The sequence below is a fragment of the Pelecanus crispus genome, chromosome 1 (assembly GCF_030463565.1).
Source record: "Pelecanus crispus isolate bPelCri1 chromosome 1, bPelCri1.pri, whole genome shotgun sequence".
NCBI lineage: Eukaryota > Metazoa > Chordata > Aves > Pelecaniformes > Pelecanidae > Pelecanus > Pelecanus crispus.
Window position 1 is genome coordinate 202657650 of NC_134643.1, and position 71430 is coordinate 202729079.

The window sequence follows — 71430 nt, forward strand, 5'->3', positions numbered from 1 at the left end:
AAACTATCAAAGCCTAGTATCCTATGGTTTTGTATCCATCTCCACTTAGCCCTCACCACGTCAATAAAGCAGCTGCCCACCGGTCATACATGATATTGCAACTGTGCACAGAAGTAGGTGCTGCAAGCAGCACTAAGCGTGGAGCAGTCGGTCATTTTACGCATGCAGACTGGGCAGCCTGTCACCAGATGAAATCTTGAGCAGCTAAGTTCTGCCTACCTTGTGCTCAGCAGGGGCACCAGCTGAGCCCACCTTTTCTACCATGCTACTAACTACCAAACTAAAAGGAACTCAGTTACCATTAAGACCTCCACGCTTTTGCAAATGTAGTTGAAATTGGCCAATGAGGTTCAAAATTACTGCAGTGCAACAGACAGCATGCGACTCCAGAAGTGTCACATCTTTAGCAAACCAGCCTAAAATTCATACCCTACCATGCAAGAGTTATACTGCCAAATGGTTTTTTGCTTAATTGTGCATCACGGGAGATTTCCTCTCAGTTGTCAACCATAGCAGACAGATTAAGGGAACTTTGCCACTTGATACTGTCTAGCGGTCTGAGATGATGTGAATAAACTTTTCTTTCCCTGTCCCATTTTTCACTTAACAGTTGCTGCCACACAGCTCCCTGGGCCTGACTCTACTTTCTCTGAGGTTTCTGTCCAAGTCTTCTTCTCTCTTTGTTTTGACTACTGTAAGCTACTTTCTTATTCCTTCTCCAAGGAGTGATGCTCCAACATATGCAAAATGCCTCTGCACGTTAAGTATACACAGAAAAGAAACACAATATTCTAGTTCCTGTTAATTCTTCTAATTTCTGTCCACAGACTCAAAGCAGAACTGTTTTTTTCAACCTACCGTGGGCTTGCTTCAACCCATCTCAAAGATCTGTCTTCTCTTCTACTTGTATTTTCCATTAATCTAGCATTAGCTTGTTCTTAATCATTTTAACCAACCTAGTCATAACTGCCATGACAGCTTTCTCTCTCTATGGCTCTAACAATGCAACAACCACATTAGGTGGGACTCCTCTCACCTACCTTTAGGCATCTACAGCGCAAACACTTATATTTATGCTGATCAGCTAAGTGTGCTATAAGCACTGGAAAAAATTAAACACATTCTGGGCACAGTCCACCTTGGTCAAAGCGGGAACTGTATCCCAGAAGTAACCCCCCGTCTCTCTACAATGAAAAAACTTAGAGGAAAACTAACTCGGAGGCAAAGGTCTACAAGACAGATGTCTACATTTTACCAGATAAATACAAACACCCATGTCTATTCCTACTCTCACTTTCTGGCTTAACTGAAATCTCATTTGAAAATCAGCTGCTTTCCCTTGAACTGTTCTCTATTAACAATTCACAGCATTTTGAGATGTACCTTGTGTGAAAGATGTTGACTAAATCCTTCTGTGTTGCCACTCCATCACAGTTTCTCAAGGTTCAGACTCTGAGGTTCTTTCCTAGGAGAGAAATTGGTGGATGTGTCATACTGATAAATATCATACCATAAAAATATCTAAGCAGAAGAACAATTACTATGCGTGTATGAAAATCAACAGTGTGTGTCTACTGATGCCTTTACTGAGTTGTGCGTAACTTCCCTTGGAAGGCTAATGCCCATGAATATACAACATGCACCTTCTTTTCCCTGTTGCTTCCCTATTGTTTTTCACCTTCCATCATTACAGCATTTTTGAACGCAGCCTGTAAGACCTTTGGTAAAGAGTTATGTTTGCATGTGAGCATTAAAGATTATGAAGGCACAGTAATTCCTGTAGTCTAGTTAAATATAATTGCAAGGGGAAGGGAAGACAAAAGCAAAGGGCAGTTCATAATTCATAGACATCTCATATGTTTTCAACCTTCTCCTGCAGAACTTTGTGCGTGGGAGGAGGTTACAAATGAAGCTCTCCGCTACTTTGTGCTAAAAGCCTGTGCCAGCCATCTGAGTTAGACACAGTCTATGGAATTTATGTAATGATAACCAAATCAATTCAGAAACCAGTTTTGTTAATCTGACACAGACCCTAAGAGTAGATAGCTTTAAACTTATCTGACAGTGTCTGCAATTACTCTTGCTGAAGAGACACTTCTGAACCAAATCAAATGTTCACAGCAAAAGAGTTACATTAATTTACATCAGCTTCTGATTGAACTGACTAGAATAAATCAGAGGGAGAGGGCACACAATCAGCTCTGCTGGCAGATTTGCAGGTCACTGGAAAGGGGCATGATAAGTCTCTGGGGTTTGGCTGTGAGTAATGCTCTCCTCCACCAACACAGCTGGAGCCCGCCTAACCACAGCCGCCGACACCCACCAACACCATGTCTTATCCAGAACTGCTAGGTTTATAGCCTCTATCAAAAAATAAAAAGATGTAAGCCATGAGAATATACTCATAGTAGAACAAGTTTCAGTGGCTTAAGGTGTCACAGCCCCTCCCAGCAATTTCTTACCTTCTCTTTGCCCGAGATTACTGCCTCACAGCAGTCAGTGGAATGAAAGACATGCACTAGGCCCAGCTGCTTCTATACAAGGTCCAGCAATTAGCTTAAACTGCTGATAAAGATGACTTTAATGTCATATTTTGTATTAAAATGGATTAGAAACATGAGTGTTTTCCAATCCAGGAACTGTTGTGGAGGCAAGTGAGGAGGCAGAATAGATGGTCAGGGAAGCAGTATTTTTTTACCACTCCAGCCAGATTTGCTGGAGTTTGTCTGACTGCAGCAATAGGAAAGGCTATGAAATGTCACATTCATGGCTACCATTCTTTGGCCTTGTTAACAAGTTGAAGAACTTTTGATTGTCTGGCTGGACTAGATGACCTCCTGAGGTCCCTTACAACCTGAATTATCCTATGATCCTTACATATACCTAGCGTGCCAGGCTAGGAACTTGGAGATGTGGTTCTCTTTCTGCAGACTCAGTCACCTAGCGCATCTTGGCAAACTGCATAGACCAATGCTTACCAAAGTTTCCCTCTGAGGGGTCCAGCTAGGGTGACACTGGTACTGCCCTGGTCTTGAGCAACTACTTTTCAACATGAGGTCAGCAGTGGTATGGCTACCCTCTGCCACCAGGAAGCAGCCCCAGTCAACTCAAGCATTACTAAAAAAAGGGATGGGGAAAAAAAATCCCAAACCAACCAAATAGAGATTATGACTAAATAACCAACCTTCTCTGTGTCACAATTTCCTAGCTGGGAGATATGATCCTCAGACAAAGCAGTTAATGTGCTGCCTAATGCGATAAGAGGTATATAGTCTTGTGGGAAGGGGTATTATGGCAGTGCTGGGAGCAGGCTGCTTATGATCTGCTCTCCCCAAGAAGCGTTGAGCTCTGTAAGGTCTGCACAGCATCTATGCTTTTGGGTATGTGAAAAACCATCAGGAATTGATGTCATGGGCAGGCAAGTTTGAAGAAATCTGGAAAAAGGGGAAGCCAGCGTTGCAGCTGTTATGAATTCATCATGATTTTGGCCCCAGTTCTAAAATACTGACAAAGGCAGAAGAATCTCCACACGATTTCAAGGGAAGCAAGATCTGTAGATATACGAGTGACACATTCATACATGCTGTGTTGTTTAAGAGGCATACTGAGCTTTCAGTTTCAATCTCTGCTCCTTCACTTGTCAGTTAACATTTCTGAGAACCTTATTGTGAGATACAACCTCATGCTGCTACCTTAAGGTAACTACAGTTGACATTTTCCAGAGAAATCACATGCCATTATCAGGAGCGATCATGAGATCATCATCAGTGGGACACTCAGAGCTGTCACAAGGCAGTTCCAGCAGTAAGGCCTCACTGCAGTGGTGCGGCTGCACGCAGAAATGCAGCTCAGACCCGCCAGGATCTCGACGGGCTGCTCCTGCCTCCGCGTCTCCTCTGCCGTCTTGTGCTTGCAGCAGCTCTGCAGGGTCAGCTAGTTCAGGAACTTGATCCAGCTGAACACTGGTAGTTTTTTGGAGGGGCATAACTGGCTTTCCACCAGATCAGATCCCAGGCTTGCCTTGCCAGATGGCAACGTAAGCGTTATCGCCATGTAAATAACGAACAGGAAAGCATAGCCATGATCGGAGAGGAAGGCAGGACTGCCCCTTTTGGTGGCAATACAGACACAGGCTGGCTAGCATTAACTGTGAAACGACATCCTTAGAGAGGTTTATTAACCACGCTGCTCCCCTTGCAGGAGAGCAGGCTGTTCGTATTAACTGGGAGACGCACGCTTCAGAAATGCTAGGGAACATTCACCCTCAGCAGACGATACAAACTGGGTGATGCCGTCCTGCGAGGCTGCCCGTGATCACCGGGTATGACTTTGGTCCAAGGAACTGGCAAATCCCCGAATCCGTTCCTTTACTGTTAACATAAAAGCAATGAAACCTGCTAGCAGAGACGGCGTCGAGTCCCCTTCTGCGTGCCCGTGCAGGACGGCTGCACATTTTCCCTTTCCTAGCCACTCCTTTAGCTGAAGCGGAAAGAGATGAGGTTTGCATTGAGCGAGTGCGTTCATCCACTAAACCCCAAACACGGAGGGAACACGGCGCGCAGCGGAGCGGGGGAAGCTGCACAGCCGGCAGCCAGCCCGCACGCCGCGGCGTTTTGCCCCGACTCCCTCCTCCCTCGCCAGGCACCGCGCCGCTCCAGCTCCTGCCGCAGCGGGCTGGAAGGGAGAGGCTCTCTGCCTGCCTCCAGCCGGGATGTTGCACGCAGAGATCTTCCCAGCACTGCCAAAACGCAGGCTTGGCGGGGGCAGGCAGCGGCCGCGGCCATCCCCGGCGATGCAGCGGGATTTAAGCTCGCTGGGAAAACCCCACCCTTTCCCCCTCGCCAGGGCAAGGCCCAGGACGCTCCAGAGCGGCCGCAGCCTCTGACCGCCCGCCCGCTCGTTCCGGAGCGGGCCCGGCACCGCCCGGGGGCCCGGCGGCCTCCCGGCGGGGGCGGGGGTAGCGGGATGCCGCGCCGTCCCCTCCCCGCGCCCCGCCGCCGCCGCCGCCATGGCAACCACCCCCCCGTGCCGCTCCCCCCCTCCCCGGTCTGACAGAGCAGAAGGGCTGCGCCCCCCTCCCCGCGCCGCTCCCGTCCGCGGACACGCACCCCGGCTCTCCCAGGTAACGGCAGGGCCCGGCTACGGGGCGGCCCCTCACGGCGCTGCCCGGGGCGGGCGGCGGCTCGGACCTCGGCCCAGCGGCCGCCGCTGCCCGTCCCGCCGCGCTGAGGGAGGTGGCGGCGGCGGCGGCGGGGGCGGGGGGGGGGTAGCGGCGGGAGAAGCTGGCGGAGGGCAGCCGCCCGCGGAGCCTGCTGGGAAGTGTAGTCCCGCGCCCCCCGCCCGGCGCTGGGCGCTGAGGGGAGAGGCGGCGGGTGGGAACTACAAACCCCAGCGCGCTCGGCTGGGGGGGGGGGGGAGAGACGGGGGCTACGGCTGTGCCCCCGCGGAGCGGTGTGAGGGGCGGCGGGGGCTCGCTCTGAGCGGGGGCGTTGAGGCGGCTCGCCTACCCGGAGCCTCCTCTGAGGGGATGGCGGGGCCGGAGCGCTGTGGACGGGGGGGTCAAGGGTGCCCCTCGACCGCAGCATGGGGCTGGAGGGAGGGGCAGTGTGGGAGGGCAGCGCGGTGCCGGGGCGGGGGGCGCAGCGGAGGGAGGGTGGGTGCGGGAGGAGGAGTAGGCGATGCGGGAGGGGCTGTGCCACCGAGGGAGGGGTCTGCGGCAGGCCGGGCCGGGCGGCGGGAGGGGTGTGCTGGCGGGGAGGCGGCTGCAGAAGGGGCGGCGAGTTGCAGGATGAGTGAGTGCGGGGGGGGGGGGGGGGTGCAGGGGAGAGAGCCGGGCGGGTGGGTGCAGCGAGGGGGTGCGTTGGGGGGAGGACTTGTGGGATGGCGTGGGGATGCCGGCGCAGGACTCTGCTGGGGGCTGAGGAAAGAAGGAATGCAGGGGAGCAGAGGTGGGTGGGTGAAAGGGGAGCGGTGTGCCGGCGGAGGAGTGGCTGAGCAGATGCGAGGGGCGGGCTGTGCAGCAGGCAGGGTGGAGGCTGCGGAAATGGACACGGAGAGGGTCAAAGCGAGCCGGGGAGCGAGGGGCCCCGCTCAGCCCCTCCAACCAGTTTACTTCATGGTTTGCAGTTTCCTGTGTCCTGCCACGCTTCGGCTCTGCTGAGCTTGTTGCACTAGGTGGTCTTCGTGCGAGCAGACACGGTGTTATTCTTTGAAATAATTTTGCTTCATTTCTATTGTGCCCGCATTTCTGTCATGATGGCAGTATTGGCATTTGTCTCTTTCCCCTCTCCATTTCCTCCGGTGGCAGTTCCAGTGTTATGCTTTATCTTGTATTCTCCAACAGGCATTGGGGGGGGGGGGGGGAATAAAATTAACAGTTCCTGTTCCATATCATATTTAAAATATACATATTTATGATTGGTGTATTGGAGTTATTTTGTCTTCCTGAAAATCTGCATCTTAACAGCATCAGTGCATCAGCACTCCCTTGTATATGAATATTGAACGTCTATTCCTAATAACAGTTTCAAGTGTCACAGAGATGGATTTTTTTCCAATGGATGTTTGATTTTTATCGCAGTTGAATGTTTTTGGGTGTTTTTTTTTTTCTTCCCCTTCACCCCCATGTCAGGTACATCCTAGGCAGGCTTAGGCTTCTTGCAGCTCCTGGCACTTAACCAGACTGCAGAAGTGAACATTGCTGCTGCAGCATGCTTCCAGGGTGCTTTGCTCTCGGAGATTTGGGCTTTTAAGCAGGTGATGGAGAGGAATGGATCCTGCCCTGAGCTAATCACAATCTCAAGATAGTTGGAAAAGTAAATGGAAGACAAGGAAACAACAATAGGCCTTTATCTGGTTTGCCGTGTAAATAATTGCAAAAAAAAAAAAAGCTGATTCTTCTGGGGATGAGCTGAGGAATCTGAAGACTTGGTGTCTGTAGGACTAACAGCAATATGCATATAAATGTATAATTTTAGAGAATATCTGCTGTTCTTTAGAACAATTTGAAAAAGCAAAGTGCTAATTAAAAAAAAAATACGCATTCATAGTCCTAAAGAGCCAATTCTTTGAAATTCAGAGGGGAATTCAAAAGGCAGGAAAGTATCCAGGCCTAAATTCTGACCTTATGAGTCAGGGTTATAAACACATGCGTGAGTCCATTAAACCTGCAGTTATTCATGGAAAGTTTATCTGGGTTGCAGATCGGCTGCGCTCGGAATGTAGCAGCACCAGGACTGAACCTTTGCGGAGCTGACGGTGGCCCGGCAGGGCTGGTGAGCGGCAGCGCGGTGGGAACGCGGCTGTGGCGCATCCCGGGCCGGCTGCAGCAGCAGTTCAGCTCCCTGCCTTGGCGCAGAGCCTGACCTGATGAACGCTTCGAAGCCAAGCTGAGCCCTGCGCAGACCCAGCTTGGGAGCCTTTGGTGGCACCTTTGCTCTGCCAGAGGCGCACGTGGCGCGCAGAGAAGCGAGTGGCTCCGCAGAGGGCCGGAGGGATCATCGGTTCGGGACGAGTTCCACTTTGCTGAGCGCCGGGCAGGCACTGCAGAATCTTTCAGGTATCTGAGCCCTGCACGCCGTCAGAGGAGGGATCGGCCACCTCGGGGCTGGTGCCACCTGAAGACTGGATGGGGCTTGGTGTGGTGCTAATGCCAGAAGCCCTGGAGACCGTGCTGGAGAGGAGGGAGATGCGCGGAGCCGCACTGGGTCCAGCAGGACTAAGATGGAGGAGAAGCTAGCAAGCCTCTCGCTGCCTAAACCACGTGTGTATGGAGCTACGCTTCCTAGGGTGCCCCACAGCATTGGTGTCGGCTGTTTTCATTTCTTACCCAGCCTAGCTGATGAACACCTCGTTACCCTAAATAATAGAGATGTGATTGTATGGACATGCCTGAAGCGGGTACATGAGGTGCTCTGAAGAAGAACACGTTTTTGTAGTCACTCTTAGGAATAGCACAGCAATGCTTGATTCTCCTCTTTCTAGTTCTTCAGAAAGCTGTAGTTCAAAGGCTTTGCAAATGGCTATTTCATTCTCCAGGGTGCTTTCTGTTTGGTGCAATAGAATAGAATCATAGAATCATAGAATCATCTAGGTTGGAAAAGACCTTTAAGATCATCCAGTCCAACCATTAACCTACACTACCAAGCCCACTCTAGACTAATCAAGGGTAGACCAGACTAAACCATATCCCGAAGTGCCACATCTACCCGTTTTTTAAATGCCTCCAGTACTATAGATAATAGTATATTATCTCTAATTAAAACACTGACCAACTGTTTAGTGGTTTCTTACTTATTTGTGTTTACTGTTAACTTGTGCTGAATGTCTTTACTTCATTGGAAGATTTTTTTTTTCTTGCATTTTTCACTTGCATTTAAAGTAACAGTCAACTCTGTTTCAAGTTAGCTCTCAAAAGACTCCACACAAAACCCAGTTTGAGGCCTGTGTGCATGCTGCTTCTCCTTCCCACTCCCATACACATTTCCCCATTAACTCCACGTCTGCTATTTCAAAACAGAGTTTCAGTGCGAAGAAGCCAAAAACCAGTTAACAGAAAGCAGTTAACTGAATTGAAAGATCCCTCGGTGCTGGGTTTCCTGGACCGCGGCGTGCGTGTATATTTTATCGCGGGGTGTATGTATGTTTTATCTGGTGTGTGTGCTGCTGGGAGTGACATGCCGAACGGGGAGTGAACGCTCCAGTGACATTACCTACTGTGACCCCCGATGCTGCTGCTGCAGTTGTAGCTGTTCTTGTCGCTGCTGATGCACACAGCAAAAGGAAAAAAAAAAAAAAAAAAAAAGAAAAGAGCACTGGCGTAGCACACTTCTCGTCTTTGATTCAAGAAACCATTTACATGTAGTTTAAATCCAAATCTGCTGGAACTGAGCCACATTCTTATTTATATATGTATTTTTAACAGGAGTTGTGATCCTGTGAGGTAATGATCGTTAGCTTCCACACCAGTCCATGGGACCACAGCTGCAAGTTTAAACAAAGCCAAGTTAACAGGGAGAGAGAGATTTGGCTGTGGAACTTGGCAAGCCTTTTGTTTGTTTGTATTCTATCTGACAATGATCAGTTAAAATGTTGTTTTTGTCATGCGAACGTAATGCCTGATAATTGTCTGCAGCATCAGCGATTGCTTCTGAACAGGGACAGTTAATTATTAGAAATGAAGACCAGTTGTTCTGTACCCAAGTCCAAAATAAAATCGATAATCTTTCTAATAAAGCAGGAAAGACTTATTTCCTTTTTTTTGAATAATTGCATTTTTTAATAACTTGTTCTTAAAAATCAAACAAAATATATCAAGTAGATGAAATACAGTCTGTATTTCAGTCAGAAATAGACTTCTGTAGGCTTCTAGTAGGAATCACATGTCATACAGGGAAAAAATGCTTTTTTCCATCTCTGATAATGTTCCAGTTTGTGTTGCAGTTTATGCTTTTCCAGGTAAGCTATTGTCATATTGTTACATGTCTCTATTTTAACAAGTTTTAACTTCAAAGAGAAAACGGAAAATAGGATTGTTGTAGTATTTTAAGTGAAAACATAATCGAGGGAGAGGAAACTGTTCGAAACTGGTCAAAGCTGGCTTACAAAAATAATACGGCCTTAAACTAAGAAGCGCAGGTTTAGATTAATTGTAAGGAAAAGCTTCCAAGCAGTAAGAAGAATTTGAGAAAGGAACAACTTCAGTTCATTGCTTAGACTCTGGTAATAGAAATGGGCGCACATGAAAAGTGAATAAATCCAGAAATCAAAACCTCTTCACACTGGAATTCGCTTCTTTGCTTTGCTCTGTGTGGCAATCGACCTGTTCTGGGGTTGTGCAGCGGCAAAGGGCCATCCTGGCTCTATTTTGTGGAAGTGGAAAACATGTAGTCGTACCTTAGCACTGGATTTCAGAAGATGGTGCCCAACAGCGTGGCGCTCTGTCTTGCGACGTTAGTCGGGTCTCTTACATTGCATTTCAGATGCCCCACATCATGCTGCACGGCTGATTTACAGAAAATGAGAAACAGAATTAGTAACCAGTTTTCATCTGTGTATGTCCAGGCCCTTCCAGATGTTCAGCTGTCCAGTCAGCAGTACTGCACAGCTGCTATGACGTGAGACCATATGTCCAGCAATCTCAGGGAGCTGTGGAAAATTTTTGCTTTGCCTGGGTAGAATTTTGGTCAGAGAAAGACACGTGTCCAGAAAAAAACAGGTATGTTATAGCCCTGTCAGTGAGGAATTAACAGCTGATTTGGAGAAAAGTCTGATTAGTAGGCAGTAAATAAGGCTTGATGTGACTATTGAAACAATGAGCGTAAAGCAAAAATGAGTCACTGCTCATTTAATGTCATCCATCCTGTGCAAGATTCGAGTGCCTGTGGAGAAAATGGGACGCAGTTGTGTAACTGATTGTGTCAAAACACATAGGCGTAAAAGAGACACGTAAAGATTAGCAGAGATGCCTTTTGTTTGTGGAGTTGCTTGATATTGAACGTTCAATAGGAAAACCCCTGCTACAGACCCCATCTATAGGGGAGGGTATTTACTGCTGCTAGAAGCACTGGGGTGAGGTTAAGTGGGAGACGGGCTGAAGGGAGGCAGTCGTCCTGCATTCCCACTGGTGTTGCACACAAGTTTGGAAGAGTGTGCTGAACAAGCTGTCCCCCTTTGCCCACCTTTCACGCAGTCACTGTATCTGCCCGTGGGTATGTTTGTGTGTGTGTAATGCTTTAATGTTAAAATAGAGACTGTCTTTTGGATCTTGCTCAATTGTGCGTTGCTTTAGTTCTGGGAGAAAAATTCTTTTGTGACCCCAGATAGGGATCAGCTCAGCTTATGCTCCAAAGAATAGAGATTAATATCTGCTGTGACCTTTTAGCCTAGCTGCTGCAGGGATTTTAACAAGTGGGCTTAAGACCCCATGTGTGGCAGCTATGCCGACATGAATGTCTGTAATGTCTCTTCTTGTCAATGATCCGTGGACTAAGGAATCTCCAAGGATATCTTGACATGCCGTGGAGCTGTTATGGTCTAGTGCAGAAAAGAACCACGCAATGATAGAATGAAAAGCTGGTGTCACAAGTAATGTGTTGGTTGTTCTAAATGTACCTGACAACAGTTGCCCCTGGCTGTGTATTTACTTAAAAGATGTGGCTGTGATATGGTAGGAAGAACAAATATTTGAACAAAACCCCAAGCAACAAAAAATGAACAACAAAAGCACTATTTATGACTTCTGTATTTCTGGTTCCTTGGTCGTTTGCAATGTTGTATGAAGTCTGTAATATAATGTGGAACAGATAATATAAGTACATAGTATGAAAAAGCCCCTACCTAGTTCTAGCTATCTCTTCCTCCCCGCCCCCGGTACTGAAGAGTGGGGTTGTCCAGAAAACAATCCAGGAAGGAATTCCTTCCTAAAAATAATTTTGCCTTAATTTTGGACCTATTTGTTTTGACTTGCTTTGGCTATTCTGAACTAACGTTACCATCGCTGGTGTACATAAAAGGCTTGTAGTTTGTTTAAACCATTTTTAGCCATTAGTTTACAATAGCCAGAACTAGGCTAGGACCTCAAAGAACTGCCTGGGGGTCGGGGGAGCACTGATTTAGGACTGAGGTCTACAGCTGCTGTTTCAAATATGTCACAGGTATATGGGTGATGTTATATTCACCTTCTGAAGCTATATTACCCGCTTGGGTGTCTAGGGTAGGTGATAAGTAAAAATTGAAGTGCCCAGATCCAGGAGAAAGATCCAGAAGCTTTTGTCAGCCTAGCTCTGGAGGCATCGACCGCTCAGTGGGTACACATGGGTACATCCACCAACCTCCCTCTATGCTCCAAGTTTCGGTGCCCGTCGATGTTTAGAAGCTCTCCAGCGTGACGCACCGGGCATCAAGCTCTTGCTTAAGCTTCAGCGTCACCAGCATGAGGCCAGCAGCCCCCAAACTCTTGGTCGCTGGAGGAAATGGGAGACTCTTCATTTGGTTCCCCCCTGCAGTTTTAAGACCATGTAAATTTTTCCATTCCCTGCTTCCCAGCTCCCTGGGCTAACCACTCGTCAGAAGCGAGCGCGTGTTTGTGGGGCTGCAGTGCCGTGCCTCCTGCCCATGGGGTGCCCCAGCTTCCACCGGAGACAAGGAGGTTGTCTCCTCCGGTGAGCAGGACGCTCTTCAGGGATTAAGGGGAGATGGATGTGTGTCAGCCCTCTTAAGGCAAAAGGGAGTTAAACACATGCCTGCAGGGTGGGAACCAGCTGTAATAAACAGATACAAGAGATTGCTAAAGTACGTATGTGTTCTGTTTAATGGATTTCTAGGAATTTAATGCAGCGGTTCCTTAGAAATGTTTTATTTACTCTCTCTTTTTTTGCTGCATGTGGGGAAAAGCTCCAGAGATTTGAGGACTGTTCTCCTTGCGGGGACAAGCTGGTTGTGTAGCAGATCCTAACCTGGATGTGTTTGAAGACGGGGCAATGGATTCTGCCCCAGGTAGTGTTCTGTTCATTTATAAGCTGACTCATCAGATCTGAATGGGTTGTAACCTGTATCCAGTTCCTATTTTTTTAATCTCTTTCCAGTGCAATGCAAGTGACATCACTTTTTCCTGTCAGTTATCATCTTCTGTATTTTAATATTAAATGGTCTTAATTGCCACAGAGCTAGAGCTCTACAACGATGTATCCTGCCCTTCCTCAGCACCGAGAGAAAACAAAGTTAGGGTCGTCGCCCTTTCCACCTTAGTTCTGCTCCTGCCCAGAAGTTAAAACAGCCCACGGGAACGATCTGCAAGCTGAAATGTGCAGCACAGCACGAGGACGAGTAAGCCCCAATGCGTCTTGCTGCGCTCGGTGCAGTGCCAGCCGTGGGGTAGCGGCGTGTTCTTGCCATCAGAGTCTCCAGCCGCGTGGAAGCTGTGCGGCCTCTGGGTTTAAGTGAGGGTAACAGGTTTCCAGGGCTGAGTTGCAGGGAGCAGGTGTGAAGAGGTGGTGGAGCAGACCTGGCGTGCAGCTGCAGGCGGCAGTGAGGACCATCAGTTTGGCGCCGCTGAGAGGCAGAGCGTGTGGTTGCTATAGGCAGCGTGCGGGGGGCAGGATGAAGGTCGTATGGATATACGTTTAACTTATTGTCAGAGGCTTGAATTGTGCTAAGCACGAGGGAATACGAAGGCATAACATCCATCCTCCTTAATGGCGTCTTGATCTTGTCTGGTCTGTTCTATAAAAACTACTAACATTTTTATAACCCACTAGGATGTAAAAGGTTGTTTCTCCCTGTTCTGGCTTCTCTCTGCTACCACCTGCTCCTACCGCCCGCACCCCGTATCACGGGCTGTCTTCAGCTGCGCCGCCCGAACTGCGTGCTGCGCCGGGTCCCGCGCCCTGCTCTCCCCCCGTCTGGCTGTATCCCTCTTTCCCTGTTTCTTCTCCACCACCTCGGTCTCGCCAAACCCTCGATGCAGCTAGTGGAGGACCCTCCCGAGACGGCCTCCTGCCCCTTGGTCAGTGCAACTCTCTGCATTGCGTAGCTATGAATCGTAATTTTTCATTTTTGATTTCCAGAGGTTTATATCAGGGACCCCACCCATCCTGAGTTAGAGGGCAAGGGAAAGGAACCAATGCTCTTTTTGTGTGGTGAGATGGACCTAGACTTCGGGTCATGTAGGATTCAGATAAAGGGGTAGACACCCTAAGGTTCGATCTTGAAACTTAAATACAAACCTAGCTGTACAACATAGCTTACTTTTGAATGTGTGGTTTAATATTGCTTTCTTGAATGGCTACTGGGAAAAGTTGGACTGTGGGTTTGCCTTAAAGTCATGCTGCGATTTACTACTTGTATAAAAAAGTCAGTAAAATCTGTAAATCTTAAATTGTTTTGGGGACTAGGGGAAGGTTGTATTTTGGGAATCACTGTTTTAAGAAATCTTAAATTTGGATTGCTAACTCTGCCATAAATCCCAAAGTGACATGTTAAATTTAATGAAAAAAATCCAAGTTAGCATGTGGATGTTGGAGTCCTTTGAGAGAATATTTGAACAGAATGAGGCTCTCGACTTTGTCTGTAGTAGAGCTGTCATTCAACTGTATCGTAATCTCATTAGGGTGAGGGCTCTTGAAAGTGCTAAGTGCAGACTTCCCTGATGCTGGTTGGCACATTTAGGCACGTATGTAATACAACAGTATAAAAAGCAATTTAATGCCTTGTGTGATTTGTGATTCACGGGTTGATGGCTGCTAATATATTGTGGTGATCTACAAATTAGTTTGGCTTGTTAGGTTCAGTGTGGGCAGGGCATTTAATTTTCTTGCATTAATTCAACAGGACTGGGGCCAAAGGCAGCAAAGAAGTTGTGTTTTTTATGACTATAAAAGAGTTATGATTCATGATCTCAGACCTTAGGGTAGTAAAAGAGATACTCCACAGCTAAATGGTTGAAAAAGAGGGGGACTGGACGAGAACAGGGGGCGGAAAGACACAAGTCAGCTATGAGAGCAAAAACAAAACTAAAGTGTCACAGTCTGAATTATTCTACAGCATGTAAAATTCATTTTTCTGATTATTATGTTCTCTTTTAGATTTCTGAGTGAAGATGAATTTAGCAGAGATTTGCGATAATGCCAAAAAAGGAAGAGAATATGCACTCCTTGGGAATTATGACTCTTCTATGGTATATTACCAGGGTGTCATCCAGCAAATCCAGAGACATTGCCAGTCGATCAGAGATCCAGCAATTAAGGGCAAATGGCAACAGGTAGGATGAAATAAGGTTGCCTTTATTCTATTACTTGATAATTGAAAAACACACTGTGTTTCCCAAACTTTTGAAGATGTAGAGGACATATATTTCAGTTAAGTTTACAACTTTTCTTTTGTGCTATTTTGTTGATATCTATGGGAGAGTAATTTTTGTGGCATGTTGAAAAGGAATTCTTTTGTTCTAATTGAATCAATTTTTTTGTGGTTTGCACTTAGGATGCCTGGCTAATCACTAGTCTGTTTGTGTGTGCATACTTTGGAAAAACAGTTTGCTGAGGACTTCCTTTTGCTGTTTTATCTTTTGACCATCTAATGCCCAGTAAACTAAGATGTGAGTGGATGGGTTAGCATTACTAGAATGGTTGTCTGAGTAGCGGTTAACTATAATGCTACAGTGTGCAAATTTGGATCAGGTTTCTAAAAGTCCAAGTAATACTCATAGCCTGAGTCTTGCACATGTACATTGCCCTGCTAAGCAGAGTACTGTTGAAGCCAAGGAAATAATCTGCAGGTGAAATGTAAGAACCCTCATTTATCACTTTCAGTATTTAAGTTTTCCTTACATTTTGTGGTCCCATTTTTCATTGTGCAAAATGTGTTCCATCAAAAAAAAAAAAATTGGAGGATAAACATATAAAGGTGTATTCCAGAATAAAGAAATCATGTTGCATAAATATTATATTTTGAAAGAAGAACATAGCTCCTATAAAAGGTATAATTTTGCAGTAAGTAGCTGAAGAGACAATTCCAAGAAAAGTTTTTTCTAAATATCGTATGTTTAAATGATGTCACTTAAAAACAGAAGCAAATCTTTCCTTTTTATTGCAGCAGGTGCTTTGGTTATGGTTTTGTGCTTGAAACATCTGACGCTAACATAGAGTATTCTGTGTACTGATAGCTACAACACTGTTAGCAATCATTTGGTAATGACGGTACTATTCATAGGTGTTTATCGTAGAACTGTAGAAGTCTGTCTGCTTATTAAGAGCTTGTCTACACAGCATGTGTGTGTACAAGCAGCAGTGGTAGTGCCTAGCTTTCCTGGTGATGCAATAAGCTGAATGTTGTATAGGAGATGGTGACATTCAAGTGTTTGTATTCAAGCTCTTCCCCACGCCAGGGCATGCTAATACAAGGTGTTCGTGCCCCATGCGTGTCCTTAGTTCATGCTGAACTTGTAGCTGATGTGAAGGTAGAGCATGAGGCTTTCCTTGTTCTGCAGCTGCATCACTGCATTGCCTTCACTTCCAGTATTTAGTGTTTCCTCTGATGACGTTGATTCTTCCATTAAACTTTTAACAGCTCTTATCTTGGGAAGGTTACTTCAAGCCTCATGATGTTGTGTGTTGTTTGAACTTCAGAGAAGCCTGTGCACCGTGGAACGCATGCCGTACATTGGAGACAAGCCTCAAGTAAAAAAGGGCCATTAACACAGTTTCCAAGATTATTCCCTGGGGAAGGCAGCAAAAGATCTGAAGTTGGTACCTCCTCAGAAATTATCCCTTTTAGGTAAAAACAGAATGGCCCCTGACAGTGTCCCATAAATGCTTTAGAGAACTGTCCCCAGAAAGATCAGCAGCAGGTGGGGTAGCGTCTGTCACGCTGTGTGCTCATGTTAATTCTGAAACTTCCCAACGCAGCGGTGGCAGATGAGCTTTGTCAGAATATCGCTTTGCCATTACTGGTGCCAGTCTGGGCTCAGGGACAAACACCAAAAAGTAACAAGCGTGACTAAAAAAAAAAAGTGTTTCATCCCCAGGCTGTTTGCCTTCTCATTCATTCATTCATTTATGGGACTATCCGTAGCACTGGGAACAAAACAATATAGCCCTGAGAGCAAACGATGCAGCCCTGGAACCACTAGCTTTTCCATACCTGCACTTGAATGGTTTGGTGAGACCTACAGGTAGACCTGCTTTCTTACCCACCCTTGATAAATAATTGTTGTGCTTTCTCACTCCTTGAGACAGACTAAGAGGGAGTCTGATGATCTGGATGTTAGCACTGCTTCCTAGCTCCAACAGCAGCTACATCCAAACTGTCAGTCACATTCAGTAGCTGTCTGACAGACAGGCTGTTCTGAAAAAAATTAAACCAAAAGTTGGATTACAAGAAACACACATTCACAATATTAAAATAATATTTAGTTTTTTTTTTTTTTTTAGATCATTCTCATGGAAGAGTTATGCCACACACATTACGTAAGTTTAGCAAAATTCAGGTCTAACCCACTTGGTACCAGTAATGTGCAGAAGCAAAAGATTCCCATACCTGTATGCTTCTTGCAAGTGGCACAAGAAGCAAAGCAATCCTTAGGTCATGGTTAAGGGGATGAATGCAGCTGATTTTTACCTGAAATTCTGTCTCCTCTGGCATATGGAACTAGCCTGTTCTTTAGGTTCTTCAGTTTCTCCATCCTCTGAGGAATCTGAGGAGGATAATACCACTGGTAACTTTTGGAGGTGGAGTTTATCAATCTCTAGCAGACACTGGATAGGTAGAGCTTTTACTGTTGGGAGTGGTCCACAGTGTGAACGTCCATGTAGGTAAGTACTCAAAGGATTGTTACTTAAACGAGTTCTTCGGTGAGACATACTGTCTGCATGCACATTCGCAATCTTGAACCTCCTGAAGGATTCCTGGGACACCGATGCTGAGGGGATCTGGCAGTATGAAGCACGCCCTTCCTCTCTGTACGTTTGTGCTCAACGCACAGGGTATTTATCCTACTGGTACTTCTGAGGCAGTGAACTCAGTTTCAGGTGTTTGCATACATGTTCCCTCATAAAATAAGAACGTTCATATGAGTAACATCTCAGAGAATAGTTACAGCCATGGCTCTGCAGCTGACCAACTCATACCTGTTACATGAACCATTTTTCTCCCTACCTGGTCACTTCTGTACAGTGGGTGCTCCATCCTGAATAGGTACCTCATGCTAGGTGGATCCATTTTGTTGCCTCGTGTACTACACAGGATTTTTCCAGCAGTTTATTGAGCAATGTAGAACAGAGGTGAACCAGAAGTAGTTGGGATTTTGGGTCAGACTCCCACACACTGTTGATCTACCTCTCTTTGCTTAGGTGTCACTGTTTTCAAATTTCTACAGGTTGGTCTGGACAGAGTGATATTCTGTGCAAGTGTTTGGTGGCTTGTATTTCATGTCGCACAGTCAGACAGCTTCAGTTTTGCAGCTGGACACCCTGATTTCAAGGGTTCCTTGTGCTTGGTGCTGAAAGTTAGGACGAGGAGGAATGTGAACATATATCATCTGCTCCCCTGGGAACAACTGACTGGCTCAGTTCCACTTGATGCAATACTGCTTCTGGGACCTCAAAATCAGCGCTGACTGGGCAAGAGGGATTGTGTTATTAGTCTGGCACAACCTGCAGAACTTCAAAAAGGCAAAAGATGCATCCTGGAGGGTCCACCAAAGCAGTGGTGTGGCAACTAAGAATTCCTCTGACCCTTTGGAAAATCCATTGTCATTGATTGTCTGATAACTAGCTTGGCTTGGAGATATAAAGGGTGACCTGCTCTTGAGACCCTTATTTGTTTTGCATCCAGGGAGTTCCCAGCTTGCTCTTGGGTGGCTGAGTGTAGCTCTATTCTTATCCTCACTCCTAGGCCTCCGAGCTCCTTTGAAAAAGTTACTTCTTTGTTGTGCTTTGAGGTTTGGCTGACTTGTAGGCATATTCATCCATGTAGATGCAGGCTAGGACTGGAAAGATTCAAAATCAGAAGCAACTCATCTCTTTTTCTACTTAACTACAATGAAAGGTAGGTTTACTCTCATGACCGCTACTGTGAACTCTACTTGTGTTGACATTCCCCCCTGTTTATTCTGAGAGAGTTTCTTGGCTGTTGCAGTCTTTTTACTAGACAGCTGGCTTGTAGGAAAGAGCTGCTGCTTCAGTGACAGTTCAGCAGCTGCAGAATGACAGCGGAGCGTGCCCCGGGGTGATAGTACTGGCTTACGACAAGGCCAGCGGCTGTCAAGCAAAACCTGCTGCATGTTTTAACCGTGTGCTCTGTGTTGCACAATATCTGAGAGCGCAGGAGCCTCAGCCGGAGCTGAGGCAGGAAATCAACGATTCTCGGAGCGCTTGGAGCGGCCAGCAAGGCACCCTTACTGACCGTGGTCACTGGAGCAGGTGATTTAGGTGCACTGTATGCTTGCTTAAACAATAAAGGATGATTTTTACTTTTTTAATTTTAAACACATTTCAGTCAGTCTGTGCTTACGTTTTTGCTTCATGCCTGTTTTATTAACACTTTGCAGGTTACTTCTTGAGTAATTAAGGAATATTCTGCAGGTAATTCGTGAAGAACTGTGATTACAGGAGCTATACTTCATGGGATCAGACTGGGTTACGGGGCATCTGTTCTGGGTGTGGTTTAGGGAATTGTTATTTTCACTTTTTTAAAATGGAGCTTGTTGAGTAACTAACACTACATGCAGGCAGTAATTTCAGGTTTGGAAAACACTTTTACAGAAACTTGATTGGTTTTCTTCCAGCATTATATAAGTAAAAAAAAAAACCAAACCCAAACCCCACACATTATTTGTATTTACCAAGGTACAAATACCCATGTTTGTTGCTACGGGAAGTTGTGGACAAGTACAAGCTCTAGCACAGCAAATAAAAGCTGGTGATGCCAAAGGTACAACAGTTGCCAGATTGTGAAATACAGAGGAACTACCACTGAGAAAGCATGAACTCAACTCTTGGTCACTGTTTTTGTCCTGGTTTCGGCTGGGATAGAGTTAATTTTCTTCCTAGTAGCAGGCATAGTGCTGTGTTTTGGATTTAGTAGGTGAAGAATGTTGATAACACACTGATGTTTTTAGTTGTTGCTAAGTACTGCTCATGCTAGTCAAGGACTTTTCAGCTTCCCATGCTCTGCCAGGTGCACAAGAAGCTGAGAGGGGGCACAGCCAGAATAGTTGATCCAAACTGCCCAAAGGGCTATTCCATACCATATGACGTCATGCTCAGTATATAAACTGGGGGGGGGGGTTGGCTGGGGAGCAGTGATCGCTGCTCGGGAACTGTGTGGGTGTCGGTCGTCAGGTGGTGAGCAATTGCATTGTGCATCACTTGCTTTGTATATTATTATTACTATTATTATTATATTGTTATTATTATTATTTTACTTTATTTTATTTCAATTATTAAACTGTTCTTATCTCAACCCAGGAGTGGGTTTCTCACTCTTACTCCTCCAATTCTCTCCCCCATCCCATCGGGGTAGGGGGAGTGAGCGAGCGGCTGCGTGGTGCTTAGTTGCTGGCTGGGGCTAAACCACGACAGTCCTTTATACCCATATGTTAGGATGTGTTTTCTGCTTGGTTACTGTAAATCCTTAGGGCTGGAATGTCAAAACAAAGCTGTAGGCCCCCCCGCCTTGGGCTGAGCGGCTTTTTGTCTGGCTTTCTGACATTACCCGATGCCCACGATGCTGCTTCCCTAGAATTGGTTTAGTGGTGGGCTTGGTAGTGTAGGTTAATGGTTGGACTGGATGATCTTAAAGGTCTTTTCCAACCTAAACGATTCTATGATTCGATGGAGGAGGTGGCGTGGCTGGTAGGGGCGGCTGGTGTACCGGAGCGTGGCTCTAGGGAGCAGGCAGTTTCACACAGTAGCTGAACCCAGTTAGCATGCTGCCGTGCCCAGAGAGGCCAAGCTCTCCCGCACCTGGAGAGGCTTCCCTCCAGCAGCACCAGCTTCTCTCCCTCCTCTGCATCCTGCCGCTCTTTGTCCTGGGATCCACCTGATCACAGGGTAGTGAGCCAGTGCAGCTTGCTAACCCAGCAAAACTATCCTTTATTTTTCTTTTTACCCTCCTAGGCTAATTTGCTGCCATTTTACCAAGCTGGGTTACTGTATTGAGATGCCAGAATTGAATCTAGAAGAGCAGAGGCAGAGTGTGGTTAGGGAGTAAGAATGAGGAGAAGCAAGATATTCCTATTTGGCAGTGGTGAGCTGTTAACTCGGCCCATGCTATCTCCTGAAACTGCTTAAACACGAATAACCTAAAAGCTTTCTTCAGGCTCTCTAGAACCTGAGCTGGAGCCCTCTGAGGGCTCTGGCACCCCAGGGAATGGTGTGACGGGGCGCAAAGAGCCCGGGTGAGTCCAGATCGGTGATTTTCCTGTTTGCAGCCTTCCAAGGTTGCATCAGAGTAGCACTGATCGCTCAAAGGTGGTGCTCAGTCACCTCCGTAATTACGGCACAGCCCTTCTTGGCTTGTGTCTGGGTTATTTGTTTCTCAGCTGCAAGAAACTCTTTCTGCACCTGTTTCATCTGACTTGGTTTCTTTAAGGCCTCTAGGAATTTATCAGCTGGCTTTCCTTTGTGGTCCTGTTGTTTCAGTACATTGAGGGTTTTTTGGTTGCTGGTTTGCCAGTTACTGAGTAAGCGGTAAGGGTGTGTATTTCAGAGTTGGGTCTGCTCATGTCTGAATAAGAGGTGGCCAGCAGTCGTTAGTCTGTTTTCAGCTTCCAAGGCATCAAAGGCTCACTTTACCTCAATTTTCAGATACCATCCTCCTTGCTGGTCCAAGAGAGCTGCATGACAGTACTCCAGCCCTCAGTGCTGGCAAGCTGTTTTCCACCAACTTTTCCACATGTGTTGGAAGGGTGATGGGAGGATTCCTGTCCGTATTCCTGGAGCACTGGAGTAGGAAGCGTCTGCCTCTCGTGGAGCGGTGCCCTGGAGGATTTATGCTGTATCATTCCTTTGTACCTCACAGCAGCTGTTTGGCTGGATTTACTTTTGGACAGGAGGGATGCGTGTTAGTTTGAAGGAACCAAGTTAGTAATCAATCACATTTGTAACTCAGCTGGAAGTTCTTGCACTGGGGGATATGCCTGCTGATTGTGTGATGAGGAAGCAAAGAGAGCAAAGCAGGGCAGGGGGGGGCATGTCAGACATTGACTGTCTTTACTAGAGCAATCCTGCCTGAGCTGGATGTCCTGTGTCTTTGGAGAGATACAGCTACCCCATCTGGAATGAGCAAGAAGGCTGCTTTGCCCTGTGAAAGGATCAAGCTCTTCCCATACCTAAGGCTCCTTTTGTATAGATGCACATAGAGCTCCTGGTGAATTAAATGCAGTGTTGCAAGAACTGTGCAGGGCCTTGGGGATTTACCTTTCACTTTGCCTCTGTCCCTACTGGTATCTTGCTGATGGCAGTCACATATATTCTTCTTAAACAGGTTTTTAAAGCAGAGAAAAATTTTTTTGTGCTGCTGAAATCTCCCGATTTGTCTGTGTAATGGGAGAATTCCTGGAAAATATTACAGAGCAGAACGATACATTGCTGTGGGATGTACCCGGTAGTATTTTAGAACTGTAGCTTCCAGAAAAAGGTGATGTGTGTTTATTACTGAGTGCTGTCGATTTAATCAGTCATTCTTTTATACACCTTACCCACCAAACAGTTATGTCAGATGGTGCTTTCTGTCTTGAAGCTGCCCCACCACAAGCAGGGGGCTGCTGCTGCTGTTTTGAGTATGTAGAGTGGCACGGGTGAGGAAAGACACCATTCTGAGAGGGCGAGTGAGAGTGTGAGAGAGAAATGGGATGAGCAGGTGAAAACCAGGCTGGCAGAGGCATGCTTCTAAAAGTGTGCTGACAAGACACAGCACCCTGCATGTGCCCAGCGTGGTTCCTTTCCAAGCACAGGGGGAGACAGGAAGATCTCAGGCTAGTGGCCATATCTTTTTGCCAGTAAACACCATTAGGAAGAACAGTCATAAGACGTGATGCTGTTTAGTACCAGTTCCCTGATTTGCTGCGGTTATAGTTACAACCTCAGCAGACAGGCTGGATTTGCAGACCTCCACTCTCCTGATCCTCTTGATTACTCAGAATCTGCACAGCAAAGAGAGTCTGGATTTCAGGCAACATTGCCGACATCTGTTGATGCTGTCCTCAGTTGCCTTGCTCTGTTTGCCACAAAGTGAAGCCTTGTTGCAATATTCCCAGGCAATATTTTTCCCAGCTCTTTTTCACATGGATGCATGACGTGAGCACAGCTGGGTGCCTGGTGTCTTTCCTTGGCTTTCTTGTAAGCTGACTTCAGATCCTGGCTTTGGATTCACCCTTGCAGTGTATGCTAGTTGTAGCGGCGCTCAGTAGTGTGCCTGGTGGCAGCCTGCGAATATCCTCACTGTAGCCTTTCTTCACGAGAGCTTTTAGAGCCTGTGTGCCTTTCCGGTGGATGGAAAGGTTCAGGATATCTCTGTAGCTCCAGCTGCGAGCCTGTAACAACAGTGAAGAGGTGACATCTGGGTGTTATCACCCTCGAGCAGGTAAAAACCAATGTAAGCATGGAGGTTGATCCCACAGGATGGAAAGCATCACTGAGTGACAGGTGGAAGACTGGTAAGATGCAGTACAAGTGCACTCAGGTGAGTGCTAGCACATCTTGCCAGCAGTGTGCCCAGGTGGCCAAGAAGGCCAACAGCATCCTGGCTTGTATCAGGAATGCTGTGGCCAGCAGGAGCAGGGAGGTGATTGTCCCCCTGTACTCGGCGCTGGTGAGGCCGCACCTGGAATACTGTGTCCAGTTTTGGGCCCCTCAATACAAGAAAGACATTGAGGTGCTGGAGCGTGTTCAGAGACGGGCAACAAAGCTGGTGAAGGGTCTGGAGAACAAGTCTTATGAGGAGCGGCTGAGGGAACTGGGGTTGTTTAGCCTGGAGAAGAGGAGGCTCAGGGAGACCTTATCGCTCTCTACAACTACCTGAAAGGAGGTTGTAGTGAGGTGGGTGTTGGTCTCTTCTCCCAAGTAGCTAGCAATAGGACGAGAGGAAATGGGCTCAAGCTGCGCCAGGGGAGGTTTAGACTGGAAATTAGGAAAAATTTCTTTACGGAAAGGGTGGTCAAGCATTGGAACAGGCTGCCCAGAGAGGTGGTGGAGTCCCCATCCCTGGAAGTGTTCAAAAAACGGGTAGATGTGGCACTTGGGGACATGGTTTAGTCTAGTCTACCCTTGATTGGTTTAGGTGGGCTTGGTAGTGTAGGTTAATGGTTGGACTGGATGATCTTAAAGGTCTTTTCCAACCTAGACGATTCTATGATTCTATGATTCTATCTTAAGCAAACGTACTGAAAGCTTACACTTCTGGGCAAGAATGTACAATGCAGTTTTTGGCTGCTGGTATGTACTAAGAACCGGTGACCTTAGCATACAAAACTTGAGCTTGTAACAAGCCATATCACTTAAAACTTAGTAAATTTCTACACAGATTTTGTTTTTCCTAGGTTTCATGGAAGAAAATTGAAATGAACAAATATCAAGTAAATAATCTTGAAATTATTGCAGTAGTTCTTATTCTCTGACTAGTGGCAATAGAAACTTCAAGTCTAAAATTAAGCTGCATAATTCTGCAACCTGATTTCTTTCTGAGACATAGTTTCCTCTCATTTTGATTTTACTTGCTTTACTTATCATTTGAACTTATACAATAGGGTGTTCAAGTTCCCATTTTCTTTCCTGATCTTTGCAATCCACCGAAGAATTGGCTTGTGCTTTGACTGTATGGTGATGTTGTGCCCCTCACAAAGTTAATTTTGTAATATTGTGTTTTAATGGTTTAGCCAGTTTTATAACTAGGACCTTGGAGACTGTAATCAGAGAAGTTCTTTTATGCCAGAATAGTAGCAAATATGTTAAAGATCTGCCAACAGCACCCTTACTAGTATAAAAATGTGTGCATACATGTCAACATCCACACATAAATCTAAGCATCAGCACATGTTATGGAACAGTGATCCCTGCATTAGCAATCATGTCTGGTCATGACATTGACAAGCAGGAAGATGAACTCAACAGAGATTCGATTGTTTATGCTCTTGTTAAAGATCTGTTGTCAGCCTGATAGGTCTGCTGTTTGTGAATGGAAAAGCTTGGGAGTCCCTGCTTTTGGGTGTAGCGTATGTCTTGAGGTACTTTCTATTGTTTAAAAAAACCAGTTTGAATTTTAACAATTTTTAAATTATGTATTTCTCAAGGTCCGACAAGAATTAGTTGAAGAATATGAACAAGTTAAGAGCATTGTGAACACTTTAGAGAGTTTTAAAATGGACAGACCTGCAGATATCCCTGTATCCTGTCAAGATGAGCCTTTTAGAGATCCCGCTGTTTGGCCCCCTCCTGTTCCAGCTGAACACAGGTAATGAGAGGCTCAAGCAGAGTGGGTGGAGTAAAGTTGGGTTGCCATAATTTTATGTTCTTTTTTGAATGCATTTGTAATGTGAAAATCACATTTCATTTACCCCTTAGTCATTTGTAATAAAGAATAATTAATTGGGGAAAAAAGTAATTAAACTACAGTCAGATTTATTGCTGGAGTTCTAAAGAAAGTCACTCCTTTCTTCTGGTAGGAGTGACTAGCTAAGTGCCTGGAACTAGAGTCTGCTGGAGAGGTAAGTGGGCTTTTGGTGACAGTTGCCTTTCTCATGTGCAGGGAGAAAACATTACCATTTCAGTTTATTTAAGCAGTTGAATTCATTGATGGCTGAGGAGTCAGTAAGGAGCTGGAACTGAAGGATCTTGAAGGACATGGTGGTTAGAAATTGCTCCCTAGCTACAGATAGTATGACCTGGGTTTAATCCATTGGTTAGTTTTATTGCTAAACATTTTCTCTTATACATGGTGTTTCTCTTGTGTAACCACCTTTAAGGTAACTTTAGCTAGCTAGTAGTTTTCTCAAAATAGATGCTTGTGCATTTTCCAAAATCCCTGTTTTCACCCTAATAGAGCTTGACAAAGGTTGTTGGAAACAACAAATCCGGTTTAAAAACAAGAATAACATTTATCATGCCAACATTTTTCTAACTTTATAATAGCAAAGAATTACCATATAATCACATAAGCAAAGGAACAAAGTAAAATGAGAGATCTTGGTTAACAGAAAGAAATGCCAAGTTTATTTGTAGATTTATGTGCTTTATGATTATCAAACAAATGGGTCTTTGCTTTTCAAAAAAACCTTAAGAACGTAAGTGTAAAATAATATGAACACCAATTACTTTTGTGAGTGGTAGAAATGACTGTCAGACTTTTTGTGGTAATGTTGAAGTTCAAGATGTATTTATTCTTGTATCTTTCTTAGAGGTAAAGGCCCAATAGTTCATCCACCTTTTTAAGCTGAAATTTAAACTTGTGCAAATAAGTAAGGAAAATCAGCCACTCTTCTATGCTGTTAAGTTTGATGAAAATGTATACAAACCAAAACGTAGCAGTTGTATCAAGCAGTGCATTTAAGTATGTACTCTTTTTAAGCCGTGTTCCAGAAAACTGGTTTTGGAGTTAGCAGAGTTACTTAAACCAAGAATCAGTAGAAAATTTAATAGGGGACACTAATTAGAGTTGGGTGACATTCCTGATCGTTTCTTTTCATTCTATGTTTCAAGTCCAAGCCATAGAGCAAAATGACCGCAACACCTCATCTTAAAATCAAATTCTTTCTCCTTGTGCCACTACGGAGTTCTCTGACATGTTGGGTGATGCACACAAGTATAGGTGGTTGCAATTTGGCTCTATTTGCTTTTGCTTTCCCGGCAATTTTTACATTTTGACATTTTCACACAGGGGAATGAAGTCAGAGGTAGGAGGGTTGTTTTAAAATTCTCTCTCCCTTGTTTTGGGGCCTGTCAAAGCTATTAGCCAGCTTTTTTGTTTTGTTTTGTTTTTAAACCAGGAATGTCATCTGGTTGTGTAGAACTTGTGCACACGAATGTAGCCTAATACAATTTTGCGGTTTGGAGTCAGAGGAAAATACAAATTGAAGAGTTTTACTAAATTGTTTCCTCTTCTTTTACATGCGTGTTGGTTTGTTGTGAGATTGGTTAGGAGTATTGATCTAATAGTATTGTTAGCTTTCTTTTTTTCCACTGTTGAAACTTTTTTTCCCCCTCTGTATTTTTTTCTTACTCTGAGTGTCAGACTGAACCAGAAATATGTTGCTGGATTTGCAGATATAGGGACGTAAGACTTAGGGGCTTGCCAGCTTTCGTAATAATGCACTAAGGGAATTAATGAAATACTAGAATCCTTCCTTCTTAATGTGGCTCTTTTTTTGCTGTTTTTAGCATGTTTTTGTTGTGGTTACTTGTTGTTAGGGCTCCACCTCAGATAAAACGTCCCAACCGAGAAGTAAAACCTTTGAGGAAAGAATCACCAGGACTGCAGCCCCGTGGGCCTGCGGGCAGAGCACACGCGGTATCCAAGGGTGAGAAGTCTGCATGCAGCCGCGAAAGGGAATCTAGAGCTAGAGGAAGAGATGACAAGGTAAGAAGTGGGAAAGAATGTGGGGGGGATGAGTTATGATGCAGCAGGTGGGAAAGAGAAGCATTCTTAGTTGCAGTTATTTAATACAGATAATAATAAAAAGCCACAATAATCCCATGCAAGAAAACTCGGTGCTTTCCTCTTGCCTCATGGACAAAGCATGTATCATAGGGATATTTAGTATTAATGACACCAAATTAAGGAAAGTTCTGTCATGTTTGCTCTGTCTTGATTTGAGATTTTTTGATAGGGAGGAAGCATGCTGACCTGGTGCTGGGTGTTTCTTACCACGTCAGACCATGGGCTTGACTCTAATCTGTCCGTGTCAATCAGACGTAAAGTCCCTTCTCCTCCTTCTCCCCCACCCTTTTTTTTTTTTAAAAAAAAGGAATCCAATTCAGGTCTTTTGTAAAGATTTCCATGTAAAAAGTGCAAAAGTGAGACCAGTGCCCTTCTCTAGACTTCATGCATTATGAATGGAGTTCCACAGTACCCTTGCCTCTGCCATACCATAGTAAAATTCAGGTGTGCCTAGAAGTCCTGGAAAGGTCTGTAAATGCATTGATGCTAGGTAAATCTGTGCCAAATTATTTGAAGTTATATATTTGAAAATGGTGTGAGGGAGACGTAGTAAAAGCAAGCTCTTAGCAACTTTCATTTTCTTTAGTTTATGAAAAGGGGTTTGTATTTATTATAGTGTTTAGGAAGATGCTTCTTGGAAAGGCTTTGTTTTAAAAATAAAAACAATGAAATAAATTAGAATAAGTTGGAGATTCTTTCCTCTGAAGACCCATGAAAAAGAAGCGGCACTGGAGTGGAACAAAAGGAGAAACAGTGATTCACTATCAAGTACTGATGTCAAAGGCAGGACTGTTTTGTGGCTGACAAAAACGTCTGTGCGCAAATTGCTGTTTCTGAGACACTTGCATTCTTAGATTTAACTGTGGAGTCAGTGCCAGGAACCCCAGGAGTCTCTGGTATAAATGATACAAGTCAAGAGCATACTGAAGCAGCTTTACTTTCCTGACAGCCAGAGATCCAAGAAGCCCCTTCCTATGAGGGCACACAGTATTGTACAGATCTTGATAATCGACGAGTAAGAAAATATTTAGGCCAGTTTTCTTCCAAATGAATTTGGTTAGTCCCTTCATGGCCTTTCTATTACAGGTTGCTTCTGCACAGCGCAGACAGAACTCAAAGATACGCTTTTTCCATCATGAATTGCTTTTCTGGTACACAGGAAAAGTATTAAGTAATCCCAGGCCTTATTACCATCAGTAGACAGGGCCAGGCACATTCTGAGCAGTGCCACTGTGTGACTGCACAGATCAAGTTTAATCATTTTAGAAATCTCCCTGCCCTGGATCAGTAAGATTTAAAATAACAAGTGTGCATCCTGCAAGCTATAAAAAGCTTGTGAAGATCTGTGAAATTATTTACAGTTCTGCCAGCTATACAGGGAATTGGCGGCGTGGCGTGTGACAGGTTCACCAGATGTGCTTGTGTAAGGCAGCCTTCAAAGTCGTAGCTCTAATGAGGGTGAACTCTGCTCTCGAAGCTTTCCGCTGATGAGCATTATAGGGCTTTACTATAAGGAGCCCACAACAACATGACTTGTACAATACTTGTCTCTGGGAATAAAGCAATTATCAACACTACTGCTGTGAGGTGGAAGAAGAGTCATGAAGGTGTTCCACTTAATATGGTACATTTTAAATGCTACTCTTATCTGAATACATTGGTCGCTAGGTGGCAGAAGGAAAATATGTCTACTCTTCAAAAAATACTAACACATGTGCACTTCTTTTTGCCTTTGTCTAGTTACTTGGTGGTTATTTTACTTTCCTTGTCTGGGGCATGTATGCAAAAGCACACCAGGTTACAAAATCTCACGTGTTGTATGATGATTTTTTTTATGGAATCCGTGGTTTTCTTTTGAAGAAAATTTTGAATGAATGAGGAAGTAGCCAAGTATGGGAAGTGAAAGAAGTTAATGCAACTTTCCATATTTTACACACAGGCATGAAAATAGGTTTAACTTGCCTTTCAATTTTACCCTTTCTTAGTTTGCAAGTGTTCATTTTCTTCAGTTTCTGAACTAAAGCTACAAGGAGCTTACCTCTGTAGCCTAGGATGTTCAATCTAACAGGTTTGGTAACTCTTCATGTTCAGTTAAAAATAATAGGGCAAAACTGAAGCTTCAAAATAGGTAACCAGATACCTCTTTTCTCATAATAAATGTTTCAGCTCTGTAGTTCTTGGGTTTGGGTGCTTGGCTAGGACTACTTAGAACATGTAATGAACTTGGATGCCATATCCATTTCCTAAGATGTTGGTTGCAGTGTAATAGGTTGTACACTGTCCTGGGTATAATGTCACAGTGCAATTTGCATAATTATTTGTGATAATTTTCAAGATAAATATAGCTATAGTATGTACGTCTTAGAAATGTTTTGTCTCACTTTACACGTGATGCCTTCTTTCACCATGTCTCCTCCCCAGGCCATACAATCTTTTCATTCTGACTGTAGCCGTCTTGGGATAAGGTATTTTAACCTGACTATGCCTGTAAAATGACCATTTGTAGTGCTATATAAAATAATTTTGAACTGCAAACCACTGGATGGTGTTTATCCACTCAACCCTTATATTTATGTGTTTCTTTTTCTAAAATACTGCTTTCAAGTGCTTCTTCCTTCTTAGTTCCACTGGAAATTATTAGGCTTGCTCTCAAGGTACCTTCTGCTGCATCATTGCCAAGAATTTTAGCTTCTGCTCAGTAGTTCAGCTTAAAGAGGCAGCATGAATGCTACCTGTATGTCTTTGAGAAATTGCATAATACCATATCTAAGCACTAGAACACTTTTTTAGGAGTACTTGTTAGATTATTTTAGATTGTCAGTGGATGAGGACGGTAGATATTGCAAAGGATATGAAATAGCCAAGGGCTGTGCTGCCATATCAGTGAAGGGAGTATTAAAATCCATGAAGATATGACTTAAAAAATTTTTTTTTTTTTCTTGATTATTCTAATGTGCATCATCAGAAGCAAAGGCAAGGTAGATTACAGGAATATGGATGTGAGATGAGGTAGTTGGATTTAAGTGGAGGCATAGACCTCCATGCATTGGGACTGGAAGGCTGCATAATCCCCATCCAAGATCGCTGAAAGAATTGGTAGGTGAAATTGCAGGGTTGGCAGCAGAGATTTCCAGTAAAATTTACTGGGTCTGCTGTTGTCCCATGTGAATGGTGAGTTGTGTTGACATGTCTGTATTTAGAATGGGAAAGGAAAACTGATCCAGGCAATTGGACTTGTTAATTTTACTGAAACAGCATGTAAAGTTTTACAACAAATTTAGAATGGATGAAAAGTGAAAGACTTGGGACTAACTGGAAACTGAAATAAAGTGAAATATGATTTCTTAAGCAAAGGTGTTGCCTTTCCCAGCACTTTCTTTAGAGTTCTAGTTAAACTCTTAGAGAAAGAAATTCATCTACCTGGGAATTACATGGGAAGCAATTAGTTAATCTAGCGAGTGTGTGGTGTAGAAGAATTGTAGGGTGGGGACGAATTAGGCAGCAAGGGGAATGTAAACAAGTGGTACTGAAAGAAAAATTACCAGTCAGTCCATTTATGGATTTCTGCTAGAAGCTGGGAGCTCAGCAGTGGAAGAGAAGAAAGATTTGGATGTATCAGCAGAAATTGGATCAGGCTGAACTTTCATTTGGCACATCACCTTTTCCTGGCGGTGATGGGAAGGGCTGGCTGCCGGCGTGAGGTGCAGCCAGGTGCCACCTTTGGCTTCGGCAGCAAGGGGTGGAGGGTGCATCCAGCAGTAGTTGTTTGGAGTTTGTGTGTAGTGGGAAGAGCCTGCAGGAAAGCAAGATGTCTTCAGGACCCAGCTCTGGTCATCGCGGCCACCAGGGTTATCCTACGTGATTGATCTGTTTGAGGTTGAGTGTAAGGTGGAAGTATGATGCATCCATGGACACAAACGTACGTGAAATCCTAGGCCCAGTTTGTTGAGGTGTTACCAGCAGAAAGAAGAGATACCTGTAATGGCACGTGCCATTACAGGAGGCCCTGGTGAGACAGCAGCTGGAGAGTTTTGCATGCATTTCTACAACCATGCTCAAGAAAGATGTGTTAATGTTAGAAGAAGGGAGGAAAAAAACAAAACGTTGCCAAAGTGAACAGGTAGTTGTGTTCAGCTTGTGTTCCAAGAGGAGACTTACTTGGTTTGGTAAATGAAGGCAGAAAAAAAACTTGCGCACGCTGCAAGTACGTCAGGGTAGTGGACACATCGACGAGACAACTCCTGAAACTAATGCACGAACTTAGCACAAGTGTAGAAACACATTCATTTTGGAAATAAGGTTTTTGTTCCAGTGGGCTAGTGCAGGTCTGACAGCTCTTCCTTACGGAAAGCCCAGAAAATTTCGCAACTTAATTTTTAAGTCAGAACTTGGTTGGCTGAGGAGAAGGTTACGTGATAGGATTGCCAAGGGGACTTGGTGGGAGCAGTCTCTTGCAGGCCTGTATACCTCTGTTGGCATACGTTCTTAGAAGCCATTGCAGCAGCTTTATTTAAAGCTGTTTTGGGAAAGTAATTCCACAAGATGAGACCAGGATACGACTGGAAAAATTACGCTTACTCCTGCTGCCTGGATCCAGTGGCTTTTTTTTTAAAAAATTATTTTTTCTAGTTGTCTGCTCAGTTACCTGCTGACTGAGGATTGCATGCTGGACCCAGTTTGGGACCAACATTAATAATCTTATTACATGTGAAAACTGTAAATACTTTAAATCTTGGTTTAATTCTGGAACAAGGAAAAAAAAAAAAATCAAAACATTCAGTGTCACTAAAATGATAGCCGGGGCGATGCTGGAAGTACATCTCCCCGGTGGCCACCCTTCTCCCTCTGTTGGCGAGCCGTGCCGCAGGGAGCAGGGAAAACAACTGTTCCAGGAAAAGTCAGTATGGCAGGCCCAGGTAGCTGGGGTTTCGGGGTCCAGCCCCGGACACAGCCATCGAGGAGGCGGCTGCTGCCGCCGGGGCTGCCGGCACCCGCCTCGCCACGGGGCCCTTCTTTCCCCTTTTTATTTCTGGGGTTTTTTTTTCTGTTTCTTTGAGCTGCGTGGCACCCGGGCCCGGCATCGCCTGGGTTGCCTGATTTGCGGCTTCACCGCCTTTCTGGCACAGCCAGGCTCGCCGACGGGGGCTCGAGCTGCCGCTTCAGCCTCCTCCACCGTGCGCTGCAGCGAGCCGCCCTGCCTGCTCCTGCTTTTTAAAGCTTGTCTTAACTCTGTTTCACCCAGGAAAAAAAAAAACAAAACAAAACATCCGATTTGCTTGGAGATGTGCAGAAAAATTGGAGATGTGCAGAAAAATTCTTTCGCTAGGAAAAGCAGTCCATTGCAGAGGGGTAGGAGAGACGTGTGTAACAAAGACATCAAATACCTTTCATTTTCATTGTCATTTTTTTTCCCTCCTTTCTTTTTTTATGGTTACACTTGGATTCCATTTTCTCTCCCCTGAAATCTTCCAAACTCTACGGGGCTTTTTTTCTCCGTTTCCTTTTTACGCCAGACCATCACATTTTCAACGCCAGCTTTTTGTCTAAACACAACTCTCGGCTTCATTTCCATTGCAGAAAAACTGATCTGGGAGTACTAAACAACACAGAGATCGCTTGGAAGCAAGAAATAAAAATAGCGGGAAGATAAACTGCTCCCGCACAGGCCTCGTGGGCAAAGGGCAGCTGGGAGGGGTGTAATCGCTACCTTTTTCTTTTTCCAATGCGAGGTTATTTGCGTGTCTCCAGCTGCCTCTCAGCCCGCCTTTGCCTAGGCTGCTTTTGTCCAGCCAGCTGGGATTCTTTAACTTGCTGATAGCATTTAGAAGCTGCGTTAAGAGTCCTGAAGTAGCTCCCTCCTCAGCCTCCTTCGCTGACGGAGCGCAGCTGCTTTGCAGGCGCCGCCGAGCGCTGCCCTTGCGCGGGGAGGGGAAGCGGTTCCCTTCTCAAGTGGGAGAGGAGGAGCGTGAGCCCTGATGCTTCAAAGGGAAAATGTTCCTTCGCCCCCCGAAGCGTAAGGGCACTGTGGAAGTATTAACCAGAAGCTCCGGGCCCTTCGGGGCAGAGGCGGTGTTGCTGAATGAGCATCGGCATGCTGCAGAAATTACTGTAGTTCAAAGAAGCCTGGGTGACTTGGGAGCTTCTTTGGGGCTTTTGGTGCAGCCCTTAAATAAATAGGACCTTTTAAAAGCATTTTATCTGTTTATGGAGCTGGCCTGTGAATGAGAGGAGGGAAACAGTTTGCAGCTGAGGAAAGGAGAAATTGCTGGGCAGGAAGGCTTTAATTAAACAAGGGGAGAGAATCTTCTTGGTTTTCCTCCGTCAAAGACAATGGGTGTAACAGCTTTTGTGTTCCTTTTCAGTGATGATGGGGTGCCAGTTGCTTAGCTCTGGCAGGTAGTGTGGCAGGTGTAGCGTCTTCAAAATACGCTTTGGATGCTCTGGTCTCCAGCCAGGAGTTAATGTGGCATTAAGAGGTGACACAGCCTGCTTTGTGAGGCTGTTTCTGCATTCGTGCCTTCAGCTGGCCAGAAGCGTGTCGGTTTTCTAAAGAGTGGTTTAGCACTGTTCGCTGCTTTAAACCAACCAACCCGCCCACCGTCATATGGAATGAGCTCTGATGGGGTTTTATCACTGTGAGCTGCATCTATGAAGGAAGCATGGTGCCGTTGTGGTGGAAGCAACCACAGGCATTTGGGGACTCTTTGTGCAGTGTAGGGTGTGAACACATCGGTTTTGCTGGCCATCGTGGTGCTGAGATAGCTGTGTTAAAGCCTGATACCTTCTTGTGGCTCCTACAGAGGTTAACCAGACAATATTGCTATAATATATTGCAAGTAAAGGATATGTTGAAAAAATAATGTCCTTATGAGGCTGTATGATTTTTCACTTCTAGGGAAAGAAAATACCCCAGGAAGTTGGTGATGGGGAAATTCCAAAATTTGATGGAGCGGGTTACGACAAAGACTTGGTCGAAGCCCTTGAAAGGGACATTGTATCAAGGAATCCAAGCATTCATTGGTATGAGGATTTTCTCAATTCAAGTGTTTTTGCTAGTGTGGAGAAGGAGAGAAGTTATCATTCTTCTAACTCTTAAAACAGGGAGCCATCATAATCTTCTACACATAAGCAAAACAAGGTCTTTTGGTTTTAACAGTTTATTAATTTGATTGCAGTTAAGCTTTTGTTGCTAACATATTATGTGCAGTACATCCATTACAGGTACTGCTGAAATGAAAGTACACTCCAGAGAACTTTAAAGGTACCGCTTTGGTGTTCACGTTGTCCAAAACAATTTTTAATTAAGCAGCTCTGGGTAACTTGAGCTGAAAATCATTTTTTCCCTACCTTCCAAAAGTGGATTCAATTTTAGGTCACAGGATTATAGGAGTGCTCTCATGAGGCATATACTGGCATGCTAAAAGAGGTAGTACTAAGTGAAAAGCTTTTCTATTTTTCTTGTATAAAAATAGAAGAAATATTGTTGTACGGGAATCTTATACAAGTTTCTTCATCTTGTACAGGGATGACATAGCAGATTTGGAAGAAGCCAAGAAATTATTAAGAGAAGCTGTCGTTCTTCCAATGTGGATGCCTGATTTTTTCAAAGGGATCAGGAGACCTTGGAAGGTGGGAATTTGTTTGGTGTTCTAGTAAACGGCAAGCTGTAGTTGTGTGTGTCTGGTGCTGTGGTATGTGTGGATGCCTGCAGCAGAAGGCTAAAAAGGCAAATGGGAAAGATCAGGAATTTGGTCATGAAATCCTCTCATAATGATTCATGTGAAATGCACTGAAAGAAACAGCTGGAAGTGTATGTGGGCCTTACAGTAAATAATAATTCTTTCGTATTTATTCGGTCATAGCTTGTTGGCATTATAATACTCCCTATATGTCAGCCTGTACATGTGAGCAAGCGTATAGGGTGTATTGACAGAAGCAGAAATGCTTAATAGACAGCTCTGCTTAGGTTTATGGTGGCCACTCTCCAACACTTGATGGAGGAAAGCAGCCCTTGGACTGTTTTATTCTGCATGTGCCACCTATCTCTCACTCAGACTGCAAACTGCAGGCTGGACGGTGCAAGGAAGCAAGGAGAGAGGGGGCTAGTCTATGCGATGACTTAACTTTGCAGTTACACTTGCAGCTGGGCATAGTTACTGCTGGAGTGGGAGAAATTCAAAGTGGGAGAATGAGCTGCAAGTGGGGCAACAGGAAGGATATAGGAGTGAGCTGGCTGGGCTGGTAGACCAGAGATGAGCCCAGCCTGGGCCTTGCTTAGAGCTAAGGAGGAAGAGGAGGGAGGAGGTTGCTGAGCATTTCTGTAAACAAAATAGAATTATCTTGCTTTTGTTGTGGGATGGATTGACACTTGTTTTGGGAATAACTAGTCACAACAAAAGGGCTTTCTGGTTACTGAGAAGGATTACTGGGGAAAAGAGACTGTTGCAAATTGCCTGCTATTCTGAGTCTGCAAGGCAATGGCACGTGTAGGGAATGCGGTGTACGTGAGTAGTTTCTGTGGTTTAGTATGCTGGTTCAGCAGCATGCATCAGAACTTGTGTTACTAACACTTGCCCTGTCCTGCTTGGTCTTGTACTTCTCTGGCTTATACTTAGGTCTGACCCTCAAATCTGCCCTCCACCAGCCTGAGCCAGTCCTAGATCCCTGTTACTCTGCTTATTTATGAAACAGAGCCCTGTGGGAACTGATGAGTGGAAGACTTGGCATTCTTGGGGCTTGTGTCTACAGACGGTAAAGAGTGGAATTCAGAAAGAGTGGGAGCTGATGGCAGGACCTGGAAGATTGCAGCTTGAGGGCTGTTCATGGAGGTTTTAGTGAGTTGCAGGGGGGCAGCCCAAACTTAACTTTGATGACTTAACTTTGCAGTTAAGGCTATGTGGCCTTTGGGGTTTACAGTGCTTGTGGTCAGTACCAGTGGGCTTGAGGTTAACCTTCAGGTTAACCAAGCTATCAGCTTGGACAGAGCCTAGATATCGTGGGTTACAAGTGTAGGGTGAGATTTTAGTGTCTTTTGAACAGCTGAATCTCTCTCTCTTCCTCTTGGCACAGAGGAAGTTGACCCATACCCTTCTTAGAGACTACAGGGGCCCCGTCTGTCCAGTCTCAAAAACTTTTAAGGGAGTGAAGAGCTGCTATGCTTTTTTTTTCACCTATTAATATGTCTAGAGGATATAGGGGCCATCTGTCTTTAATGCAGGTATCTCAGTAGACTGCAGGGAATGAGAAGAGTGCCACTGGGCCTGTCTCCAAGTATTGTGGCAGTGGATAAAGAAACAGCAGCCTGGTCTTTTAAAAAGAGTTACAGTCTCCATCTCTTTGCGTGAGATTATCTTTTCCTACTGAGCAGTGTCGCCTCTGAAAACTAGGCAGTTGTAGGCATGGAAAAAAATTCTAAGATTATTTCCTCTCTTCAGTCTGAAATGCAAATTGATTTCTGATGAGTCCATGAAGAGTCTTCATTGTTAGCCTTTTCCCTGGTGGCTTGTGAAGCTGTAACTCTTCTGAATTTATTTTTCACACAGAACAGCATGTATTTTCCCTACTGTTGACCTCTGACTGTGCTACAAGGATGAGAAGTTTTGAAGGGAAGGTTGTTTCTTGCAGTAATCAGTGCAGCAGCAGGCATTTGTTGAGCCTAGGCATTCAGGACAATAATTCAGGGAAAAGGCAGCCAAATCTGTTTTTGGATGTTCAGACTCTCCTGAGAACAATTCCCAAGACAACCCTCACAGTTTGTGCCTGCATTCAGAGGACAGTGCCTTGTATGAAGGAGCCAGCTGTCTTCCCTGATTCAACACAGGTGCTGTGTATTTGCAGCCATGGGTTTCTGGGTGTCCACGGGCTTGCTCTTTCTTTTTCTCTGAACTGTTTTGTGCCAAGAAGGTCTGGTTGCTCGCTGTGCTTCCCACTGCTCTGCTAGTGATTGTTACAACAACAAGAAGTAACCCTGCAGTGATTTCATCAGAACACTTACTCCCTGTGGTGCATTTCAGCTTCTTATTGGAATACTTTGGATTAACAGAGCCTTAGAGGAAGAATAAAGAAGTCTTTGTCAAAGATTTTAACTAGTGAGTAAGTGGCAGCCTCCTAGTTTGCAGAGAGAAAGAGCAATTTGATCCTGTGTTTCTGTTTGAAACCATGCACATCTTGTTCTGCTGAGAACTCAAGTTTGTTCTTTTTTTCTTTTTTTTTTTTTTTAACTGATATTTCTATTGTCTTTACCCCCAGAGAGCTTGGTTTTCCCCTGGCTTTACACCTGGTGTGGCTGCTTTGCACCTGTGTTATACACATATATAATGCCACCAGTATCATGTGCTAGGTAATGCTCACTGTAGTAGTTACACAGGAGGTGCAAAGCAATGAGCTTCGATTTCAGCAGTGAGTGGCATGTGTAGCTGAAGCCGGAATTTGACCTTCCATAATAATGGAGGACCAAAGCAATATCCAAAAAATGATGTTAGTCCCTCGTATCACCAGGTCCTGCAGTAAAACAGTTTGTCAAACACAGGAGTCGAGTAGAATTGAGGTGAAGCTTGTTTTAAAATATTAAATAAACGCATTTGAAACTTGGAGAGAACGTAAGTCATCTCTGACCTGCGTATCACAGATGAAGTAATTTTCACCCAGTTACTCCAGGGTTGTACTTGCAGTATTATTATAATATCAGTATGACTGTGTAGCAACTCAAATCACAGTAGATGCCTGGATGTTTGTGGGGAGGAAAAGAGTCCATTTACTTCTTATGCTTGCTGCTCTGGAGCTTAGGAAACCTTGGGCAGCCTGAGGAGTGACATTGGACGGTTAGCTGTATGGATGGAGTGTGAACATTTCTAACTTAATTTACCAATGAATGTATGTTGAGCTTGCATTAGCTAAGTGTTAAATGGCAATAAAGGTATTAAGAGTTAATGGAAAATGGAGTACAGAGAGGCTATTGCTTTTGAATAGTACATTTTTGAATAATTGCGTTCCCGGTTGATTTGTTTTTATAGATCTCTTCTATGTCATTCTTTGTGCTTTTTGAAGTAAATTTTTGTGAGGAACAGATGAAATCTAATTTGCTATGTGGCTTGCATTTAACAGATATTTTATTGATGTGGCATTTTATGTAAGTTATTAATTGCAAAGCACATTATGATGTGCAATTCTAATTCTAGCTAATTTGATGACCCTTGCAACACAGTACAACTTTACTTTAGGAAACTCTTGTTAGCATGTAATAAGATCTTGTGGTTGAGAGGGGGGAAAAAAAAAGCCCAAGCTCCTTGAGCACTAGATTTTCATAGCGCCATGCTCACAATCACACTGCCTTATTCTCGTGCTGTACAGAGATGGAACAGTGTGTTGTCTTTCTCCAGCACTGCTGCTGAAAGGGTTGGAAAGACTATCCGTAACGATAACTGTATTTAGAAATAATTATCAAGAGTGATTAACCAGTCTCAGTACTACAATCTTAACATGGGTCCTGAGAGCACTGTGTGTCTGGCTAAAAACCTGCTTATGTAATGATGGGTAAATGTGCTGAGCTGCAGAGATGTGTGTTCCTTACTCTTCCTTTCAGATAGACCACAGCTAGAAAGACAGTCTGATGGTACAGATGCCAACCCGGGACTTAACAATTTTAGTTCACTTTTCTAATTTAAAGCTTTTTGAATAATCACTGAGGTTCGTATTAGGCTTTTTGTGGGACTGAGTGGTAGTCCACATGAGCCACAGTTGCTTATCTGTGAAACAGAAATAGCACTGTTCTTCTGCCATCCAACAGTGTGGTGAGGGTGGTGTCTCATCCAGGAATTGCTAAGATGCAGTAGTATGGCCATAGAAGTACTGAGATGGAGAGATTAAACAGTATGACAAATCCTTGTTTTCAGTGAATGCTCTTGTTAATCCTTAAATGTAAAAATCAACCAGATTCATACATACACATCATCAGGATTTTTTGGCAAAATGTTTTTCTACAGAAAAATGCTCTACTGAGGGAACACAACTTTCTGCAAAAGTATTTTGGTTTCTGTGAAGCTTTCTTTATGAAGGGGCCTTTGTTCCAAAATGACAAATTCACTTTCTTCATCTGCATGTGCAGCCCCTCATGAATTGGGAAAGGCCTAAGTTCAAGTCCAGGCTCTGTCTGATTCAGAACAAGGCTGTAAATCTGTTGTCTGCTTCCCAGGTGATGGGTGCAGCACCAGTTACTGGCTTTTGTGATTTGTACTCCAGTGGAGCGGTAAAAAGAATAAATCCCAGAGCACTTCCACGCTGTTCTTGAAAGCAGGATTCTTGTCTTTTGTTTTCCACCGACATCAATTACGTTATTAAACAATTAAAATATAGATCTTGGATAATATTGAGATGTAGTGTAGGGTACCACCTGCAAAGTTTCTTTATTTGTTGCTTGTTACCTTTGTTTTCACCTTTCAGGGCGTGCTGATGGTTGGTCCTCCTGGCACTGGCAAAACAATGCTAGCGAAAGCTGTTGCTACAGAATGTGGAACAACATTCTTCAACGTGTCTTCCTCTACCCTGACATCTAAATACAGGGGCGAGTCTGAGAAGCTGGTCCGCCTCTTGTTTGAAATGGTATGTCCTCAGTGATGTGATCTGGGGATGGCTAAGGTGAGAAGGGACATCTCCCTTGGTTTCCTGCCCCTCTAGTAGCATGTTGGAAGCATGGAGTTCATTGCACTGACACCTCCTCAACCAGATAGAAAAGCACAGTCTCTTGTTTCTGTCCTTTTCTGATTTGTCGTTGAGGATTAAGAAGGAAATTGTTCATCACCCATGTTTAGGATAGCATTTTCCAGACTAGACATAGAGTTGTGACCTTGATAGAAATTCAGTTCTTACTTGGTTATGGGATAAGCCTGTAGTAAGTAGATTTGAAATTGGAAGGGATTTGGAACTGTTATTCTAGAAGCAATACATGGTTTAGTTCTGTTTCTGTTCTGAATGATGGACTCAAGCCTCTCAGTGAGGTTTTGGGTGCGGTCCATCATGCGGGGTATGTGAAGGACATGCCCATGTGGACCTATGCTGAAGGGTCATTCACCTCTTTGGGATCCTTGCTGCACTCCTACCATACTCTCAATTAAAAACTGTCTCTGTTGAGACAGGCTGAGCTCCCTTCTGTCCCCTGGGCTTTCCCCTCACTGCAGAAAAACCTGAATGTGAAAAACTGCCTGTATTTTGATTGAATTCCTTTTTGCCCTTTGCAAGACTAGTTGCTGGGACAAGCCAACTATCACTGAAAGACCCCTGATTTGAGGAGTACAATTTAAACTTAACCATATGCCAAACAGTTTGTAAATCAAGATCTAGAATTATTTTCTTGTGACAGGCAGGGAAGATATGTATGTAGCATGTCTAGTGGGACTGGGTCATGGTCTGATGAAGGCCTGTGCTTGCTGCTGCAGCCTTAATAGTGATGTTTTCATTTGAATAAAGGCGAGGTTTTATGCTCCAACAACAATCTTCATTGATGAGATAGATTCCATCTGCAGCCGCAGAGGCACATCCGATGAACACGAGGCGAGTCGCAGAGTCAAGTCAGAGCTGCTTGTGCAAATGGATGGTAACAAATGTTTAGATCCGAGTTTGGGGCTGGGGTGCTTTTTCTTTGCAGGTGGGAATGTAAGAACATAAGCAATCTGAAAACCTGGCTTTATGGATGAGGGAAAAATAAGGCAGAATTTGAGTAGTGTATTTTTGGAGTGTTCAAAGGCAGATGACTGAAAAGCGTGTTCTGCTTTATTTTTTCTAAAATGGCCATTTTGATGGTAAATTGAAAACTTGTATTTAAGAGACCCAGATTCCAGGAGGAGCAGAAAATGGAGATTTGTGCAGTTTAATACAGGTCTTTAATTTTGATGCAATTTAAACAAACTTCTCCCCTTTGCTAGAGTCTCCAGCTCAGGGACCCCATTGTGAGATCTGATTTTGCTGTATTCTGTGGTGGCAGCTAATATTACCCTTTTAGTCAGATTTAGTACCTGTTCTGTGCAGGTGCACATAGCGAGGATGACCATCTGAGGAATGCTGTATGGCGTAGTGGTTTGATAACCACCTCTATATTGCAGTTGTTACTATTCATAATGTCCTCAAATGCGCAGGTTCATTGTGGTAAACTCAGGGTAGGCAACTTCTTGCCCCAAAGTGATAATTTCTTTGCAGTCCTCATTTGGGAGGCCAAGGAGTGATTCCTATTTCTTCTGTGGCCAGATTTGACAGAGATAGCACTTTGGGTGGGACTAGTAGGGCTGCACTCACATATGACTGCGGTGTTAGCACTGTCAAAGCACCGACTCAGCAAAAGAATGAACTGTCCCCCTCTCTGTAACAATGATGGTCTTGTCACACCTAAGCTATGGGAAGTTTGGAAAGCAGCACTAGAACTGCATAGAGCTGTTGCTTAGCTTTGTCCAGGCTTTTGCAATATTTGTGCACTGTTTCTTAGCAAGCATCTCAATCAATAAGAGCTGTGCAGTGAAATTTCTCTAAACTATTGTGCTTGCAGGGGTAGGTGGTGCTCTGGAAAATGATGACCCTTCCAAGATGGTTATGGTATTAGCAGCTACAAATTTTCCCTGGGACATCGATGAAGCTCTCCGACGGAGACTGGAGAAGAGGATTTATATACCTTTGCCCACAGGTATGTTTGCTACGAGCATTTTCCTTTAAAATGGCCTTTGCAAGATGAGCTTAGGACTACTGCAGGACTGGAGTTTGGGAGGAATCTTGATGCTTTTGTGATGAGCAGTGAAATTCAGGGGTTAATCATTTGGCTGGGTTGCTTTATTTTTAAAGAGAGTGAGAGAAAGAAAAAAAAAATACTACTTGCTTGCGGGCTTAAAAACAAAGAGCTGCGGCATTTCATTGCAAGCCCATTGATGGGTTCTTACATTTTGAAAGAGAGTTAGTTTTAATGAGCCTGGAATTATTTTAAATGTTTAACAGTCAATCCTTGAGTGATCATCAAAGGCAGCCTTTGGACATGTTCAGAAATACTGCAAATGCACTCCGTGCCCTTGCAGACAAATGCAAAAAAGTGGATCCATGAATTTTCACTTACAGGCTTAGTTTGTTGTAAATCACTGCTCGCCTTTATGACTGCGCTTCAAGTCACTCAGAATGCAGCAGGCTGATTTGCTTTCCTGCCCTAAGATGTCTCGGCTTGTATTGTCTTTCCTAGCTGTCATTCACTTGTCCTATTAATTTTGAGATTCCTATCACTTGAAGTTTGCATAGCTTCGTTTCTTCTTGGTACAGTGGATGCCTCATCTCCCTGCATGAGTACTCAAGATAACAAGATGCGTGTTCATGGTGACAGCAGTTGTGATTGAGTTTAGCAGGTATAAGGATACTTAATAGTTCTACAGCTTGTCTTTGCAGCTTACAGGTGGTAACAGCTCCTAACAGGATGCCTGTCTTTATGACCAATTAGTTTAAAATCCTATCAGCTCTTGCTCTTGTTTCTAATTAAACCAGATTGGTTTTTGACACAGTGTATTAGACCCTAGACAGCATACGATATGTGCTCCAGTTTTATTTCCAATTTTACATTCTGTTGCATCTATTCTGTAAATAAGAATGTTGAGCTGTTCTGGGCAAGTCTAAATGATGCATTTATAACCATGCTGTGTGATTTGATGTGGTCAGGCATTTTAATTGAAAAAGTGATATGTCATATATACACCTGTATATTGTGGAATTTGATGCAAGTATATATTCTACCATGTTTCATTTTCAAAATACTGCAAGGACTTGTCTAGCCCCATAGCAAAGATTAGAAGAATGTTCTCTGATACAGGATGCTCTCTGCAGGTACGCTGTATGTACATTGTGCTCTGTAAATAATAAATCCCCATTTTATAGTTAGTGCCAGTTGTGTGTGATTGATAACTCTATATTCTTGACAGTTCTGCAAAGCACACAAAACCAGCAGCTTTAGACAAGCTTTCTAATTTCTTTTATATTTCCCCTCCCCCCTTTTTTAATTAAGAACATCAATAAATAAAATGTAAGTGTGGACTTTTCCTTAAGACTTTTAGCCTTTCTACTGTTATTTCTTCTGTTGTGGTTGTCCTCTTTTCTAGGTCATAAAGATTGGTCACTGTGGAAATAAAGATGCTGAGCTGGTTTATTTTTCTGTACAGTAAAAGCCAGGAAAGCATTCGTCCTCTTCTCTACCACCCTTGTGCAGAGTAACACTAAGGCTATCAGGCTTCAGCAGCTTTCTTGGGTCCCAACTGAGAAAAGTGCTTAAACATATGCTTAAAGTTCAGCCTATTGTTAAGGGCTTTGTGCTGTCTGAAGCTCTGTTAATAGAGTCCTCATTGTGGTTCTAATGAAACTTTGTGAATAATATGCAATCAAATACTTGAACAGCGAGTGAATCCAAAGGGATGTGAGAAGAAGCAGACATTTGTAGGACTGTGCTTTTGTGCCCTTGGGTAGTCTGTGACCAAATGCTTCGTCACCTGAGACATAACAGACATTTTTAATGACGTATGATTTTGGAAAATGTCTCAAGGGCATGCTGTTTTAATATACTGCTTTTAACTACATACTTTGCTGTATTTGATTGCACACTTCACTATGTTTTATTCTGTCTCTTTTCTTATATTAAACCCTTTTGTTTGTACTTTTCACTGAAAAAATTGAACATGTGTTTATTTCTTTTTTTAAATCTTACTCTTGCAAGTCTTCAAACAAGTATTTTTATATTGTAGCAAAAGGCAGAGCAGAACTACTTAAGATTAATCTTCGGGAGGTAGAACTGGATCCCGATATCAGCCTTGAAGAAATTGCTGAGAAGATTGAAGGCTATTCTGGTGCTGACATCACTAACGTTTGCAGGTATCTCATCCCCCTTAATTTGCAAATAAAACTGCATGGGAAGTCATCACTTACATTATGTTACAAAAGGCAATACCTAGTACGGCTGAAGCCATGCTAACAGTGACTGTGTTTGAGGCTCAGATGTGTTTACTGGAACCATGCGTTACTGTCGTGCGGAGCAGTCTAAAGACTATGCAGTCTTTGCATGAGATGTGGTTAAGTTTCCTTGGCTCTGAAGAGGAAAAAACTTGAGCAAATCTCATGTTACCATTGTCTGCATTTACTGAATATTTGTTAATGTAGTGCAAAACAGGTTTGGATTTTTTTTTTTTTTTTTAAATCCCATGAGTTTAAGAGCTAGAATTTTGTGATGCAAAGGAACCTTCCACAGAATATCTTCGGGGCTTCTGTATGCTGTATGTTTGGACAGCCCACAGGGCAGCATGGTCTTGGTTTCTACCTGAATCTTCTAGGTGCAAGGGTGATACAGATAGTTTATAGCATTAGTGTTGAATTTATTTCCATCCTGTTCCCACAGTTTGTTTCATTTTCTGACAAATGAGGCTTTTCTGGTGGAAGATTGGTATTTGGAAAACTTACCAGTAGGAAGTCTACGTCCCTTTACAACGTTAGGATCCCTGCCAAGAGAAACTGATCCTTTAAGAACATGGCTTGGGATTCTTTTTTCTTCCCCTGCTGCTTTGCTGAAATTGTGAAATGACTCCATGGTTTTGAAAACTTGGTGCGTGTCATGCAGTGCAATAGTTAAATTACCTTTTCTCCCTGAGGCCTGTGTTATCCCTTGCTGGGAAAAACCTGGGGAAAGAGAAAATGTAATTTCAGACTGCATGTGGGCCGTGGTGTGAGAAATGAGGGGTGTTCTACATGCCAGTGGTCCACGCTGGCAGCATCCGAGCTGGGGAGGAGCCGTGGAGCAGGTAGAGCATGAGGAGCCGCGGGCACCGATGGCCTCAGCCCTGCAGGGCCACGTCATGTTAGTGTCTGATGCCTCCTGCTCTGCCCTTTGCAGATTCAGGTGCTGTGTGCAAGCGCACAACAGAGCTGGGCTGCACTCTGAACGCTTGCTGACTGTCCTTTTGGGCTACACAGTGGGGAGAAGGTTGAAATCTAAGGGGATGGGGGTGCAAAATCCAGACTACGTTAAAAAAAGAAAAAAAAAAGTCTTTGAGTGCAGTTCCTCTCCCACCCTGCCCTTTCCTGCTCTGAAGTTGTAAAATTTCATCTCTATGAATCATTGTAAAAGGTTTTCAGTTTTATAGTTTTAATTATCTCTGCACATTTACCATATGCTTAAATGGGTTTTGGTGCCAATGCATTCTTTATGTTGAATTAATGTAGTGATCTGGGAACATGGAAGCTAAGAAAGATGTGAACCGCATCTTCTATGGTAAATAAATGCTCTCTTAAGTGTTCCTGCCAGTGGTTTCTAGCAAGAGAATACAATCAAAATTCATAGGCTTACAGCACATGCTGCTAGCAATTAGCTCCCATACATTGTCCTGTATTTCCAGGGATGCCTCTTTAATGGCAATGAGACGACGTATTAACGGCTTAACTCCAGAAGAGATTCGTGCACTTTCTAAAGAGGAGCTTCAGATGCCGGTTACCAAGGGGGACTTTGAGCTGGCTCTGAAGAAAATCTCCAAATCTGTTTCTGCTGCAGACCTGGAGAAGTATGAAAAATGGATGGTGGAGTTTGGATCTGCTTAATCTCAGTGACAGCTCTCCTTTGCTAGAGTTTTATGGCTTTTGTTGTTTTCATTTGCAAAATGAGTTAGAAATCTTTTTAAGGTTTAATAAAAGGTCTGCCTCTGCCCCCATCCCACCCCCTTCTGGTGACAAGATCTTTTAAACTCCATTTGCCTTTAAAGGGAATGAACGCAATAATGAGCTGATACTGTAAAAGATATTTTATGTCTGAAATAGTAAAATAAGACAACAGGAAGGGGAAAATTATACTTGTGAGGATAATCTTTTTACTTTTCCAATGCAGAGCAGTGTTACTTAACCTCCTCATAGTCATCTTTCATGGCTGGAATCAATAAATTGGCTGGGGGATGTGACTCCAGAGGAGCTAACAAGGGCTCGCAGTACCCCCTGCTCTTAAGTGCTACATTTCTGTTGAGCTGCTGACTCTGCCTCCCTTGAATGTGGCATCGAAGTTACTGTTCTCTCTCTGTCTGCTCGGATATTCAGAGCAAAGCCTGTGGATTAATTGGCATTACACAGAGCAAATGAGGATCAGTTTCCCATCAAGACACGGGCTCGGCTCTCCTCTCGTGTACACCCATTTGGAATCGATGTCACTTCAGACTGGATTGATGTAACCTGTGATGACTTCTGATGGAAATGAGAGGAAAAGAAAAGGGCCTTGATTGCTCTTAGTCCGGTTTATGCTTGATCTCTGAACATAGTTTGTACCAGTTTGACCAGTAGACACTTCGACTTAAGTTACGTCTTGCACTTTTATGCGTATGTATCATCCTATACTTTGTCTGTGCTGTCTAGATATTATTATTTAAGTACCAAGAGTTTAATACAGTAAAGACACTAATATCAAGGCTGTCTTTAAAATACAAGGCTGTCCTTAAACACATGGCTGTGGACTTCCACTTCTTCTGATTAGACTTGAACTTTTTCCTAGCTTTACTAGCCAATGGAATTTGCACCTGTTCATGTTGTAGAACTGTTCATGCTTAATTTTTTTTTAATGAAGTTTTCTTAAAAATGTATAAATTAGGAAAATGTTAGGGGAAAATGATCTGTACAATCTCATTTATGTTCTTATCCGTTTCTTCCCTCCCCACGTACAAGTGCAGGGATGAGAAGGGTTGGGTTATAAACTCTAGCATGAGAAATCCTCTCTCTAGAGTATAACTGTCATGCTGACTGTATGAGATTTTCACAGAGTCGGGCTGCAAGTCTGACATATGAAGGTTTCCTGTGACAGAAATGAGAAGGAGAGGTTAAATTTACAGAGGAATATGCAAGCTCTCAAATTTTTGGTGATTTTGTGAGCTAGGCCCCAAGTATCTTGGTGGATGTGAATTGCTGTGCGGTTCAGTAGCTGTTCTGCTCTTTGGCTGTCTGCTGAGACTCCTAGTGGCATAGCCACATGTGGCAAACTGGAGTAAGAAACAGATAACACCTCCTCTTGAATGGAAATACATCCTTATTTACTCCTTCTTGCTAGTTCTTGGAAGTTCCTAGTAATGTCAGTAATTCAGCACACTGGTCTCTTGGGCCATGACGTGTGAACCACTAAGGCAAATGCTGCTCAAGTGTGGCTACTGTTCAGTAGCAAGGACTGTCAGGATACATGCATGACAGCTCTGCAGCATCTGTCCGATTATGTGAGTGACTTTTAAAGCTGTTTTACCATTGCTGTTTTGTTTGTCAGTATTCCTTTTTCTTTCTTTGTATGTGAAGACCACGTCTCAGATTGATCCTGTAATTTTAAAGGGCTGTCCCAATTTGCATGGAGGAGCACCATGGAGATTCTGTCAGTCTTGCATTTGACATGAAACTCAGCTGGGGTTTTAGAAGCGTGTTTCTATGTGGCGCTCCAGAAAAACGCCTTCTAGGGCTCCCAGACTGGTTGAGATACAGCTGCTCTTGATATCTTTCAAAGGACAGAGCATCTCTGCTGGCTAGTGTTAGGCCCTGTTACACTCCTGGCCAGGGAGGTTAGTGCAGAATGAACATCAGCTTTTACCTTCTTTACCTGCAGGGAGAATAAAAGCTCCAGTTGCTTCTTTCCTGACTGGTTTGCACTAACTGCACAGTAGAGCCCTTGGGATTCACCATACCTGCGGCTGTCAGACTAAAAGGAACAGTTCTGTCTGCATTGGAAGATGAACAAGTAGAAGCCGTGTTGACTTTATAATTTTTGGCTAAATTCCTACCAGGGCTAGTCTGTTCCTCCCAGGGCATAACTGGACTTTATAGGGAGAAAGCTTTGAAAACTTTTCTACAGTCTTGTCATTTCTTCTTTATGAAAGCTGTAGGCTGCAGCCGTTAACTCTTTTGTTTGTTTGTTTGTTTCACTGCAGTAGAGATTAGTAAAGCTACACGAATCTTTTGTGGCCAATGACAGATTAGCACTTCAGGGTCTCTCACTAGAGAGGCCATTGCTGCCCGAGGAGCTTAGCCTACACAGGCAAGATCTAGAAGGGAATAGACATGAATGCCAATAACTCACCCTGTTCAGAGAGCAGTGCTGCGATTCAGCAGTTGCTGCTTAGAAAGGTCTAAGTACCAGTTTTCTCGGTTTCATACTGCAAGCAGCAGTGCCTTTCCTGCTGATGAAAGCACAGCGTTTAGTAAAAATGTCGTTCCTTAGCTCTTTGATGAACCGTCTACCTTAAGGCGTTAAACTTCCCTCTTGGATGTTAAGCAAAACTGACTGTAGTGGGCATTCCCTCTAGTAGGAATTATTCAAGTGCTGTGGTCTTTTTCTCTAAGGGTCATGATTTCTACCCCAAATATGTTTTTCCTGTACAGGCCCATTCATCCTTCACTGCTGCAGAACAGAAAGGTGAAAGTTTCTGGGCTGTCGCTGTTTATATATATGTACCATGTTTGTGCCCAAGCATTACACCCGTGACTTGGGCCCCGGCTAGGTCAGGCACCCTGCAAGAGAGAGACCATTCCTTCCCTGCTGAGAGTTTTCAGGATAGGGATCTGACCCTGTATGCTGACCCTTACATCTTTACCAAGTCACCCTGGTGCACTCACCTAGGTGGGCTTGGAGGCTGGGTTATTAACTTAAGAGGGGAGCCAGCAGCCGGGTGCAGCAAGGAGCAACCAGGGAAGGAAGGCCAGGCCAGCAGCAGCTCGAGGCCCTAAGGATGAGCTTACGGCTCAGCGTAAGTCCAGTTCATGTCCCTTGTGTTAGGGATGCTGAATTCCTCAGAAAGCAATGTATGAGCATATCGCAGCCTGCTGCGACAATTTGTTCAGTCTGTGTCCGTATGGAGCTACACGCGCACATGTGTACATGTATATATACGCACACAATGTGTGGAGCTTCAGTAGTTTGTACCTAAATGACATAAAAAACATGTTTTAAAGCTGTGTTTATGTGTCTCTTTCTAAACATCTGTGAAGGCCCTCTTGGGTGGCACTGTTAATTTTTGTACAATAAGCAATCTGGTTGTATGAAGTAATAAACATACGTGTAGAGTCTGTCTGTCTCACTTGGGTTGGGCTGTGAGTGCTTTGCTGGTAACTCCTTCCAAAGACTGCCACGCAATGCAGATTTTTTCAGCGTGTCATGGTGGTGTTGGATTCACCAAAGTCCTGGATGAAAAGCAGTTAAAGCAGAGTCTGGTTCTTTTTGGATAACGCTGTCAGCAATGCTTTCCCTCTTAAACCGGCCTTTCGTTGCCACAAGCTATAAAATGGGTAATGCTCCAATGCCCAGGCATGGAAGGAGGGTGGGGGAGAGGAGAGCAGAGGCCCCAGCAGATGTTCAGTGTTAGCACCTGATTCAGACCTCACAGAGCTGGGCAGGCTTTTTTATTACTTGCCCCTGGGCTGGAAGTATAATCAGGCTCCAGAGAAGCTATATCATCAGCTGCCTGCTAACCAGAGCAAAACTTCTGTTAGGAAAGAGCTTTCAAACTTGGAGAGAGACCCCAGGCCTCTTGGGACTGAGTTGATTATTTGAATTTTCTCACTAACTTCCTTATGAAAGTATGTGTAGTTTCCAGTGTTTCATAATGCCTCAAGCATGAAAGAGCAAGCAAGGGAAATTGCTGATCAAGGGATTTGAGGAGAGGTCAAATCTTTGCATAGAAAGTTCAGCTCACCCCAGTTTAAAAGAGGCTGTGAAATAGCAAAGGTGCACTGACTTGTTCTGATCATGGGAAAGATGAAAGAGCTTGTGTGCTGTAAAGGCGGCCTCCATCAAGCGAGCAAAGGCTCAGCTGTACAGTACAGGCACAAGGAGGTGGAAACAGCAGAGGAAATAGTAAAAGTTTTTTGTCTGTTTTTGGAATAAACTACCCTGAATCAGTTCGTGGACTGAAAATTTGTTTTGGATCTGTAGCGACAGGTAAGAACACGATGAACGTGCAGGTGAAAGTGCTACCAGGGAGCAAGCAGGGGGATTGGGAGAGCAGAGCAACACGCTGGTGTAAAGTGGGTGTCAGCACCGTGGCGGCAGCCGGGGTCCGCTCTGCGTGCGCCGCACACCGAACGACGCTGTCGACGCAGGCTGCAGCCAAGCCGGGCAGGAGTAGTCTCAGTAGCCCTCTGATGGAATAAGAGAGTGCATAAAGCCACCCATGTGGGTGATAGCAAAGGCAGAGAGATGCTTCAATTCAGAGAATGTGGCACACAGTCTTTTTCCCTGCTCACGTTAAGCGTTTGATGAGAGCGCCGTGCAAAACCTTGGCCGTGGCTGTGGATGCCTCAGTCGCCCATGTTTCAGAGCCCCACTTCCACATGAACCTTAGCTAGCAGAGCTGCAGCAGCAAGTGATGTTCCAACCTCGCACAGCACGGGGGCATTTGACTGTCTCTGCTTTCTAAGCCAGCCTGGTTTTGTATGCTGGTTGTGACCTGTTCTTCTGACCCACTTACCGCATATACGGTTGTTCAATACCTATAATAGAAGAGCTCCTTTTGTGCAATACAGAGCTGTCTTTTGATCAGCTAAAGCGCCATGCTGCTACGCATGTCTGAACCTAGGTGTCTTGGAAAGATCCAGGCAATTTTCCTCTTCTTTAGAAGGCCCCAACTAGCATTAAAAGCATATGGGATGAGATGGCTTGGCTAGCCTGGTTGCCCAGTGCAAGAACACTCACCTCAACAGCCAAGGAAGTGCCCCAAGGAAAGTTCTGGCTTTGTTATGAAGAGGCAAAGTGTGGGGATGTTGCCATCCTACTGCACAGGCCGAGTTAGGGTTGTATCGTTTCCAAGCTTGATTTTCTGGGTTTTGTGTATTTGTGACTTCTTTGTTGTAGTAGGAACATTTTTCTCTGAGTTAGGGGGAAGCCATGGGTTTTTTGTTCAGTGTCTGGGTTAGGGGTTTGGGGATCTCATGATCTGGTTGGTGCATGAAGCCACTGAGCCCATTCCCAGCATGCTTACTTTTGGAGGAAAGTATCATGCATCCTGCTTGGCTGTCTGGCCGTACAGTAAGTAGTGTACCTGTGTGTGAAGTTGCTTAAATATAATATTTAGAAGATTAGTTTGGCAAAGAGAGAAATTCTTACTACCAAATTAGAACTGTGTTGCTCCCATTCGTGAACAGTCCCTTGCAGAAGTTGTTCAACTGATGTAAAATAAACTGTCTTGAAAGTAAGAGTTTTTTGAACTTGACTTTGGAGAACAAGAAAGGTGGGAAAATATTTGCCTAGAGGAAGATACCGGAGCACCCAAGATGTTGGGAGCTGAAATTTCTTCTTTTTGTGGCTTTCCTTTTTGTCTAGCAGTTACACTGCTGGGTTGCGCTTTCTGGTTCCAATTTGTTTTGAAATAATTACCATTGTTTAGCTGTCTCTCAGACAGCCTTTGCAGATGAATTGGTTCCACAGAGCCCCCTTTTGCTTAGCGGTTGGTGTTCTTGCGCAGCATGTTGTGTGACATCTAATTGAACGGGCTGATGGCATGAGATCTTCCTTGTGAAGTAAAGGTCACCCAAATGGTGAAGGTGAGAAGAACTGCACTGAATACCAATTGGACTGGCGGTAACAGAAACCATAGCAACTCTGCACAGGGTTTATAAATATAATGGAGAAGAAAAAGGGAATAACCTTAAGGAGCTACTGACAACACTGCAATATGCATGTTGATAAAAAAGTGCTCTTTGCATCTTTGCCAGTGAGGAGGACATATGTAAGAGGGTGGAAGTGGCTCAGTGAACAAAGGAAGCCAACTGCAGGCACAGCCGACAGGTTTCGTCGCCCAGCCTTGCTGCTTAAAAACATGCCAATCTCCAGGGCCAGTTTGTTATGGCCGCTATGAAAACTTTTTTTATGTAATCAAATTTGACTTCCTAATACCTTGCTTTGCATCTTGAAATGTCTTAAAACTTTGGGATATGCTGGGGCCAGCTAGAAGAATGAGGGGATGTTAATAGTGATGTATTTCTGTAGGGTCCGGGGGCTCTGTTGTGCTGGGTGCCGTTCGGGTGCACAAGAAGAGATGCTGCAAATGCTTATGGGGAGTTGAGGTGGTAGAAAGGTGAGGAGAGAGGTGGAGGTGAAATCACTCACCCAAGGTCCTGGGGTCAGTGGAGGAGACAAAACTGTCCCTCTGACTCCCAGTTCTTCATCCTAAAGCATACAATAGTGTTTTTCAGTTGCTTTTGATTTGCAGCCCCCTAGCATTTTTTCTACTGAGGCCAAAGATCCCTGTATTGTGAATTAAACACAGCAAGTTTGTTTTTCTTAAATACCTTCTGCAGGCCCCTAACAAATAGCCTGTGGTGCTCTGGGCGGGCTGCAGATGAGAGTTTGAAAAGCACCGGCCCATGTCATCCTAAGCTTGCCTGATTTTCTTATGGAAGGGAGTCTATAATGGATGCTGTTGATTTTCTTTTCTTCTTCTTAGTTTGCTCAGAAAGATGAAGCTCAGTGAATGTGAGGTGCTTCTGGGGAGTTTATTTACAGTGTGGTTTTTTCTGCGCAGATTAGCTTTTCATCAGCATATGGCACAGCCATTTACAATAAATATTTGGCTTTTCTTAATTTATGCTTATGTAGAAAGGTCCCTGAGTATGCATATCCATCCCTCTGTTGTATCTAATTAGACATTTCTACCATGGTGCTGGGAGAACAGGCTCCTTCCTCCTTGGCTGAGGAGCTGAGAGCTGTGATTTGTGCGCTCCTCCCCTGCGTGATGGGTCCACACGCCTCAGCTCGGGGGGAGCAGGGCAGGCGGCCGGCCCCTCCGCTGGCCTGGCAGGGCTGCCAGCGGCACGCCGGCGGCACTGCCGGGTCAGCCTCCCTCTCTAGATCCTGGGAATTTAGATTTATTTAAACTGGGAAGCTTGGCGCCCCGTCCGTGCTCACCTCCTTCACCCTCCAAGGCAGCCGTGCTTTTGCAAGACACGACTGCAAGGGAAGTGTGTGAGAGCAAAGGTCTTTGGCTGGGGCGATGCTTGAAGAGGAGGCCAGGCAGTGGCGGGTAGGACGGCATGCTGGGCTGCGTCCCTGTGTGCCCACCCGGTCCGGGCAAGGGAAGTCAATGGTGAGGAGAGGGGAGAACACTCCCCCAGGTATGCAATACGGACATGGATGGGAGAAGAGCAGGAAACTTGTTTTAAAACAAAGGAACAAATGAAAAGCTACTCAGTTTTAAGACGGAGAGGAGCCCGCTGCAGCCAGTGACCCAGGAGGCTTTTTCCAGCTCTGTGGCATATCCAGATGTTTTGTGTTCTCACAGGTGATTTGGAAACTTTCTAATAGTTTCCAATCTAAATAAGTTCATACTTGATTTGTATCCATCTGATCTTGTGCTAATGTCATCTTACAAATGGCTCTTACTCCCTGATAAGTAAGAACAAATGGTTCTTACTCCCTGATATTTATTCTATGTCCCTGAATGTATTTATAGAATCATCATATAAAGCAACACCTTGTGCTTTGTTAGACCGTACAAGCTCCTTTGGTCTGTTTTATAAGACGAATCCTCTTCAGCAACCTCTCTTTCCACCTGAGCCTGTTTAGTTTTTTAACACAAATCACCAGAAGTGTACACGATGGGTCCATAAGCCGCACACAGCAAGTTACCCAGTAAGGCAAGGAAAAGAAGAAATTGCCACCATGGTATGCTGCTGTAATCAAGCGAATAAACGGACTATTTCATTGTGTAACCTACAGGAGGGCAGAAGGCTTCCATATATCCTTGTTGCACGGCAACTAGGGCTCATAGATGACTGAGACGATGGTAGGCAGTGGGATACACAGGGAAGGGGGGGGGAAGATTCAGGAGCTCTCCAGGCGATGGCAAGAGAAAACATTTGGGTATTCTGTTCACAGGGGATGCAGCTAGGTGTACCCACATGGTTTGAGACCACAGCATTTCTGGGGATGTTTGGATGCTGCCCAGACAAAGGGGAAGAAGAGATTTCTGACAATACCCTGCAGTGCAGTGACCAGGTTAGGAGAGGTGGTAAGAGATAGCCACTGCCCATGTCTGCTCCTTCCTTAACAAAACTTACTAACAAATCTGAGCCTGGGGAGGGGGGACAAGGGAGAAGGGGGTGTTGGAAAGAGGCTTTTCTTTCCACTGTGCTTTATTTTTTAAATCTGCCCTGCATGGCTTCTTCTGGTTGCCTGTGGGGCTGGAAAGCCTTTTTTCCCTCTTTGATATATAACTTTTGTCTCCTTCCTCTCAAGCTGCAGAGTGTTGGCAGAATATAGGCAGGCTGCACTTGTGCTCCAACCAGCATAAGAATCATTTGGGTTCATGTCTTCTCATTCACCCTAGCAAATGGTGCGCTTGAGGAAGTGCATGAAAATGGCCAGGTCTCTCCATCCTCCAGGGTGTCGTCAAGCTCATTTCCAGCTAGACCTACCCTGCACAGGGCTGAGGCTGCTCCTGGAGAAGGTGATTGGAAATGCCATTACTTACACCAAATGCACTAATAGGGAGATGATGACTGTGCTCTGAATGTGGTCTATGCTCTGAGACAACAGTTTTATATGGCTTTGTTAATCCGTGGTTTCTCATAGCTGGTGAGTTTTGCTAACACGTGGTAAAACCAGTCCCTAGATTGGGGTTACAGAAGGACTCAGACCCCCGCACCTTCTCCTGCTTGGATAGATGGTTCTGCTCCGCAGCTGGGGTAAGGTAATTCACCCCAGGAATCCCCCTGCTACTGCCGAGAATTGGTTGCTCCCTTGTCTCTCCTTGCAGCACACTAGATTTTGGTCTCTTACAAGAGATTTGAGGCTGATTCAGAAGAGTGCTGGAAACATTTTGTCGCCAGTGATGGTCTGTTCTTCTGGCTTAAATATTTATAGCCAGGCTGCCCACTCCCACCTGTCTTCTCCTGGCAATACAAACCCATCTCCAAAGGAGATGTGGTATCTTCTCTTCCCTTCCCTTCTGTATGCCAGTGATCCTCTGGTCCTGCCCAGTGAATACCCATAAACCACGTACGAAGACTTTCAGCCTTTTTGGCTCGGTTCAGCAAGTCCAAGATGGAAATTAAAGCCGGCCACCAGCAGAGACATCAGAGCTGCTGAGTGAGCTGCTGGGAATGAAATAATGCTGCATGGTCTATGGGCTGGTTCTTTTCATAAGGCTCATTATTTGTATTTTCCCAGGCCCTCTCTTCTAGCTGACCATGAAACCTCGAACACCAGGGCTGTTGCCCACAAGATCAATCCCTGCACCAAACGCACAAGATACAAGGGAAGGCTGAAGCCGAGGCAGGAATTAGCTACACACGGTGGGGGGCTGCAGTGGGAGCCCCAGTCGAGGAGTGCCTTTGCCGTGTTGGTCAAGCCCCTACCATGGATGAGGAGGCCAAGGGTCCATCAGCTGCTGTCTGGCAGGGGGGCTTTGCATGCTCTTTGTACAGAGAAAGGGGAACACAAAAGAAATGCTGTCACTGCCACATAACAGGCAGTTGGATGCATGAGGCAGATGAAAAAATGTCACTTACTGGTGATCAAAAATCTATTCGACTCTCTTCCTGGACTACATGCTTCTTGCCAGGCTGCCTGCTCCCACCCATCTGCCCTGCCGTGGGAGAATGCACAAACCCACCAACCTCACTCTTCTCAAGGGAGGGGGACAGAGGGTCCCATTACAGGCATGTGCTAAGAAAATTGATCTTCCTGTGGGCACAGCATCTCCTCAGAGACTTGTGGCGGACGAATGGCCTGGTTGTGCGAGGTGCTGGACAAGCACGCAGGGAATGACCACCCCAGCCTGAATGAGAAACCCAGGATGTCAGCCAGACAAGCTGAGGTGGGCAAAGGAAGAGGCAAGGGTGGTGGTGGGAGATCTAGCATGGACATGGCCAGGCTGTACTGATGGCTCGTTGCTGTCCCCGATGCTCATTAACAGACCTATGGATGGTGTCCTCCAAGAGGCTGAGATCAAACATGGCCTTTGCTTGAAGGAAGCTGTCCAGACCACTGCCATGGGATGTCTCGTTGCACGGCCAAGCAGCTCCCTGAGCCGGCTGGGGCACTGTGGGGTGCGTGCAATGGGGCAGGGCTTTGCCTGCTTGTTGTGAAGACAGGGCTGGCACCATTTCCATTTGCTCCCGAAGAAAGATGGCAGTGTATCTCCTGGCTCAGCTTCCTGAAGGATTTCTGCTCCCATGAGGCTTTTTCAGCTGCTGTTGCTACACAGCACAAAGCTGGCCCGCTTGCATCTCTGAGAAGCTCTGCTCTTCACATTCAGTTTTACCTTGAGACAAATTCATTTTTTCCTTGAGAATGAGTTTAGCACGCTATGAAACAAATGTTTCAATATCTCCTCCAGTCTCTCAGGACTCATTATGAATTTACATTTAAGCCTTGTTTTTTATTTAAGCCTCAGAGTTTTCCATGTAATTTTCCTTTCCAGAGAGGAATATGCAGCTATTGAGTGTGCAGAACCCTCTTGCTCAGCCAGCACAAGTCCCTTGAATGGGGTTTTCTACACCGTGTACTCAGAGCTTATAACCCCTTTGATTTAGGGCCTCTTGGGTTATGATGCTTACACCAGATTGGTAAATATTGAAATTTCTTAAGCTGCGCAGAGGCTGCAGAGCACAAGAGCTCAGCTGGAAGGGACTCAAAGTCCTGCTGAGCTCTGAATTCTTGAAGACCGCTTGACTCCTAGAGCCAACAGAAACCTCCCAAATGCGGCCATCTGCAGAAATATGTCCTTAAGAGAGCAAGAAATCATTGGGGAAAGAAAGGGTTCGAACTGCTTTCGAGATTCATAAGCACTTGAGGAAGTTTTAAGAGCTAGAAGTAGCTTAATAGTTGCTTTACATGCCCAGCAGCTTTCAGTTTGTGCATCTAGCAGCTATAGCTGGGGGCTGGATGCAGCTCCCGGCCTCGGGGCTGGATTCAGGGCATGCGGCTCTTGCTCTGAGCAGCTTTAGCTTTAAAGCAATTGCAGAATTTGTGTGCAAAGTGCTGACTGCAGATATCCACCAGCAGAAAAACCAAGAGGAATGTGTATGCGCCAGGCTTGTTTAGAAACCGCAGATGATTTACAAAGTGAGCTTAATTGGAAGTTTCTCTTTGCGGCTTTGTGACGTGTTATTTTTCTGATGCAGACGTGTAGGAGCTGTTTAAAGGTCGATGTTTACTAATGAGGAGTTGCATAACTGGGGATGTATTTATTAAGACGGGGAAGTGACTTGAGCAGCAGCAGCAGTGCAGAAAAGGGTCTGGATGTCTCAGGGCATCACCAGCCAGGCGTGAGGGACCGGTGTCCTGCTCTCCTGGTGGAAGAAAGGGCCTCTTGTCCTCCTTCCCTGGGCGTCTGTCCCCAGTCCTGGCACCATTGTTAAGAGAACACGGGGGATCTGAGGGCCTCCACAGAAAGGTAATAAGAAGCAGAAGAGGTGCAGAGAACATGGTCTGTGGAGGAGGGTGCTCAGAATGAGGGTCGCTACATTTTAAAGAAGAAAACTTTAAGGGGGTTTAACTTGATAGTTTTTTTTTTTAATCTATTTTTTTAAATCTGCTTAAAAAAAAATCTTTTAAAATCTGTCATAGTTTAACCCCAGCCAGCAACTAAGCACCACACAGCTGCTCACTCGCTCCCCCTACCCCGATGGGATGGGGAAGAGAATCAGCAGAGTAAGAGTGAGGAAAACTCCTGGGTTGAGATAAGAACAGTTTAATAATTAAAATAAAGTAAAATAGTAGTAGTAGTAATAATAACAATGTAATAATATACAAAGCAAGCGATGCACAATGCAATTGCTCACCACCCGTCGACCGATACCCAGACAGTTCCCGAGCAGCGATCGCTGCCTCCCAGCCAACTCCCCCCAGTTTATATACTGAGCATGACGCCATATGGTATGGAATAGCCCTTTGGGCAGTTTGGATCAACTATTCTGGCTGTGCCCCCTCTCAGCTTCTTGTGCACCTGGCAGAGCATGGGAAGCTGAAAAGTCCTTGACTAGCATGAGCAGTACTTAGCAACAACTAAAACATCGTTATGACCTGGTGACCCGCCTGGTAGATGATGGAAAGGCTGTGGATGTCATTTACCTGGACTTTAGCAAAGCTTTTGACACCGTATCCCACAATATTCTCCTTGGGAAGCTGGCAGCTCATGGCTTAGACGGGTGTAGTCTTCGCTGGGTAAAAAACTGGTTGGGTGGCCAAGCCCAGAGAGTAGTGGTGAATGGAGTTAAGTCCAGTTGGCGGCTGGTCACGAGTGGTGTTCCCCAGGGCTCTGTTTTGGGGCCAGCCTTGTTTAATATCTTTATCGATGATCTGGATGAGGGGGTTGAGTGCACCCTCAATAAGTTTGCAGATGACACCAAACTGGGTGGGAGTGTCGATCTGCTGGAGGGTAGGATGGCCCTGCAGAGGGACCTGGACAGGCTGGACCGATGGGCCGAGGCCAACTATATGAGGTTGAACAAGGCCAAGTGCCGGGTCCTGCACTTGGGTCACAACAACCCCATGCAACGCTACAGTCTTGGGGAGGAGTGGCTGGAAAGCTGCCTGGCCAAAAAGGACCTGGGGGTGTTGGTGGACAGCCGGCTGAGCATGAGCCAGCAGTGTGCCCAGGTGGCCAAGAACGCCAACAGCATCCTGGCTTGTATCAGGAATAGTGTGGCCAGCAGGAGCAGGGAAGTGATTGTCCCCCTGTACTCGGCGCTGGTGAGGCCGCACCTGGAATACTGTGTCCAGTTTTGGGCCCCTCAATACAAGAAAGACATTGAGGTGCTGGAGCGTGTTCAGAGACGGGCAACAAGGCTGGTGAAGGGTCTGGAGCACAGGCCTTATGAGGAGCGGCTGAGGGAACTGCGGTTGTTTAGCTTAGAGAAGAGGAGGCTGAGGGGAGACCTTATCGCTCTCTACAACTACCTGAAAGGAGGTTGTAGTGAGGTGGGTGTTGGTCTCTTCTCCCATGTAGTTAGCGATAGGACGAGAGGAAATGAGCTCAAGCTGCGCCAGGGGAGGTTTAGGTTGGAAATTAGGAAAAATTTCTTCATGGAAAGGGTGGTCAAGCATTGGAACAGGCTGCCCAGAGAGGTGGTGGAGTCCCCATCCCTGGAAGCGTTCAAAAAACGGGTAGATGTGGCACTTTGGGACATGGTTTAGTCTAGTCTACCCTTGACTGGTTTAGAGTGGACTTGGTAGTGTAGGTTAATGGTTGGATTGGATGATCTTAAAGGTCTTTTCCAACCTAAATGATTCTATGATTCTATTCTATGATTCTATGATCAGAGTGTTATCAACACTATTCTCATACTAAATCCAAAACACAGCACTATGCCAGCTATTAGGAAGAAAATTAACTCTATCCCAGCCAAAACCAGGACAAAATCTAAAAAGGAAAGTATACTAAAAATTTGTAAAGAGGGAGAGGATTTACCCTTCTCAGTGTCTGCTGTGGGTAAGGCAGAGGGAAACAGGCTCAAATTAACATATGGGATATATGTGTTAATCATCAAGGGAAAGAATACAAACCTCCCCACAGGAAAAACTGGAAGTGTTGTGGAGACTCCGTCCCAGCAAGGTGTGTCTGAACTACAAACTGTCCCCTGTGAACGGCACTGGAGGAGCCATTCTACCTGTGAGCAGGGGAGTCGACTAAGTGATCTTCCAGACCTGGTCTGGATGAGTTCTGCCATGATTTGGGCTTTACAACCTTTAACCCCTTCTCCTGTACACTGAAGACGTGAGTTTATGAGCTGCTTTATGGAGCTGCTGCTGGCACCCACCAGCAGAGGCAGTGAGAAAAATTCAGTTTCAGGAGCCTGATGACATTTTTCTCACCAGGTGGGATGAGCATCTCTGGGTATGACCATGCCGCCAGAGCATTGCTGAGTGGAGATACCAGCTTTGGCCAGGGCACTGGCATTCACTGCCTGGCTCCACAGTCCTGAAGGTGTTCACATGGGAGCAGCCTCACAGCATCCATCCTCATACCCCTGTGTCTGAGAGTCCCAGTTCTCCCTCCCCAGCCTTAAAAGTGACCACTTTGCTTACTGAGTTGCTTCCCCAAGGATTTTGTCCAAGAACACGATGGGCAACCGGAAAAAAGGGCACATGAAATTAAATGTTCAATTTTGTTTCTGTGAAGCTGGATTCTGTCACCTCCCAGGTTGTATTCAGGCAAACTTGCCTTGATTTCCATCCCCCAGGAATCCCTGTCTCTATCCTGACATGCAGAATTAGCACCCAAACATGTCTCAAACACCTCAAGAAATGCAGTACCCATCACTCACTCTGCAGTTTTCTTCTGAGGGTTAACATCCTTCTGGTTAAAAAGTACACCTGATTTCTAATTCAGCTCAGCATGTTCTCCAGTGCCCATCACTGTCTATCTGTGTGCCTTTCTCAGACTAAATTTTTATTATCCCCTTAGCATCCCGTATTTTCTCTCCACACATGTACTTATACACATCATCAAATCACTTCTCGGTTTTCTTTCTGACAAGTTACAGAGGCTGACCTCTAGAAGTGTCTCCCTGTAAGTGGTTTTCTTCAGCTCTCAAACCATTTTTTATGGCTCTTTTCTTCACCCGCTCCAATTTTTTGATGTCCTCTTTAAAATATGGCACCTCAGCAGGATGCAGTATTCTAGTGTCAATCTGACCAAGGACATACACAGAGATAAAATCGCCTTCTATTCCACTTCACAGTCCTGTTGCTTATACACAGAAGGACCAAATTAGCTCTTTCTGCTACAGCAGACAGAAAAATAGGTCCCACATTTAAGAATCAGAAGGCTAGATAGTGGTATTAAAAAGAGAAAAATGGAGCCAACATGAAAGCAGAATTACAAACCGGGGCAGCATTAATAGCACAGTGTGATACTAGCCTGAACACATTAGTTGAAGTAAAATGCTGAGAAAACAGTTTCTTCCACTTCAGAGCCTATTGCAAGCCTACGCTGCTGCGATGGCTCCTTTGTGGTGGGCAGGCTGTGCACCAGGGCGCTTGTCGATGTGCCGGGGCAGCCGGGGGTAGCACGGTGGGGAGGATGAGTTACTCCCATATTGCATGGCTGTGCTTGGGAGACCCTTGCTAAATCATGGCACCAGGCTCTGTGGAGGCGCGAGGCAACTTCTGATCTTTCCCAGGATCATCCCACAGCTGGGTGCTGTTAGATCAGGCCTGCCAAGTGTGTGGTGCCATCAGGGCTCCACGTGTACATGAAGGCACTCCCTGCCCTTCATGGTCTCTGTCTTCTGCATGCAAAATCTTTTGCAGGCAGGAGGGTTTTTCCTAAATTCCCTAATTCCCGTGCCTGGTGACACTTGCTGAAGGCAGAGTCACTGTGTCATTTGCAGATACATTTTCAGCACACGTCCTCAGCATAAGCCTCATCTTCCTATATCAGAGACAGTGACCTGACCCCAATTGCTCTAAAATCTCTGAGGGATTCCCCGAGGCAGCTCAAGGATAGCGTGCCCTGTGCCCAGCAGTCAAATCTTCTGGTCTTTGAAGGCTTTCTGTGAGAGAGTTCCTTAGTAAACTAGGAATAAGCTTAACAGCTTTGGGGGCTGCTAAGATACTCAGATCTCATCCTAAGTTGTCTTGTCTAGGTGGCAGTTTGTGCTGTTGCAAACCCTGTTGCGCTGCTTCTGCTCTCACAACAAGGGTGACAAGGTGTCTCCTTTCTCTCTGCTAACCTGCTGGTGCAACGCTGGGTTTTGACCCCTGGTGCTTGGGCACTCCAGGAACCTGGACACTGAGGGCACTCTCAGTCCTGTGTTTGCTGCATATGTTTCTCATTGGACCCATGTGAAAGGGTGTCGTTCCCTCAGGGGAGGAATGAAAGCCAGGGAGAGGAGCACCGGTACAGAGAGAGAAGTGTTGGGGGACTGATGGACTGGAGAGAGCCTAGTGGAGGGTCACCAAGATGGCTGGAGCACATGAAGTATCAGGAGATGGTGAGAGAGCTGAGCTTATTTAGTTGTAGGAGGAGAAGGCAAAGCAGAAATCTAATTTTTGCCTACAACTACCCTATGGGAGCTAATAGGGAATGTGAAGTCAGACCTTTCTGGGAGGTGCATGGTGAAAGGATGAGAGGCAGAGCAGGAAACTCTGTTTAGATATAAGGCATCAGGTTGGCACCATGAGAGTGGTCAAACGCTGGCACAGGTTGCCCAGAGAGGTGGTAGTGTCTCTGTCCTTGGAGGTGTTCAGACTCATCATAGCGCTGATCAGCTTGCGTAGCTGGACCTAGTTAGAGCTGGGCTGGGACCAGATGACCTCCAGAGGTCCCTTCCAACCTCAGTTATTCTGTCATTCTCTAACACATTTGAAGTAACCTGTAGGGCAATGGCATCAAGGTGACAACAGCCATGATCTCTTGAAATCCAGGCTATGAAGATGGCTCATTGGCATAGGAAAAGGATAAAATCCCGTTCTCCTGCAGCGCCACTTTTATTAAAGAAAGCCCTGTGATCTCAGCCCATCAAGCAGTATTTCCTTGGACCTTGGACAAGGTCCCTTGACCTTGGACAAGGTCAACGCACAAAGGAGCTGGAGCGGGGGGCTGTGCTGCTGATGGCTCTTTGTCCAGAGACGCCCCAGATTCCTACAAGCACTGCTGGGAGCTCTTGCAGAGGCAGCAGCTGCACCAAGGTCCTCTAAGTCAGACCTGGACACTGATGCCTCATCTTTGTGACCTCCTGGCCTGCGATCCTAATTAATGCTCAGGTCAGTGGCAGTGATGAAGAGAAGACTAGTGAGCATCATTAGGCAAGATTGGGGTGATGTGAGAGGGTGTATGAGGTGGGAGTTATCTCACTTAACTTCAGCTCTCGGAGGCAGGGCATCCAGCCCAGCTGGCTGACTGGGCTGTCCCTGTCGTCAGTGGAAGGAGGTGTACTCCCCTGGGATGATTCGGTTCTGTGTCTAAGGTTGGAGAATTGATAGTGTTGATGATGGTATTTGGAGTTCACTGTCTTTCTTTATTGGCTACAGTGTGGGACTCTAATCAGGAGATTAGAGAGGCGACCAGCTTAGACTTGGCCAGTGAAAACAACCCATTTTGGTGTTTGATTGCAGGTGTATCTTAAGAAGCCACATGGCTTCGCATTGCTGGGAAGGGATCAAGTCCCCGTGAGTGCTATCCCCAGCACTGAGCCAATATCTTGCCTTCATGGTATCAGGAATCAGAGTTTTAGACCGCTAAAGCTAGGGAGGAGAGTCCCATTCCTGATGCGGTGTGCCACTATCCTGAACTTCTGCTCTTTCAGAATCCTTTTTTTCATACTGGGGAGCTGAAGAGTAGTGCTCCCTGCTGAAAAAAGTGGTCGCCTGTGGTGGAAAAGCAACAACTCAGCTTGATTTGCACTGGCCAGGCTACCAAAGGCATCCATGTTCCTCATTGTCTCCCCATTCCTTCTTCCATTCTCCCAATTCCAGACGTCTCCCCAATGCCCTCCCATGTCTCCAGAATGGTATTGATAATTTCATTTGCTGACCTTATCTCCTGTGCTAGCAGAGGCTCCTTCTCCTTCTCCAAGCACAACCACCATGCTACATACTCCAGGGACAGCCTCGTGAGACTTCAGAAAGGCTTTCCCTACTATACAAAGAGAGAGGAATGTATCGCTACCTGATTCTCAAAGGCAACCTGTGTTTTGGTCAAGAAAACAACTAGTGTGGCCTATCAGTGCAATAAGACTGAGAATAAAACCAAGAATATTGGGCTACATCTAAAAAAGATGTGATCTGTCAGCACAAACCTGAAAGATACTTTCTGTGTCTGTGGAAATCTCAAAACATTTTGGAGGATACCTACAATGTACAGACAATCAGCCATGCAGGAGTAGGCTGTTTCCAGGGAAGGCTCTGTCTCCCTCAGTACTTCTAGCAAAGCAGCAATGCTGGTGACCCTGACACCCAACACGCTTTAATTCATTGTAAAATGACATTGATGGAAAAGCAGACTTGAGCTTGTCCACAGGGTACATGAAATGAAACCGTACATACAGAAATTGTTCCACCATTGCAAAGCCCTTCCTGGTTTTTAAATTTACGATTATGCACTTTCAGCCCTGCATAATGTCATGACGAATGACAGCATTTCGTCTCTTGTCCAGTTTCTCACATCTTTGTAAAAAGTCAGGCTTTTGTTTTTAGGTCATAGGGATGGAGCCAGTGTCCTCTACCCAGAAGACTGCTTGAAGGAGGAGAGATGTTTGTTCATTTAGTTCAGCTAAATGTCTTCAGTTCAGCTAGGCTGTCTTCACCAAGATTCCCTGTTCCCCTCCATGCTCCCCCTGAATTGCTAATCAAAAGCACTTCAGCCCTAGGGCTTCTGCTCCATACCCCTCTCCTAACTGAGATGCAAGACTGGAGAACAGCGTATATCATGCTCCAGACAGCAAACTGCCAGCCAGCTCTGTCAGCAGCATGTCCATGGGTCTGGCAGGTCCTGAAGCCACAGGTCACGTGGGGACCATTCACTGCCAGAGCCCAGGAACTGCTGTGGAGGCGGTGTATCAAAAGCGGAGCCTAATGAAAAACCTGTCTTCTTGCTACCATAGAAACTGAACAGACTTAACAACAACTTGTTACTTCTCATCTCCAACAGCTCAGCATCTGAAGTGACTTGACCTATGAAGATATTTGCATTAAGTATCACCTGATAGCTGGAGAAATGGGATTGAAGGAAAAAAAGAAGAGGAAGCTCCGAAGCTCTTATGAAAGCTGCTGGGCAAAGAGGAGGCTGCTGAGAAGTGGAGGCATTTCTCTGGGATGAGAAGCAAGGGAACAGAGAGTCCAAGAAGAGATTGTTGGCCAAGAGGAGTTCACTGTGGATGTAGAAGAAACCCAGCAGGGTGGCTCTGAGCTTTGCTGCGACCCAGTAAGCTGCAGCACCGGCAGAGCCACAGGCTGCCTGGGTATGTTGCTCCTGGACAGCATTTTCCATCCAGCACTCCATTTCTTTCCGAGAGCCACACCAGTGTGAAGCTGCATTCCCCGGGGAACAGCGGTTGTTGTTGGATTCCCATGTCACGAAGAGCCTGTGGGAACCGAGGGCCCTCGGTCCCCCAGCTCGCTCCAGACAGCCCCACCGTCCCCCACACCTGCAAGATGGCCACAGTGAGGGAGGGCTTTTGCAGTGAGTCGGCAGCTTTGTGAGCTGAAATGTCCTCTGTCATTCAATTTAACCCCCTGCTGCTTATGCTTTCAGGAAAAAAGAAATATATATGTATTTATTTTGGGTTTTAATGATTTTTTTCCTATTAGCAAAGCACCCGATACAATGAAAGCCTGTCTGCTTTCCGAGACCTACAAAGGATCTGCAGAGCTCTCAGCTGGCCAGGGACTAGAGCAAGTTTTATAAATTCACAGAGATGTGTTTGGCAGGAACAGGCTCTGGCAGGCTCCTCGCTCCACGGGCAGGGAGAGCAGCCACGCTGCAATTTAATTCTTGAAGATACAACCATTGTGCAGAATAACGTAATGTGACATTAAGATACAGCCCTATCAATGCCATTCAGGTGCTATTTACTGCTCCTGACATCTCTCTGAGAGCATCCACCACCACTCTGGGTTTCACAGGTAATAGTTTTAGAGCATTTTTACAAATATGTCCCCCATTTTAACTAGCTTTGATCAACCTATGTAAGGCGTTAAGACAAGCAGATTGTGAAAAACTTAACAGTATGGAGTAAAAACACCCCTTGAAACCTAGAAAACCATGGCAACGCTGGAGTTTTATCATGCAGCACAAGCCAATCGCAAGCAAGCATCAGATGAGGCTTGTGTCCGGAGCATGTCCTTCTCCCATCAAACAGCTGCACAGGCCACCCCAGCTGATACCCCAGGGTGACTGTCATTTTGGGGTTGGCATCTCAGGGGTTGCTGAATGTGTCCTGAAAACCTGTGAACCCGTGCATCCTTTGTGCCACGCTCTCACAGGTGTAGTGCAAAGCTGCTGTTGTGGTGGTTTCATGATCCAGCTGCCCAGTGAAAAGCCAGAGGAGTCGGGGAGTCAGGGGAGAGGAGAGCAAGTGAAGTCTCCAAGGCCAGAAGGAATGATGACACTTTGATGCCCTTATTGTCAACCATCCTGACAAATAGCACATTTCCTTCACTTTAGAGAAACCAGGTAAAATTTCTAGCATCAAAACTTTTCCAGCCAAACTCTGCTGATGTTGGCCTTGCTGGCTTCAAGGGCGTGGAGCATGAGCGAGGAGCATCCCTCCTGGATATTGACTCCCCCCCATATGGCAAGTCACAGGCATTTGGGCTTTATCAGTGAGGAGATCCTGTCCATGGACGCAGAGCCACCAACAACTTCCCGAGCAAGCCTTACTGGGCATGGTGATGGTTCCTTGCTGTGGTGGTGGTGTCTGCAGCTTCCTGGCAGGAGCTCCTGCAATCCAGCAGCTTAGGCTGCCGCAGTTGGCAGCTGTGGAGCAGGGAGCAGAGCCACAGGTGTCTGGCAGCAATGGTCACACACCTGCGACAGAGGAGGGACCTTGCCTGCAGACCCCGTCTGACATCTTGTACTCACTGTTGGCCGTACCAGGCTGCAGTCCTCTCCACATCTGCTTCTTCAACCTAAATTTAGGGCCACACAGAAGAAAGTGTCATCAAAAAGTAGTGTTTTGGCAGGAGCTGCTCAAGCATGATGTCTTTTCTCTTGTTAATGTGGTTGCCTTTTCCTATCTCAGTGCAGCTACAGGATGCAAAGGAAGGACATAGCTGTGGCCACTGCTACCAAAACCAGAGGTAAGGTGCTCCCACGGGCAGTGCTTGGTTTGCAGAGTCACGTCACCTCCCTCCATACTGGTGGGTCGGTGGGGAGCATGGAGAAAGGCCAATGCACTGCTGGGGGTTGAGCTCTGTGGTGGCCAACAGGAAGCAGGGACATGTCCCGGTTTACCGGTGACATGCCACACACCCACAAGCCACCGTTCCCTACCAGCGAGGTATGGGTAATCACACCCGCTTCCTCCAGCTTTTGTGCTGGATGCTTTGAGGAGCAGGGATCAGCAGGGGTGGCTTGGGGCCATGGGGATCCCCAAGCCCGGCCAGTGCCTGACCACCCTTGTATTATGGGATGTGCAACCTGGTCATCATGTCACCACGCTGGGAATACCACAGCGGCACTGGCAGCGAGCTGTGTGCCCACAGCCTGTGCTGCAGGGTGGGAAGGAGGTGGTGGGGGGCCAGTGGCAGGGGAAGATGGAAGAAAGTCTCAAGGCACTCAGGGTCAACGCTGCACAGCACCAGCAGTTGCCTTAGTGTGCTGCTGTGGGTCCCGGGGCTTGGTGGGGACCACACGCCGGGGGGAGGCTGCCCACCAGCATGGTCTGAGTGGGTGCCTGTCACACTGAGGACAGCTTGGAGAAGGCCAGAGACGTGGCTGCCATGGTGCTGGCACGAGCCTAATGTTTGTGGATTGTGGGTGCCGCTGTATTTTTTGCTGGAAGGGCTCTTGCAGTGAGATGGCTGGCAGTGCTGGACTAACCTCCAGCATTCACTGCAGCTCTTGCAGGATGCTGCAACAGCTTAACTTCCCTTGGGAGAGATTATAAAACAATAAGTTGTTGGTTTATATGTTTAATGTGGTAGTAAATTAGATGAGGAGCTCAGCATTTAATTGTGAAGCTCAAAAAGCCAGATATTATCCACAAGCCCTGACATCTTCCCAATGATATTTTGCAACCCCATGGCACAGGCTGGTCAGAGCCGATCTCTTTCCTCCCGACATGTCTTTCTCATAACCAGGGACGATGCTCCGGTGCCTGCAGCAAAGCCTCCAGGAGCAAACCTTCCCTCCGTGACCTGCTGACACCAGTGGGATGCATGACCCCTTCAGCGGGCAGCATCCCTGAGCTCTGTGGCAGCTCAGCGCACTGATGACAGCCTGCAGAGCAGTCCGGAGGCCACGGCTCTGCTCAGTATGGGCAGGGCTCTGGGCATCCCTGTTTGCCCCTTTTAGTTTTCCTGTTTGCCCCAGCTGGGTTCACCCACCCATGCCCTGAGTGAGTCTTTGCCAGGAGGGAATGGACCAGATCCAGAGGCTCTTGCCTGATGAAGCAACACCATTTATTTGGCTGAAGAAGTTGCCCCACTTGCTTGGCTGGGTGCCTCCTGCCAACGCAGCGGCATCACTGCGTGCAAGTCCTGTCTTTTTGCTAAGGGCCAAAGACCGTAAACTAGAGCAGAGCTGTTTCGGGTGGCACAGCCCAGGCAGGTAAGAATCGTTACATACACAGGGCTCCTTTGACAGTCACTATTTACTGTGCATGTCACCCTTCCACCTTGCAAGTCTCACCTTGTCTCCTTGCAAGCATGTGGTCAGAAGGAGCAAACGCCACAAGTGCCTGGGCATGTAGCCATCATCCTTGCCCCCTTCCCTCCCTGGGTTGTCATACGAATTAGGGCAGCATCCCTGCTGCAGCAGCTGTGATACGCTGGTTCGGTATTGCAGCTCCTGGACGTGCTCCGGAGTTTTTGGGTTTGGGGAGGGTTTTTTTTATTTTATTTTATTTTTGGTTTATTTTTATGGTGGATTTTTTTTTTTAAATATTTTTTTTCTTCCATCTTAATGTGCATTGTAATCTCATGTTGAACTTGTTGGCACCCGTCCACAGAGGGCTGGGCATAGCTGTAACAGAAGAACCTGCTCCTGAGCAACTCCCACACAGACTCTCTATTCTGAAGCAAAAGGAGTTAATTCTGAATAAATAAGTTTTGGACTAAAATAGTTTTTACTCTACCCATTCAGCCAGCTGCTCTGGAATGGTTTCTCCAGTGGTGGTTATTTCACTCTGGTTTTCCATGAAGATACTGGTTGCTTATGCAGTTTACTGAATAATAATGCTGGCACCATGAAATCATCTCCTCCGGAAAGTTCGTTTTTGCACGATAAATTGCTCACATACATGGGGTCTCCCAAGAACTGTCTCCCAAGACAGTGTTTCCTAAGACAGGGTCTCCTGTATTCTGGCTGGACTGGGCTAGGAGCGTAACCGTAAGTGGTTTTATTGTTGCTGGACGGTGTCTTTGTCTTGGATCAAACATTGTTCATCCTGGAGAAGAGAAGGCTCTGAGGAGACCTTATTGGGGCCTTTCAGTACTTAAAGGGGGCTTATAAGAAAGATGGGGACAAACTTCTTAGCAGGGCCTGTTGCGATAGGACAAGGGGTAATGGTTTTAAACTAATTAGACTAGATATAAGGAAGAAATTTTTTACAGTGAGGGTGGTGGAACACTGGAAGAGGTTGCCCAGAGAGCTGGTAGATGCTCCATCCCTGGAAACATTCAAGGTCAGGTTGGATGGGCCTCTGAGCAACCTGATCTGGTTGTCCTTGCTCATTGCAGGGGGGTTGGACTAGATGACCTTTAAAGGTCCCTTCCAGCCCAAACCATTCTATGATTCTATGATTCTATGATTCTATGATTCTATGATTAAGGGTTTGGGGTATGTTTTCGGCACAGCAATAGCACTTCATAAAGAGGAAACAGATGACAGTTCTTTTCCTGTGTTAGCTTTGGCATGGGTCAGTTTTCCCCACAAAATAACCCTTAAATTAAGCTAACACTGTTCCAGACTATGATGGCATGGAGCGGATGGGAGGAAGACGAAGATGTGACCCATCGGCCATGCTCAGCAGTGGAGAGGGATGCATACCAAGCAGCTACACAAACACACCACAATTACGTACAAAATAATCAAGTCCAAGTTGTCCCTGCCAAGACCCCCTCACGGCATTCACCCCAAAGCTTCTGTACTGGCATGACTGCCTGGGAAGGGTTATGGACAGCCTGCTGTCTTGGGTCAGAGACCCTACAGGGACCTGAAAGTAAGTGGAGAACTCCCCAGAAGCGGACAGGAGGTGACCTGTGGGCAAATGCCACCCAAATAAACATCTCTGCTTCTCTGGGCAGGGAGCTGACATCAACTCACCGAGGGGAAGTGCTGGGACACAAAGCTGAAACCTGCAGTTGGCTGCTCATCGGATGCTCACCATGTCGTGGCTGCCGCCTGAAGAGTGGTCCAGATGAAGAACCACAGCCCTGACACAGGCAAGGGTGCCATATGACATGCTGGACCTCACATATGCTTGTTTTGGGGGTCTTCAGGATATAGGACATGGCAGTTATATCTGCATCAGTGACTGGAAGGTGTCCTGGGCTCTGCGGCAGCTAGATTGGGGTGGCCCACATCTGTGTGATTGAGCTCTCCATCCCCCAAAACAGGGTGGCTGCACTCAAGCTACCTACTGGGAAAGGTCCTTGTCCTTCTGTCCTAGCAGAAGCCCCCTTCTTCTAACTCCCAGAGGTCCTCATGAAGGGTTTGGAAGAATCATGGTCAGCCTGGATGAGCCATGGTGGGCCACTGCGGTCTAGCCCCACTGGCTACCATGCTCACAATGCTAACAGGGATGTAGCGAATGAGTATCTGGCTGACAGGATATTTGAGGGAATAGTCCAAATTTCTGTCCAGCATAGGTGCATTTTTACTTGCTTTTGTGAAAACCATGATGAGTACTAATGTGTTTTTGCAGAAGAGGTGCAAAGGGGAGAGCTGGTTGCTGGATTTACCCTGGCACCACAGATGCTGAGAGGGGCTGCTGGAAGGAGCAGAGCTCTGGCCTTACGCTAGATAAGAAGCTCTGCTTTGCCTTCAACTGGGCAGAATCATACGCCAGCAGACTGTCATCATTACATGATGGGGAACCGGCCACCTGAGCAAACCACCCATTGTCCCATGAAGCAGATCAGCCTGCCAGTAACCTTGAAGGCAGCTGAGTCAGCCCATGCCATCAAGCGAATGGTGCCTGAATCCAAAGACATCGCACATACCGGCCGGGGACCTTCATTCTACATGCAATTTTTTTCTTGGAAAGCACTGATGACTGCCACCTCCCCGGCATGCTGGTTGGGAGGGTGGCAGGGGACGTGCACTACCAGGGGCTGACACTTCAAGCGCATTAATTAATTTGTGGCAAATTAATTAGGGAAAAGAGGGAGACTGCAAGGGGCAAGCGACGGTGCCAACAAGCTTCACCCATCACTCTGCCCTACCTCCCCAGCAGATCATCTTCTCTGAGTGCCCGGGAGGGGCTGAGCTCAGGCTGCCCCGTTCGAGGCATCCCCACAGCATCAGGCTGTGCCTCATGCTTATTTAAAAGCAAACTAGACAGGCAGCAGAAGTGTTCAAGCAAAAACCCGCAGCGTGCATAACAAAGCTGTGTTCAACACACTGCCAGTTGCGTAGCCAAGCAAATAGCCCCGGGGCACTGGTGACTCGAACGCCA

At 45.7% G+C, this 71430-nt stretch overlaps 1 protein-coding gene across 1 annotated transcript; it reads left to right on the plus strand.

Annotated features, from left to right (window-relative positions):
• Window positions 1–14596: 14596 nt before the first annotated feature.
• On the plus strand, window positions 14597–45735 carry KATNAL1 (katanin catalytic subunit A1 like 1). Its single transcript, XM_075719974.1, has 10 exons — window positions 14597–14758; window positions 24788–24948; window positions 26901–27069; window positions 34046–34170; window positions 34674–34779; window positions 39589–39747; window positions 40612–40738; window positions 41681–41815; window positions 43896–44022; window positions 45537–45735. Exons 1-10 carry the CDS (start codon window positions 14597–14599, stop codon window positions 45733–45735), a joined length of 1470 nt encoding a protein of 489 aa, XP_075576089.1.
• Window positions 45736–71430: the final 25695 nt, after the last annotated feature.

Bases quoted from the DNA above. Each gene is read 5' to 3' on its own strand.
- KATNAL1 (XM_075719974.1), top strand. From the start codon at position 14,597: ATGAATTTAGCAGAGATTTGCGATAATGCCAAAAAAGGAAGAGAATAT. The intron at 39,748-40,611 runs GTATGTCCTCAG...ATTTGAATAAAG, and splicing joins TCCGCCTCTTGTTTGAAATG to GCGAGGTTTTATGCTCCAAC. The intron at 44,023-45,536 runs GTATCTCATCCC...CTGTATTTCCAG, and splicing joins GACATCACTAACGTTTGCAG to GGATGCCTCTTTAATGGCAA.